Genomic DNA, 72,089 nt, shown 5'->3' with positions numbered 1-72,089 from the left:
CTTTGAGACAGATTGTTTGGGTGATAATTTAACCATGTGATATTTGATTTCCTTATCTATTGTGAGGATTAGATGAGTTGCTAATAGTAAATGTAAAGCATTTAAAACCTGCCAGACCCATAGCAGGCACTATGTAAAGGTTAACTATGATTACTATTGGTGTTAGTACTATTGCTATTATCATTATTTCTTTTTTTAAATTTTTTATTATTTTTTATTTTTTATCATTATTTCTTAATTCCCCTTTCTTGATCAAGTTTCTGTTATGATTAGATAACTTCAGGAAGTCCACCCATAGCTATACCACCAGAATGGACTTGACTTTGCAATCTCTCTGGATACTAATATATAAAGGATGAGCTACTATAATTTATAATAACTGCAGATGATATATATCTCCTGAAATCTCAGTGGACTCTGTATTTTTCAGTTGTAACATAGTTGTACTATATTAAAGAGATTGCTTATATTAAAATCCTTAGAAAATGAAAAAAAAGTATTTTCAAAAGTATTACTCATCAACCAAACATGTTGATATTATTATAAAGAAAATATGAAAATTAAGCTAAAAATAATTAAAGGTATATTTTCTGTCTAATATTCATACAAAAAGTTATCTGCATTTGTGTTCTTCCTGTTTGATATTTAAAGAGACCAAAGCAAGACCATTTATAGATCAACAATCTACAATATTCACTGATGACAGACAGAGTCATTCAATTCAAATTTACCTAAGCAGGGTCACAGTGTACCCACTTTTGGTGCAGTGGGAAGCACCAAAGAAATATCTCACTCTACCTCCTCCCTCATAGAATTTGTCTTTTGAATCTTTTCTTGATGGAGGCAATTATGATAACTGAAATGATCAGATCAAAATAACAATAAAAATAATAATACCTGTATACAATCAAGTCACCAAATATAAGGTGCAGGCAATACAAATTATAATGGCACAAAGAAAATTAATTTTCAAATGTTAAGATACACTACCTAGAAGAAGGGATGCCTATATTGCATGTGGAAGTAGGTGGGATTTTGAATATATTCCAGGCATCTATAGCCAGAGGGATAACAATGTTAAAACATCCTTTCCAGTGACCTATTTATACAATAAGAACAAAGTGGGCTGCTGGGATGCAGCTAAATTACTCTAAGGACTTTAAATGTGTGCATACGTTTGTAGGTGTGGAATAAACACAACGCATGAAAATCTGGCGGAAAACTAGCAGCCAAAAGAGGAGTAATTTTTGTTTGTTTGTTTCATAAAAGCTATTGGTCTTCAACAAGGTCCAAAATGTTTATCTTAAATACAAAGCCTCTTCTGTGCTTATTAAACATAAATTACCTATAAAAATCATGATTTGCCCTCATGTTCCAGGCTGACACCTCTTGTGTCAGTGACAGTACAGCTCATAGCGTCTCTTCCTGCCAAGCAGTTGTGGGGAGGCGTGAGGCATCGTGTTTCCTCTCTGCCTTCCCTCCTCTGAATGACAGCAACATGGGCCTTTGGCTTCATTTATCCTAAAATATTTAAATCAAATTATAAAATAATGTATTAAAAATGAGAAATAAATTCAAACCAGATTATGCTGGCTGCTGTGATTTATTAGTCCAATTGGTCTTTGTCTGTGGCTTGTTAGCCGGGTGGGTTAGAACACAGTGTTAATGACGCCAAGATCAAGGCTTTAGTCCCTCCTGGCCTATTTAGCTTTGTTCCATTCCAAGGACAGAACTGCACCCACACCAGGCCAGACTTCATGTGAATATATTCCACTTGTCACAAGCTGACAGAGAGAATGTAGTTAGATTAGTCCGCATCAGCCATTACTACCAGCAAAACTAGCAAAATAACAAACAACCAACTCAAGGTACACATTGAACTAATGGTCTGTCATTAGCTTCTATGAGGACAAATGATCCTTTCATGGTGAAGTACATACTCTTTGCTGACTTGTTACTGCAGGCTAAGAAGTGTCTTGGTATCTGTTTATCTTATCTCACTGTTCCCAACTTGGATTCCTTTATTATCAAATCTCTGTTAAGTAGATAAATAAGTAGTACTATAAAATCTTACAATTCCAGCCAAAGTTACTAGAGGAAAAATAATCTCAACAAACTTTACACGGGGAGCCTGCTGACTGTTTCAGAACTGCATTCTAGTAGTAAATGGAGGTACAAAGAGTTTCAATGAACCTCCAGTGAGTGAGAAATTGGTGAAGCAGGTGATGATACCATTTGCTGTATGTTCCTGCTGGATTCACTGGAGATAAAGTCTCATTTTTATTAAACAAACAAAACCAGAAGGATTGAAAACAGACTCATTATTAAATTATAAGTAGATGAAACTTCATCCTTGGAGTCTTTACATGAGAGCTTCAACTTGTAACGAGCACTATGTGCTCTGACCTAAACACATCATAAGAGAAGCAAATAAGACAGAGAAGTGGCACTTTATTAGATGTTGAAAGTCATCAGGAAAAAAAGAAATACCATCTTGAATCAGAGTACAAATAATATCTCTGTAAGAAACCCTGCCTAAGAAATTCTTGCATGGATGTTTTTAAATCAATCTGCAGAGAGAACATGCTGACTCTTATAAGCTTAGCCATTAAATCTCACCAGGCTGGAGAGAATAGAATAATGCAAAACACAACACGCATGTGCCATGCACAACTCTTGCGCGTCCTGTGCCCTAGATTGTCCATGGATTCACAGGCCTGGCTGGTTGGCTTGGGCATTTGTAGAACTCTTAAAAGGACCCACAAATTATTTTTTTTAAGTATTTAGTTGTTCTGTAGTTTGTCTGTTTCACAATTTGCTGAGGAAGGTCTGTGATTGGGAAATAACATTTTGAAGTTCAGCATGAGTTGATCTCTCCCCCATGAGCTTTATATATATTATTTATTAATCCTCACACAACTCCTATAAATATAACTATCTCCATTTAGACTTAAGAAAACAAATTCAGACTTTTGTCTGGAGCGAAGGCTTGTGCTCTTTTCATTCTTCATGTAAGCATCTGAAGGCTCTTTGTGACACTGGTTTTACTGGGCGCCCCGCAGCACAGCCAGCCCCTGCTCACTTGGTAAGGCGCTCCGCCAGCCGGTGGCTTCCCTGATCACCGTCCCCTACAAGACTTGCTGTCCTATCTACCTGCCTACTCTGGCCACTCTGCTGTATTCCCTTCAAGGTCTCTGTTTCCTAAAACTAAGGTCACATTTCTGGTAATATCAAAGGTTATTCAATTTTCTTCTCTAGTTTCATTGAAATAAAATTGACATAAATCTGTAGAAGTTTTTAGAAAAAGGAATCCGTCTACATTGCTGGTGGGAATGTAAATTAGTGCAGCTACCATGGAAAACAGTTATGAAGTTTCCTTAAAAGAACACAAACAGAGTTACCATATGATTCTGAAGTCCCATTCCTGGGTGTATATCCAGAGGAAACTCTAATTTGAAAAGGAATATGTACTCCAATGTTCATCGCAACATGTTTTGCAATAGCCAATATATGGAAGCTACCTAAGTATCTATTGACAGATAAACCAATAAAGGAGATGTTGTGCGTATGCATAATGGAATATCACTCAGCTGTTAAAAAAAAAATAAAAGAATGAAATAATGCCATTTGCAGCAACATGAATAGACTGAGAGATGCTCATACTAAGTGAAGTAAATCAAACAAAGGCAAAAGTTATATGATATCACTTATACATGAAAAATAGGCTCACAGACATAGGAAAAAAAACTTACGGTTACCAAAGGGGAGGTGTCAATTGCTAGGATTGTGTCCGAATTTTTGCAACCCCACGGACTGTGGACTGCCAGGCTCCTCTGTCCATGGGATTCTCCAGGAAAGAATACTGGAGTGGATCGCCATTTCTTCCTTGAGGGGATCTTCCTGACCCAGAGATCGAACCCTCATCTCTCATGTCTCCTGCATTGGGAGGCCAGTTCTTTCCCACTGGTGCCGCCTGGGAATAACTGAATCATCTTGCTATACAACTGAAACTAACACAGCATTGTAAATGAACGGTACTTCAATTTAAAAAATGTTTGAAAACTGTGTAAGTTTAAAGTGTAATATGTAATATGACTTATGTACATAGTGAAATGATTACCATGGTAGGTTTAGTGAACATTCATCATCTCATATAAATACAATAAAGTAATTGAAAAAAAAATGTTTTCCTTGTGATGAGAACTCTTAGGATTTACTCTCTTAACAGCTTTCAGAGATAATGTGAATTATCTCTACATTGTTGCACATTACATTGCTAGTACTTACTTATAACTGGAAGTTTATACTTTTTGACTACCTTTATCTAATCCCACCTAGCCCCACCTTCACCTCTAGTAACCACAAATCTGATACTGCTTTTAATAGATTATGAAAAGAACCAAATAGAAGTGAAAAATTAAATATAAAAGTACCTTTAAGAAAAAAAAAACAAACAAAAAACTTCTTAATTCTACCCACGGAGGAAATTTTGAAGCTACTTCTGTAATCCCTAGCAATTAATTTTTTTTAATGCACTTCAGAACTTTCAGGAACTCCCTACCCACTTCCTTCCAAACCAGTTCTTAAAGCCAGAAACTCAAGTTCAGCAGGAAATTTTACTTAAATTGACCCATTAGACAAATAATTGATGAAGGAAATTTTTGTGAGCCTTATCAATTCTTTTATCTATCTTTTTATCTCTTTCACAACACAAACACATAAAAACAAACAACACAAACTATAACACACACACACACATATATATATATATATATATATATATATATAGGCCATTTTGTTAGACTTAGTGCTCATTAATTTTTATATAATGTATGGTATGATAATAATTTTTTAAAAGCACAGGTGTTTTGGAATCAGACCTGGGATCAGATCCTGACTCAGGCACTCACCTACTAGGTGATCTTTAATATTTAATATTTCTGACCTTTAGCTTTTTCATATCTAAAATGGTAACACCATCTAATTCATGGGATTTTTATGAAAATTAAATGAGTGAGAGAAAAAGAATCTTAGCATAAATGCCTGGTTCATTGCAGGCGCTCATAAAATGTGAGTTCCCTTTTTCATCATCTTCCCCAAGAAGACGCAAAAATCTTGATCCATATAAACCTCCTACATTATTCATCCTCTCATAAAGCACATGCTTTAAATCATCTAACAAGTCTATAACCTACATCTTGGGTGGTGAAACATCTACTGCTAAACAAAGCGTATCACTATAACTGTGACAATATTGAATCCCAAACGAAATTATCCTTTCATAAAGCATACAATCATGATTTCATTAAGTGTGATATAGTAGTGAATATGAATGAAACATGGGCTTCCCAGGTGATGCTAGTAGTAAAGAACAGGACAGCAGGTATGCCGTCCAGGACAGCAGAGGTATGTATGCGTCCAGGACAGCAGAGGTATGAGACGTGGGTTCGATCCCTCAGTCAGGAAGATCCCCGGGAGGAGGGCACGCCAACCCACTCCAGTACTCTTGCCTGGAGAATCCCCATGGACAGAGGAGCCTGGCAGGCTATAGTCCATAGGTCGCACAGAGTCAGACACAACTGAAGTGACTTAGCATGCGTGCATGAACAAAACATATATATTTTATTCCTTCATGGATCATAGTGAGGAGACAGGAAAAAAAAAAGAGGGGGTTAAAAAAGCCTATATATCAAAATAGGATAAATACTAGGAAGGAGGTGTGAGCAGGCTGTTATTGGAGAGAATAGTGGGGGCAGAATGCGGGTGCACTTTAAATTGAAAAATGTCTTTGAGGAAGCATGTTTAATCTAAGCTCTAGATGGTAAGTAGGCCAAGCAGGGGGGTTATTTTTTCCAAGGAAAGGGTACATGCAAAGACTTAGGGAGAAGGCTCATTGGACTGAAGCAAGTGGTTGGATGACATGTGCTAGAACAAAATTGCAGAGTGGATAGGAGGAAATGGGTAGAAATGGTACAGGTTAGTTGGCAGAGGCAGAGAGAAAGAAACAGAGAAAGAGAAAGAGGGAAGAGAGAATTTATGGCAAAAAAAAAGCATTATATTCACCGGTAAGTTAAAACTTAGTAGAGCTAGCTGGATTGAGAGTCTGATGGGAGACATGAATCCTTTATTATAACTCTTTGAGTTGGTCTAAATTCCTACTTGGCTTCCCTGATGTCTAGGACTGTAAAGAATCTGCCTGCAAAGCGGGAGACCCAGGTTCAATCCTTGGGTCGGGAAGATCTCCTGGAGGAGGAAATGGCAACCCACTCCAGTGTTCTTGCCTGGAAAATCCCATGGACAGAGGAGCCTGGCAAGCTACAGTCCATGGGGTTGCAAAGAGTGGGAAACGACTGAGCGACTAACACATTCACTTTCTCTTACATATATATATGTAAGAATATATATATATATATTCTCCCAATCTGAGTATGAGTTTAGCATTTAATGATTGGTTTATGTGCTTTTTAAAAAGATGTGGTTCCTAAACATGGATCAATTTTTCACCGGGTGGTCAATTCAAGAAAAGGCAAACTTTTCAATGCTGGAGGTTAAATTGTCTGTGTTGAACTTTCTGAGACACAGTATATGTGATTTTGTTCACTGCAACGGTTTGAAGAAATTTTCATTAATAATTTGGGCCATGCATGGTTTCACTCGCTTTATTTATTGACTTTCAGTTCAGTTCAGTCACTCAGTCATGTCTGACTCTTTGCGACCCCATGGACTGCAGCATGCCAGGTCTCCCTGTCCATCACCAACTCCTGAAGTTTACCCAGACTCATGTCCATTGAGTCAGTGATGCCATGCAACCATCTCATCCTCTGTCATCCCCTTCTCCTCCCATCTTCAATCTTTCCCAGCATCAGGGCCTTTTCAAATGAGTCAGTTCTTCTTATCAGAAGGTCAGAGTGTTGGGGTTTCAGCTTCAACATCAGTCTTTCCAATGAACACCCAGGACTGATCTCCTTTAGGATGGACTGGTTGGATCTCCTTGCTGTCCAAGGGACTCTCAAAAGTCTTTTCCAACATCACAGTTCAAAAGCATCAATTCTTCAGTGCTCAGCTTTCTTTATAGTCCAACCCTCACATCCATACATGACTACTGGAAAAACCATAGCCTTAACTAGACGGACCTTTGTTGGCAAAATAATGTCTCTGCTTTTTAATATGCTATCCAGATTGGTCATAACTTTCCTTCCGAGGAATAACTGTCTTTTAATTTCATGGCTGCAGTCACCATCTGCCGTGATTTTGGAGCCCAAAAAAATAAAGTCAGCCACTATTTCCACTGTTTCCCCATGTATTTGCCATGAAGTGATGGGACTGGATGCCATGATCTTGATTTTCTGAATGTTGACCTTTAAGAACCCCATATAAGATGTATTTCCATTCCACAAGTCTTGGACTCTGGGCTAGATGTTAATTTTTGTAAGTAACTTGCATGTAGAGGTGATTGGAAGATGGATGAGATCTCAGGATGAGGGGATATAGTAAGATGAGAAAAAAAAAGCCCAGAAAAAGACTAAAAAACTCAATATTTAGAGTTTAGGTAGAGGGACATTTGGTGAAGGACATTGAGAAAGAATAGCCAAAGCATAAGAAGGCAGATTAACAAAAGAGGGGCATAATGGTAGGATGTCAAGAGAAGAGGTAAATTTAAGGAGGGATTAATCCACAATGTCAAAGTCTACAAAGCATCAATCTGGATGAAGTTAAAGACATAAAGTTAGAATTGTTAACATGATCATTACTGGTGACATTAATAAATTTTGGTGGGGTGATGAGGCAGAAATATGATTGTTTATGGATGGAAGAGTGAATAGAAAAGGAGAAAGTGGATTTTTGAGGGTTGGTAATGATGGATAAGATAGGAGACAGTAGTTATAAGAAGATGTGGGTCAGCATGCCAGGGGAATACAGTGAAGTTGGTGGGAACCGAAGAAAGTACCCTGAAGGCAGGTGATCCTAAATGACAGCTGCGTAAGTGGTTTAACTGTTTTACATGTGACTTTTGATCTTCTGTTTTTATGTCTATTCTACTAGTATTTGTCAGCATCACCTTTTGGTCCAGACAACTAGAGTTCCTTCTTGGCCCCTGACATTTAGAGAGCAACTCACTGGTTCCTCTCCTATCGTGCCTTTCCTCGGAGGCAACTGTAGGGCAAGGGGGACATGCCCACCGAAGTCCTCTCTTCTAGCCTCCCCTACCCCCCATTAAACTGGTGATTCGTTTGCTACTGCTGCTGGAACAGATCACCACAAACTCAGGGACTTAGAGCAATGCAAATTTATTGTCTTATAATTCTGGGGGTCTGAAATTCAAACTGGTGTGGTTGGCAGGATTGCATTTCTTCTAGAGACCCCAGGGGAGCCTACTTCATGCCTTTTCCAGCTTTTAGAGGTCGTGTACTTCTTGGTTCATGTTTCTTTTCCATCTTCCAAGTCAAAGATGGTCTGGCGAGTCTTTCTCACTTCCTGTCAATAGGACACTGACTCTTCTGCCTCCTGCCTACCCTCTTAAAAAGACCCTTGTGATTACTTACACTGGGCTCACCCAGATAACCTGGGATCATTTTTTTAATCTTAAAATCTACTCATTAGTAGCCTAAATTCCACTGCAATCTTAACTCTCTTGCTGTATAAGATAATCACATCCATAGGAATTATTCTGCCTAGAACACCTATGTTTTTGTACTCAAGGGTTGACAGCTTCCTGAGTAGATGAACCAAGTGTACTTCCTCAGAGCTATACTTTCTAGAGCAGGCTGCATTATCAGTGGGCTCAGCTGAGGCCAGAGGGCTGGCCGAGAATCAACTCTTTATACCCTAGGAAGAATGTTTGGATACACATGCTGAGTCATCCAACACGTGCACTGCAGATCTCATTTGTTTTTCCACACTAAGACTCTAAGCTAGAGACAAGCCTAGTTGTCATCCTTTTAAAAGAAAAGGCAGCCCCCACTTTGCTGCCCCAAGGATATTGGGGAAATCCACTTCAGGATACCCCTCCAAATGAAACTGGTTTGCGGAGTTCACCTCATTAAATTCCAGCTGGAAAATTTGGAAATATTCTGGGAAATTTGGTGGGTGGTTTCAAAAATATAGTGACTGTAAATCCCTGACTCAGAGAGTTGGAAACACTGAAGGTCATCTAAGTATGCTATAGGTGGTTTCCCAGGTGGTACAGTGGTAAAGAATGTGCCCGCCAATGCAGGAGATAACAAGAGATGTGGGTTCGTTTGCTGGGTTGGGAGGATCCTCTGGAGTAGAAAATGGCAATCTGCTCCAACATTCTTGCTTGGAAAGTTCCATAGACAGAGGAGCCTGGTGTGCTATGTCCATGGGGTTGCAAAGAGTCACATACAGCTGAGCATACACACATACAAGTATTCTATTAGAACCACAGTGGCTGGGATATAAAACAGTAGGAGGATAAACACCAGGTAGGCTTGAGTTTCACATCACTCAACCAGAAGAGGAGTGGAGCAGACTGAAAGAAGAAAATAAAGATAAATGAGTAATTTTTGAGGAACTTGAACTCAGAAATGCAAATCATCAAATTCCACCCCATTACTATGTTATTCCAAATAATTGTGACACCTCTGCATGACAGATATGAAAATGAGTACATCATTGGTCAGATTGAAATCTCTGGTCTGGATGACTCACTACTGTCAAATGCAGTCAGCCTACATTCCCCCCAACCCACTCCTTTTTCACAACTCGAGGTTCACCAAAAGATGATTTCATCTAAAACCTCTGCTTATATGCATAAATGAATATGCATTAACAGGTACATGTATGCACACCCACATATATATATGTGCATGTAAATATATATGTGCATGTAAATATATATATATATATATGTGCGTGCGTGTGTGTGTGTGTGTGCATGTGTTTGTTTATATATATTATTGTGGGTGATAGAAAACTGAACTAAGAGTCCAGAGACCAGAAGGCTTTGAATTTAGTTCTGCCTCCATTTCCTTTGTTGTTGTTTGGTCGTTCAGTCATGTCTGACTCTTTGTGACCCCATGGACTGTAGCACATCAGGCTTCCCTGTCCTTCACCATCTCCCAGAGCTTGCTCAAACTCATGTCCATTGAGTCAGTGATGCCATCCACCCATCCCACCCTCTGTTCCCCTCTTCTATCTGCCTTCAGTCTTTCCCAGCATCAGCGTCTTTTCTAATGAGGAGGTTCTTCCCATCAGGTGGCCAAAGAATTGGAATTTCAGATGAGCATCAGTCTTTCTGATGAATATTCAGGATGGATTTCCTTTAGGATTGACTGGTTTGATCTCTTTGCAGTTCAAGGGACTCTCAATAGTCTTTTCTAACACCACAGTTCAGAAACATCAATTCTTCTGCATTCAGCCTTCTTTGTGGTCCAACTCTCACATCCATACATGACCACTGGAAAAACCATAGCTTTGGCTAGACAGACCTTTGTTGGCAAAATAATGTCTGCTTTTTAATATGCTGTCTAGGTTGGTCATAGCTTTTCTTCCAAGAAGCAAGTGTCTTTTAATTTCATGGCTGCAGTCACCATCTGCAGTGATTTGGGAGCCCAAGAAAATAAAGTCTCTCACTGTTTCCATTGTTTCCCCATGTATTTGCCATGAAGTGAAGTGACTGGATGACAGGATCTTTTTTTGAATGTTGGGTTTTAAACCAGCTTTTTCACTCTCCTCTTTCACTTTCATCAAGAGGCTCTTTAGTTCTTCTTTGCTTTCTGCCATAAGGGTGGTGTCCTCTGCATATCTGAGATTATTGATATTTCTCCCAGCAATCTTGATTCCAGTTTGTGCTTCATCTAGTCCAGCATTTTGCATGATGTACTCTGCACATAAGTTAAATAAACAGGGTGACAATATACAGTCTTGATTACTCCTTTCCCAATTTTGAACCAGTCCATTGTTCCATGTCTGGTTCTAACTGTTGCTTCTTGCCCTGCATACAGGTTTCTCAAGAGACAGGTAAGGTGATCTGGTATTTCCATCTCTTGAAGAATTTTCCACAGTTTGTTGTAATCCACACAAAGTCTTTAGCATAGTCAATGAAGCAGAAGTAGAAGCTTTTCTGGAATTCTCTTGCTTTGATCAGTTGTTTGCTTATCTTTGAAAGAATATGTTGTAGACTAGGTGATCTTTCTTATTCTTTTCTATTCTAAAACCCTAAACTTCTACCTAGGGAAAGTCAGACATATCTCCTATCCTATGAGAACTCCAACTTAGCTTTCCTTAATAGGAATTATCCTACTTCTCTGTCTGGGCATAATTTATCTTCATTTTCTCCTATCAGTGCAGGATAGGGAGGAAGAAAGACACCAAAACATATATTTTGCATTATAGAAAATTTTGCCAAATACCTCCAGACTTTTGAGTCTATGACATTAGTGTCCAAGAACTACATCTTTGTTATACATTAAATATTTGCAACATACTAAACAGAGGCTCTATGGGGCACAAGGAAGATGCAGAAATTGGAGCATGAACATGTTTGAGCTAGTTCTGCCTTTATTTTCTAAGTCAGCAAATAGAACCTGAAAACCTTCTAAATGTTAGATATACGGGATATATATGATTCAGCAGTAGTCTAGGGAGGAGACATATCACACACATAATTGTACAAAAATAATCAGTTATATTATCTGAAGATAAAGTTAGAAGTGTTAAGTGACTACACTTCTTCCTAGAAAGGGAGGTCTCAATTCAGATGACTGAATGGACAGTTGCAGGAGATGGTGACATAGGTAAGAGCCAAAATTTGAATGTTAAAGAGTTGGGACTGCAGACTGTTGAGAGCTCCTGGGGAAATTTTTCTAAAAAGAGGGGTAAGCATCATTACTTTGTTGGATTTGCAGTGACTGAAATGGAAGAGAATAGGACAAATGGATCAGAAGAGGTTTGAACTTGGGGCCTGGAAATCAGTTAGGTGCCTCTTGCAGGATTCTGGGTGAGAGATCTAGTGAACTAAGGATCATAGCAGCAGAGATAAATAGATTAGGGGAGAGAGTCAGTAGAAGAGTATAAGTGGGGGTGAAATGGGCTCCAAGACCATATGTGGAGACTGTGATGTTAGATGAGTCCCAGATTTCCAGCTCAGTAACTGGTAATGGGCAGGGAGGCCTGTCGTGCTGCTATTCATGGGGTCGCAAAGAGTCGGACATGACTGAGCAACTGAACTGAACTAGGATGGGAGTTTCAATACCTGAAATGGATACCAAAAGAGGAAGATCATGTCGGGGATGGGGACAATATTAGTGCTATTATGACTGAGGTCCTACAGAACATCTGTGTGGAGCCGCCCGGACAGAAGCTGAAAAGATGAAATCTGGAACAGAGAAGATGGGTATGACCAGTGGTTTTCAACTTGAGAAAAAGCAGTAATAAGTATTTTAAATAAATTTGTATATGTCTTACTTACTTATTTAAATATGTCACCCTAATTTATTTAACTTACAGACAGACCACATCATGAGAAAGGCCCGGCTGGATGAGTTACAAGCTAGAATCAAGATTGCCAAGAGAAATATTGCCAACAGCCACAGATATGCAGATGACACCACTCTAATGGTAGAAAGCAAAGAGTAACTAAAGAACCTGTTGATGAGGGTGAAGAAGGAGAGTGAAACTAAATATTAAAAAAACTAAGATCATGGCATCCAGCCCTATCACTTCGTGGCAAATTGTTGCTGTTTTTCAGTCACTCAGTCATGTCCAACTCTTTGCGACCCCCATGGACTGCACAGCCCCTCAGACTTCCGTCCTTCACTGTCTCCCAGAGATTGTACAAATTCATGTCATTGAGTCAGTGATGCCATCCAACCATCTCATCCTCTGTCATCCCCTTCTCCTCCTGCCTTCAATCTTTCCCAGCATTAGGGTCTTTTCCAGTGAGTTGGCTCTTTGCATCAGGTGGCTGCATCAGGAGCTTCAGCTTCAGCATCAGTCCTTCCAGTGAATATTCAACATAGATTTCCTTTGGGATTGACTGGTTTGATCTCCTTGCAGGCCAAGGAACTCTCAAGAGTCTTCTCCAACAACACAGTTCAAAAGGATCAATTCTTTGGCGTTCAGCCTTCTTTATGATCCAACTCTCACATCCATACATGACTACTGCAAAGACCATAGTGTTGACTATAGGGACGTTATATTTCATGGCAAATAGAAAGAGGAAAGGTGGAAGCAGTGACAGATTTCCTCTTCTTGGACTCTGAAATCACCGCAGATGATGACAGCAGCCATGATACAAGAAGATGATTGCTTGTCGGCAGGAAAGCTATGAGAAACCTAGACAGTATGTTAAAAAGGAAAGGCATCACTTTGCTGATCAAGGTCCATATAGTCAAGACTATGGTCTTTCCAGTAGTCACATATGATTGTGAAAGGTAGAGCATAAAGAAGGCAGAGCACCAAAGAACTGGTGCTTTTGAACTGTGGTGCTGGAGAAGACTCTTGAGAGTCCCGTGGACAGTAGGCAGATCAAAACAGACAATCTTAAAGGAAATCAGCCCTGAATACTCTTTGGATGGACTGATGCTCAAGCTCCAATCTTTTGGTCACCTGATGTGAACAGCTGATTCATTGAGAAAGACCCTGATGCTGGAAAAGATTGAAGGCAGAAGAAGAAGAAGGGGACAGAGGATGAGATGGTTGGTTGGTGTCACCGATGTGATGGACATGAACTTGAGCAAACTCCCGGAGATGGTGAGGGACAGGGAGACCTGGCGTGCTGCAATCCATGGGGTTGCAAAGAGTCAGACATGAGCAGGTGACTGAAGAACAACAACAATTGATAGGAACATATCCTCTGTTACAGAGAGGACAAAGTCTAAGTGGTGATAGCCCTTAATAAATATATTTTTAATATTCAATTAGAGAATGAGCAAGTGAATAGGAGCTACTATGAGTAGCTACCAATTCCTATCCAGTTACTACAGTTTGTATATTTGAGTGTTTGAGGGAGGGCATGTGTGAGGGTATATGTATTGATATATTTGTGTGTCTGGCTAGTTATACATAACCATACACACATTTATATTTATAATTTTATAAAAACTAATAATCTAAACAGTATATTAGTACTATACATCTGTATTAGTCTGCTAGGGCCTCCATAACAAAATGTCACAGACTGTGTGGCTTAAACATAGAAATTATTTTGTCACAGTTATGGAGGCTGAAAATTCAAAGTACCCACAGAGTTAGTTTCTGGTGAGGTTTCTCTTCCTGACTTGCTTCTCACTAGGTGTTACAAGCCTGCCAAAGCAGACAGACCTCTGGCATCTCTTCCTCTTCTTATAAACACATTGATCCTAGATTAGGGCCCTGTCTTCATGACCTTTATTAACCTTAATAACCTCCTGATAGACTGTGTCTACAAGTACAGTCTCATTGGGCATTAGGCTTCAGCATGTGAATTTTAGGAGGCCACATCAGTCCGGAACATCAGTACATTTGACATCCAGATTAACTTCTCAAAGGCTAGTTCCTGCAAACAAAAAGAGATTGTTCTGTGTTACATATAGAGGGAGGGATATACTTGGTCAGAGACTTTCCTTATTTACAAAATAAGTATAATTCTTTTCTACTAAACTTGATTATATTGAAATACAATTATTTTGGAGAAGATTGTAAATCACTTGCAATTAAATCTTTAAACAACAGCTGGATGGGTTTAATCGCGTGTCACTGTTTGTTATTTTATGGAAACCAGACTGAAAAGGCCAGAAGAGGCTGACATCCCACAGGAGGTCATACCATGAAGGTGTAAACTTAAAGCGGAGATTGTAGAGAACCGGGCTGCCTTCTTGGCATGTGCGCTCTTGCAACGAAGTTAGCACTTATGGTTATATTTAATGTAGGAGCTAATCCCACTTCATTTTGCGCCTGCTTTGTTTTACCTCTTAGTACACTTGGCCTTCATTTAGCCTCGGCCTCTACGTTGGTGTTCCTGTAAAATCTCGGGGCTGGGAAGCCCTCGCCCCGGCGGCCAGGTGACAGGAGATGGGCTGGGAACCCGCGGAGCTTTCCAAGGGCGTGGAGCCTCTCGCATACCATTCCCTCCCACCGCCACCCCACTGCCGGGAGGCGGAGAGGGCTTCCAACTTCGCTCCAATCCGCGGCCGGTCCTCCCCGGGGTCCCCCTGCTGGGCGACCGGCCCGCCGCCGGCCGAGTTGGAGGAACTTCGCCGAGCTCCGCGTCAGCCCCGGAGAGGAGCGCGCTCGCTCTCCTCCCGGGCCAGCCCCCTCCCTGCGCCCCCGCCTCCCGGTCCTCGCCCAGCCGGGAGCGCCGGTGATAGGACGAGCCCCGGGCGCGCATTGTGTATATGCAAAGCAGAGCCCGGCTCCCCAGGTCTGCCCACCCCGGGCCGGCGCTCCGCAGCGGCTGGCGCGGCCGTGGGCGCCCGAACCCCGCGCTGTCATGTCCCCGCCGCGCGGCGGGCCATCGCGTCCCCGAGTCGCTATATAAGCGCAGGCCAGGGGACACCCGGAGGGGCTGAAGATGAGGGTGCCCGCGCATGGGCCCCCGCTAACTGCCAACGCCTCCCGAGCCGGCGCGGCGCGCGGAGCCCGCGGCCGCCGAGGACCCGCCTCGGCCGCAGTAGCAGCTGGAGCTGCGACAGAGGCGGCGGCGGCGCCCGTCGCTCCAGCGCGTAGAGCCGCGGCCGCAGCCCCGGGGCCGCCGCTGCCCCGGCTGCCATGAGTTGTGCGGAGGTGATGTATCACCCCCAGCCGTATGGAGCGCCCCAGTATCTGCCCAACCCCGTGGCAGCTGCAACCTGCCCCACAGCCTGTTACCACCCGGCGCCCCAACCTGGCCAGCAGGTGAGTCACCGACCGGGCAGCCTGCCGGGGGCGGGGGCGAGGGGCGCGGGGAGTATCGGTCTGGGGCTCCCGCGACGACGGCCCTCTGGGATGGGTGGCGCGGAGGATGCTCCGAGAGTTGCGGGAGCGCCCTTAAACAGAAAGCCATCGGAAGAGAAGAGCGGAGCAGAGTTTCGGGAGGACGAGCAGCCAGGTGGACGGGTGGGGATTCCGAGTGAGACGTTACCTGGCTGGGGGCTTCAGTGAGCTGTGGTCATAGCCACCCTAGCTCTTAGGGCTCAGTTCTTTGAAGCTCTCCAAGGGCACCTGTTTTAAGAATATGTGAGTAAACTTCCTTTAAACCAAATATTTTGTTTCCTTTGAAGAGGTGGAGTGTACTAGGGTTTTCTTGGTTAAGAGGATGAAATGTGTCACTGACATAGGGGAGGCTGTCCGGAGAGTGAGCCCACGGAATCTCTTCTGGGACTTTTCTGGTGGAACATGGGTCTAGTATGATATTCGTCAAATGTTATTAGAAGTTCTCGTAAAGTCTGTTTTCTTCCATACTGTGACTTAGGGGGCAAGGATTGATTCCCCAAATCCCTCATCTATTTTTAATTCCACCAAAGCACAGAGGTGCTATGGTTCAGTCTATTGGACAGAACCCTTTCCTTTCCCAGCCAAGAAGTAACCTTGGATCACTGGATGCTGGATCTCCTCCATGCCAAGAGTGACTGAATGTTTAGATAAGAAGGGTTCAGGAACTAGGGAGATGATAGCGATCCTTTAGAAGGGAGAATAGGGTTCTGGGGAATTTAGCACTCGGTATCCCTGGATGTTCCTTTCTGAATGCCAACAGAGTGTTAGTCAGCCTACATAAAGTACATATGTGAGCACGTGGCCAGGGTGTACCAAAATGGGGTCCTCAGACTCTGGGAGTTAGGGTGGGTTGATTTGGTGAGACTTAAAAAAATGTGATTTATATACTCTGAGGTGGAGATACCTATCAGGGATCTAGGTACGTTTCTAATAATAACATCCACAGTATTTATTGATTTTTTAAAAAAATTTCTTAAAAACCCTGTGTTTTATTGTGGTCTTCAGGGTTTGGCTCTTTAATTAATCTGGTCATTTAATTTATTTCCTCTACTTCTGTCTCTTTACTAGATTTATTGTGCTACTCTTTGGAAAGAAATGATAACTTCTGTATATAATTTAGGGACTGAAATTCAGCTGATTCTGGAAGGGTACATGCTCTAGATTCATCTGCCGAACAGTGTGAGCTTAACCAGGACAACTAGGGCAAAAGAGGAAGGAGCCTTACTCTGTGGCTTCTTATTTATTTATTTATTTAATATTCATCAGCCTCAGCATTTAAAAGCAAGATTACTTTTAGGGAGGGGGATGGGAAAGCTTTGTAATTTGTGGTCAAGGGTAATAGGTTAAAACATTTTGCTTAGGCTCTTTGTTTACATTCTTTGGTTTTAATATAAAAGATATAAGTAATGGAGAAAACCATTTAAATCCAAGTCAGGCAAGTGATGCAAAGAGACATTGGATATGTTTTGTGTGTTTTATGAACACTCTGTTCCAGATGAACCACCCTCTTCTTCTTTCCTTTCTTCCATCTCAGACACTGTAGAGGCCTTCAGTTATCAATTGTAACATAGATGAGCAATAAACTCAAACTTTACTAAGCATTCATAAAGGTATTTTTCCCCATCAAAAATAACTTTAGCAGACTACTTTTGAATGAGATTTTATTTTCTAGAATTGTGGAAATAGTTGCATTAAAATATGAATATCTAGTGGGGATTAGAATTGGAATAATTTTTTGAGCTAGAAAAATAAAGTTTGGTACCAGAAAAACTGTAAATAACTAATCATGAAATATAGTTTTTAATAAAAAATGACTCCAATGCCTTATCTAACTTTTGCAGTAGCCCCTGAACTCAGTTCCTAAATTGCATTCTTTTGCTAAGACCATCAACAAATCAAAAAATGAGCTTTCTTTTTCACTTGAAATGTCTACCTTGAGGAGTATCACATATTAGTAAACAGTAATTTCTGCTACCCTTTGGGCTTCTGTAGATATTGCTTGAGTAGGTGTTAGGCTGAGTTGAGCTTAAGAACTTAGTTGAGAAGTGTGCTTGAAGTTTTCATGTTGCTTTTACTACACTGGCTTGTTTGAGATTATTTTGTTTTGTGGGGTAAAGAAACTATTTGACTATAACTGGCTAGCAAAATAAAAGACAGTAGTGTAGCTACTGTTCTTTTACTGTCAAGAGTTTATTTTGATGACCTATATTTTCTGTTGGAAAAAAGATTAAATCAGGAAATTGTTATCAAGCTGACAACATTTTTAGACTATGTGGTGCGTGGGTGAAGTGGGACTAATATTGACTTGGCCTCAACGTAGTCATCTGAGAATACATATTTTGGTTGTTTTTGCATTCCATAAGGTTTTATCATTATTATCCATGAAGATTGTTTTCTCTGTACTTGGGAAGTGACCCCTAGTAGCATCTTGCCTGAGAGACAAAAATAAGAGCTACAAGCCCTACTACATTTAAAAAATTGATTTGTTGAGAACAAGACGCAGAAAAAGTGATAGAGTGACAAAATTTAATCGTCATTTAGAAAATGTTAGAAAAGATAGCATTAAAGTTTTTCTGTCACTTCTGTATATTCAATGATTGTAGTGTATCTTTGAACTGATTTTTTTGTCCTCAAAGCCATATAGCTCTGAAGTCCTTGTAAATTATTATGTCATAATGGTTTATTACACTGGATTTTAAACTTCAGTATATTTTCCTTTTAATGTGTGATTATATAGCAGAAAATTCATTTTGAAATAGTAGAACTTCAGACACCAGGCATATGTACCCTCAGCTTTTCCCCTAAAAGCACAGTGTACGTTTGAAATTTTAAGTTTTATTTTTTTATTTGCACATACTATACATTGTTGGTGGGTAATAGGTTAGCACCTTATGTAAATATACCTGTAGAGTCAATTTTATAGTCCTTGACGTTACTTCCTAGAAACCGCATGGCTGTGCATAAATTTTACAGTGTGGTTTCTAGAGCCAGGATTCCTTGAGGGCTGCTAAGCTCTCTGGTCCCCGTGCCCACCATTTCTTCCTCGCTGCAAAGCATCAGCCCCTCCTGTCTCCTCAGGAGAACTCCTCTGCCTCCTCAGTCTCTCAGCACATGCTCCAAAGGCATGATGACACCGCAGAACATGTACAGAAAGGAATGTATTTGTGTCCTAATAGTGAGAGTAGGAAAAAAGAAAAAAAAAAAATCAAGATATGTGTCAGGAAAAACTGAGGGAAATAATGTGAAATCATAAATTCCCCTCATACTCTGTGGATTCCTCATCTTAAATTCGGGCAATCTGCGGTTGTCTAAAATCTCCCGCCCCCTCCCCCCATACTTCCATAATGTTAACATTAGGGAGATACTTAAAGCAGAGCTTTCAGAACTGGGTAGTTCATAGACGAGGCAGTGAAAACAGAATAACCCTTGTTGGCTAATTGTGCATAGGGGTTTTTAACAGTCACACTTTGGGCTTCATATATGAGTATATTTAATCTCCCCTCTTCCAGGGTGACAGCTGGGTGACTGTACATGCATGCTTCCACTTAAGAGAATTAAAAGTCTTGGGAGACAGAACTCCAGTTATAAGTTTGTAAGGGATTTTTCAAGCTCTTTCTCTGGCCTCTGACACCTTGGTTAGGTCATAAAATCTCTCCGAGATTCTGTTTGTTAGGGAAAAACCCCTGGAAAAACACACTTCAACCCCTCCTTTTCCAGATAGAGAGATGCATGTTTATAGGGCTGAAATGCCTGAGTAGATTTCAGAGCTAATGGGTGACAAAATTAGGACCACCGGATCCCCTGCTCCCTAGTATAGCATCTTTCCACCATACCATGTGGTCCCCTAAGATTTTTTTTTTTTTTTGCTATTGCACAATAGGCTTATTTTTGTCTTTAGTGCTCCAAATCAACTTTTTGATAAAGAAGATTAATATGCAGTAGATTCTTTGGCCTTGGGGCTTGAAATTCTTTCCAAGTCCTTGGTAGTGTACGTTTTTAGTTTAGGCATTCCAAAGTCCTTTGCAAGCATTTGTAATATGCTAATGACTTTTGCTATCCATGTTGCATCCTTTGTTGATGAAGCAGAATATCAGTTAGCAAATGAACATGTATTTGTTTGAAAATAATATTCAGGAAGTGGTATTAACAGTCAACTTGAAGTGCCTTATATATCATTGCTATTCTAACACAAGCTTAGATTCATTAAGAGGAAAGCATACAATTACATTCTAAATAGTTTCAATACACAGGCCACTTATTTAAGTGGGAGGATCTAATTTTCTTACGAGTGTAAGCAAGGACTTAAGTGGATTTGTAAGAGTCCATACAGGACTTCTTTGAGAAAGAACAGCCTCTCTGATTCCATACTACACAAAATAACTTGACTGTGGAGACTGAGAAACTTCAAGTGCCTCAGAGCTTCTGCTCCCAATAACTTTCCAGCCAGAAAATTCAAAGCCAGAAGGAAAATTAAACTTTAAACTAACTAAACTGAACTGTTGTCTCTGGCAATCAACCAAAATGGAGATTACAATGCCGATAGTACGGGCAGGCTGGAAATCCATAAAATCACATGCAGTAAGGCTTCATTCACCAGAATACCAAATGCCAGGACAAGGAAGCATTCTGTGGAAATTTAAGTTGAGGATATTTTCTCTCAATGCATGGAAGTCCTTCTTTACCTAGTGCTTGGTAGAGGCTCGCATCTCAGGGGGTGGAATGATCCTTCATGGTACCTCTTTGGGCAACGACAGAAGAGATGCTGTGCTGACCCAGTTGGACAGATATGTACATTTCTGTCTTATATCTTTCTGTGCAAAGGGGATTTTCAGTAAGACGAAAAATATTATGCTCGGCTATTATACAGAGTGAAGTCAGAAAGAGAAGAACAAATATTGTATATTAAAGCATATACATGGAATCTAGAAAGATGGTACTGATGAACCCATTTGCAGGGCAACAATGGAGATGCAGATGTAGTGAACAGACATGGGGTCACAGGGAGTGGGGAAGGAGGGGGTGGAATGAATGGAGATAGCATGGAAACGTATACAGTACCATATGTAAAACAGCCAGTGGGAATCTGCTGATGACGCAGGGAACTCAGATCCAGGCTCTGTGATGGGGCGGGAGGTGGAAGGGAGGTTCTAGGGGGAGGGGACAAATGTATACCTACGGGCTGATTCACACTGATGTATGGCAGAAACCAACACAATATGGTAAAGCCATTATCCTTCAATTAAAAATAAATACATTAAAAAACAAAAACAAAACAAAAAACTATTATGCTTGGAATGCTTAAGTCAGATTCTAAAGCGAATTTGAGAAGTTAAGTGACTGCTATTCTAAAACCTGGACACCTAACTTGAGTCTCATTCTCATAGGCCCTATTTCCAGCTGGCTTTAAAAAGAAATCTCAAAACTGATAAATCTAGTAATATATAACAATTTATGGTATTATCTCTAGGAAAAACATTTTCATTCAAGAAACAAAGCTCTCTAATACTTAAGTTTCCCGACTCTGGCAGAGACCAGTGAAGGAAACAATTTTGGTCAAAACTTTTCACTGAATTTTTCAAAAAGCACCTCTTTCAGCATCTGGTTTTCTACTTTAACTATTCATTTAGGAAGACCCTAAGAATGCCTTGAACCATTAGATACAAACATTTGCTGCTAGAAGTAAGTCATAAATGTCATATTTATAGATATTTCAGTGGATATCAGATTTATGCCAGTAATTTACAAATATGACCTGAACTAGGGTAACTGAACTACTTTTCACTTGTCTCCTACTTTAGTAAAGAAAAAAAAAAAAAGGAAAGAAAAGAGAGGAAGAAGGGCCTGAAGTGAACAGGTGTCCTTTTCTCTTAAAACTGTATTATTTTAGTATGCCAAAACACTTGTCCTTAGTGGATGGGGTGAGAGGATTCGAAGGATGCCTCCTTTCCGGTTCCTGTGAAGATAGCTAAAAGAATTACCCAAACTAATTCCTAGGAATTGAGCTAGATGACCTACGTCTGCAAAAGAATTAGTCTTCACTGATCTGTCGGGTTTTTTGGCCAGAGTCCTGAAAAATCAGAAGAGGCAGCCAATGTAAGAAACAAAATTAAGTGTGAGTTTGTCTAGAGCTCCAGCATGTTGCTTGTTAGGACACAGAATTGTACAAGACCTCTGAGATAATCAAGTCAAAATTCCTCATTTTCAGAAGAGGAAGTTCAGGGCCCAAGGTTTCAGTTCTTCACCCAGATTTATGGACTAGTTTTGGTCAAATCTCCTTAACCATCCTTGTTCTTCTTTCTACTGTGTTCCCTTCCCATCTGGGCTTCTTTATAAGCAAGAAAAGCAATTAGTAATTTACCCAGTGTTACTTTGTCTTATTTTCTCATATAAAATTTTTTGAATATTAGCTACTTGGAGAAATTAGCCTACGGTAGATAAACCCTCAAGTTCTCTTGATCATTTTCCTTACAACCCTCTCTCAAATGCTGTGACTATCATTTCTGTGGCTTCAAGTCTTTGCACAATGACTGACACAAAGTAGGAATTCACTGACAATTCCATGAATAATAGATAAATTTTTAAAAGTGAAATCATGCCCTAAATCTAGTAATAGGATTATACAAACATACCAGAAATTTATACATCAGAAATGTTTCATTCAAAGCAGTCAGTTTGAGAGAGAACACATACCCTCATGATGTGATCATTGCTTAAAACATTTTGGGAATGCAAATTTTGAAATTCTCTCTCAGCCTGTGGCACATTTTTTTGGACATCTTCAAAACTGGAAAATTTTCGTCCTTTAAGGGGGTGGGTTTGATTTTTTGATAATGACCAGAATCATTGAGCAGCAAGTGTGCTCAGAAAGAGCCAGTGTTATTTTTGGTTTGCTTCTCCTACTGTTAAGAAAAATAAAAGCAAACACACAAAGCTAGCAAACAAGTCTTGAGGTATGAATGTATCTTGTAAATTGACTCTGCTCATATTTCCAAAATAGTATTTTTAGAAAAACTTTATTTTGTTTCTGACTTGCTAAGGGGACAACACATTTCTAGGTATAGAAGGGCAGGTTCCTCTAGGTATACATATATTTTGAAAAACAATGCTTTATTTAATAACCATATTTTTATATGTTCACATTCCTAATTTTTAAATGTTATAACTAACTTTTGACTTTTCTTAGCATATGACACCATGCTGCCTGTGGGCTTCTGTTTGTTTATTCAATTAAATATTATATAGAGGCTCATTTTCTTTAATCTGTTTTCTTGGCAGATGCTTTCTAGTCAGACAGGAATAAGTTCTAATCCCATCCCTGCCATTTACTAGTTAGATGCTGGTCAAATAAATCAGCTTTTGCGTATGTAAATTGAGAATAATTATTTAGACTGAATATTTGTGCACCGGTGAGAGTTAGTGAAACAAAATACATCAAAGTTCTGTGAACTATCTTCCTTATCCTGATCCTCACCCTGACCTCCCTCCACCTGATTCCCCCTCCTCCAAATAGACTAAGGGCCAAAACTTCAAGTCTCTCCGAGATAGATTTTAAAATCTGTTATTCAAATACATTCAGAAAAACATGATCAAAGAGCAATGCACTGCTTTATGGGATTTAGAGTTTTGAAACATTGACTAGGGGTTCGTGGTCCTTTGTTATAGGCCCTATCCACGTCTGCCAGGATGAAAGAACCATTGCCTTAGAGAAGATAGTCAGTAGAAATTTTTTTTTTTAAGTTATTTCTAAATATTCAGTGATTCATTAAAATATTTTTGTTTCCTTAGGAAAAAGTTTCCACATATGCACAGTAATCATTTGGCATTTTGTAGGCTTAAGCCTTGGGGAGCTAGTGGTATTTGGCTCCTGACATGGAAGTCTTTCTCTTGTCAGACAAATCCTTTCCCCGGCACATTCCTGTGAGAATTTGTTTCTCTTGTTTCTGATGGCAGTGTGTGAGGTGGTTTGGTATGGCTTGCGCTGCCTCGCCAGACTTCCTTCACACTGCTGCCTTCCAGTCTTTCAGAGTTAATTTTAACTTTGGGGCTGTTAGCTCAGTCATTGTTTCATCTAACTGAGGCTTATTTTACCTGAGGAAAACTTTAGTTATTATTCTGCAATGAGGGGTACATTCAATAAGCCAACTTGCAGTCTTTGAAATTCCTCCTGATGACTTATTTTTGTTAACAATTCTTAAGTGTCTAGTAAGAAAAGCATGAATACTTCTGACAGACTGGGCTATTTTTAGGGAGTGATAGTGCATTTTAAGAAAAATATGAACCACATTGCCTTTCAGCCTTGATTCAGGAAATCTAGGTTCTGATGATTTGAGATTTATTTTCAACATTTTGAATTTTGTATATTCTTTTCAAGAACAAAGATAATGCTAGGGAAGTTTCATTCCAAGGAGCATACACCAAGTAAATACAGAATATGGCAACAGTGTACATAAGTAACATACTTAGTTTGTTTTTTTTTTTTTAAGGCAAAAGATTGATTTACAGTCATAGAACAGATAACAGAAGGTAGTCGGGGCTTAAGAATCAATGGGGTGGAAGATTAGGATGGTGTGAATGTCAGCATTTGAATCAACTGCTGTTTTAATTTTGTGTTCCCGTTTTCTTCGTGCTCACACTTAATGTTTAAGAAATGTGTGTAAGTTCAGTGTTGGCCTTTTAGGAAGCTATCTGGCTAATCGGATACTTTAGAATTCTTATTTTAACCAGTGATGTTGATAGTGAGGTCATAGATGTGCTTGTGTTATAAATGTAAATATTTAATTGGTTCACTAAACTTTGTGAAAATTGATGCAACTTTATCTCAAAAAAAGTGCAAGAGGTGACAATAAATATGTTTTATGTCTTGTCCATTGGTTGATATGTCATAGGCTCCTTTTCTATTTTATTTGTTTGATACTCTCTAGTAAATTCATTTAATTAGTAGAAGATATGCCCCAAAAAGCTAGGAGAGAGAAAAAAAAATTATTTTATAATAATCCCCCAAGTGTATTTAAATAAAGACATATAATATAGATATTTATGTAGTATTGTGTATATTTGAAAGGAATATTTCAATATATATTTATATAAAACCATATGTATATATATAGATGTACATCATATATAGGGAATATAAAGATTATAGAGAATCAATGCATCCATTGACAGAGAACTGAATTTTAGAAAATAGAAAAATAAAAGGTATTTTGATACAATGGAAGATTTTGCTTATCTTTCCCTATTTCATAGTGAAAAATGTGCAAATTTTAGATTAATTTATTTGTATCCAATCACTTAACAATTGGTCAAAAAAAACCATGAAATTATATAGCAGTTAGAAAATTGTGTAATCTTTAATAGACTGAAAATGTATACCTTAAATTCAATTGCCATCAATGTAAAAATTAAGATATTTTATTATCATCATTATTGATCATAATACTATGCTATATTTGGATACAAATGGAAACTACATTTGTATTTGATTTGGAGTTCTCAAGTCTTTTACATATAACTTATTTTATTTAAGTATCAATTGCTAATTGGGATAAAAAATAAATAATTGCCTTTCTTTAGATAATTAACATAGCCAGGGCTCTTTCATTTAAGGAATAAATGCTAAAATTAAACAAATGAAACAAGTAGATGCAAAGCCTGACTCTCACAAACTGATTCTGAGCTGAACATTAGCAGGGAAGAAGACATCGATTTAATAGATAATACTGAACACTTGTGGCAGTGAAGCCACTCTGTAGTAGTTTTAATTTTTTCCCCCATATAAAAACAGTGCTTCTTTCTAACACGCCTGAGAATTCGGCAGAGTGTGTGCATTTGCTTAAAATCGTGTAACTTCGGTAAATGCACATGTGAATAGAGAAACAGTGCCATCAAGAAATTATACTATTTGTTTAACTTCATAATGGAGTTTATAGTCAGGAGTAACTTTAGAGGTCAGTTAGTTCGATATTCTCATTTTATATATAACCTATGTTACTATGGTGTTTTTATTATTGAAGTTAAACATAAACATGTTCAAATCTGTGCAAAACAGATTGTAAGAATATTGTAACCATTCAGTCATTACAATCACTTATTCATCAGCAAGGCATGTTCACTCACAGGGAATGAACTATCTATTCATCATGAATTGATAACCCTACTGAAACAAACTAAATAAAAAGGAATATATATATATATTTATGTATGTATATGTAGGTACACACACACACATGCAAACACACATATACGTAATAGCCCTAAATAATAACCAACAGCTTGTAATGTGCCTGAACATTTCAGAGCCTACCTCACATAAAAACAACATATTCATTGCTGGGGATAAGGGTTCAGTTTTTTGAATGATGCATTTATAATTTGTGGCTATAGATTTTGAAGCTAGTAGTTACCATTAGAAACATTAAGAGTCTGGGTTAGGTGTTTTGATCACATTTGACAATCTATGCTTACTGATATTCTAGAATGATCCACTTCTTATCTACTCACATTCACTTTCCAGCATGCATTTTTCTCTGAAATAAGAACAAAGGCATAACAAATGGTCGGGTTTTGTAGGTATACAGATGATAGGATGCTCATTTTGTCATTAAAATAATGAATTTTATAATATTTTAGCAATATCTTTTAATATATAATTTATAGTGAAATTGTTGATTATATTTAGCCTCCAACTAGTAAAAATAAATGGAAAAAACGTGATATGTGCTCAATGGAAAATATCTGGAAATATTGGAAAGCAGGAATATGAAAATAACAACTATAAGCTTACCACCCAGAGAAAGAATACAAAGCATAACATTTTAGTGATTTTTTCCACACTCCATATCCTTCCCTGCCCTCCTCTGACACGCATGCACACGCATATGTACATCTGTATATTTTTTGTATTCATTCTGGGCCCACCACTTGTACGTTCTGTGACCTTTTGCAAGTTACTTCACTTCTCTGTGCCTCAGTTTCTTCATCTTTAAAATATGAAGAGCAATAATAACAATGTTTGTTATAGGATTGTAAAGATTAAATGGGGTAATAAATATGAGTATCAGTCATAATATAAACTATTTCTATAACTATGATTATGTATTTTGAAAATATTTTAAAATTATCAAGCATTTTTCATTTTGATTTGAAAGCCATTGTAGCCATTGCTAGTACTTGTATTATTTTCAGTAAGTCATCATAATACCTTTTTTCCCTCCTTTTATGATAATGGTGGTAAGTGGAACATCTAAAAAATATGTTCCATGCAAAATGGATCTTCACACAGGCTTATTTTGTAATTTTAGTTTGATTTTTGAGAAATGAGTTGAGCACATCTGCCAAATCCTTTATAAGATGCTACATTCCTGTTTTTATTTTAGTGTATTTCCTTTATGAAAAGCTCTTTTCTTCTCCACCCCTCCCCCAGGCAGTGAGGCCTCCTTCTCTTTTCCTCCCTATCCTCATCATGTCGCTGTACATTAAATCTTTAAAATAGAAAATGGGAACAAAAGTGGAAGGGATCTGTCACTTTCTTTTTTAAAAATTCCTTCTCCTTTTGGTATACCTAGGTTAAGAAAAACAGCAACAACTACCTTTCACAGTCTGATAATATACCATGGGATAAAGGACACCTTTTCCCCACCAAATCTGAAATAACAGTCTTTTTTTTCAGGGTGGGAAGCAGAAAGCGGGTTTGGGGAGAGGGGTGGGGGAAATGGAGAAAAGCAAATGAAGAAGAATCAGTTTGCGAACATATGTTAATATTTAGATTCTTTTTTTTTTTAAGTGAACAGTTAACTAGTTAATGCTTTTTTTTTTTACAAACTGTCTTTGATACTGTGTTTTGTTTATTCCATCCCAGAAGAAGTTAGCGGTATACAGCAAGATGCAGGACTCTCTGGAAGTCACCCTTCCCAGCAAACAAGAGGAGGAGGAGGAGGAGGAGGAGGATGAGGAGGAGGAGGAGAAAGACCAGCCTGCCGAGATGGAGTACCTTAACTCTCGCTGTGTCCTTTTCACTTATTTCCAGGGAGACATTGGGTCAGTAGTGGATGAACACTTCTCAAGAGCTTTGGGCCAAGCCAGCACCCTTCATCCAGAATCTGCCATTTCAAAAAGCAAGATGGGGCTAACCCCCTTATGGCGAGGTAAGAATTCCAGAGCAGATGCTCTCCAGGCCACTGGCTGTGTTTCGCAACCGTCTGTACCAGGTTCCAGCTGGAGACCTGCCCCTGGAGGACGGATATCCACTCGCTTTTTAATTTTTAAGGACAGCAAGGAATTTCTTTCAGACAAACAGCTGGATCAGTTTTGTCACATGTGGAATGCAGGGTTGGAAAGGATGCAGTCACACCCCTTAAATTCCTCATGGAAAGTAGTGATGCAACCGGCCTGAGTTTATAGTGGCAGGACTGAGCTGCGAAGCACCATTCCTTAAGCCCCGATGGCCCAATTTGGATCTCTAAATAATGGGCGTGCCTGGATCAGCGTTTAAAAATTAGCCCTTGCTCATTCCACTAGGTGCTATGTGGTGACATAGCAGAGATCTGAGTCTGCCCCAGGAATACAGACTTTGAAAGCCTTCTGTGTTTGCTTGATGGCTTACTCTGTCCCACTCTGTTGTGATGTTAACTCTTTGCAGTGTACAACCCAGGTATCAGTGACTGTGTCTGCCTGGTTTCTGCGATTTTTTTTTTTTTTTTAACCTCAGTAAAGCAAAGCAGTAGATTGGGCTTCTTTTCCTTTATTTCCCTCTCCATAGAGGTCGCAGAAGTGTGTTCAAATCTGATTTCTGACTCACAGAAAATGATCAGGTGACAACTTAATTGGGATAATTACAACGTTAGAGAAAAAACAATCCATCATTCCAATGATCGTTTTAGAGAAATGCATTATGAACATTTCTTCTGAACTCACCTGGTTCCAAGAAGAATCTAGTGAAATGGTCCTCAAAGTGTGGTTTCCAGGACTGGGAACATGAGCATCGCAAGGGAACTTGATAGATATGCAAATTCTTGGGCTAAGCCCCGGACCCACTGAATCAGAAACTCAGAGGTAGAGTAACCTGTGTTTTAACCAGCCCTCCCAGGGATTCACGTGCAGGCTCAGGTTTGATAGTTGTAGATCTAGTGCTGTGAAAATCACAGATGGCCGCCTCCTAACTCAGACCTTTGACTCAGATAGAGGGCCCAGAAGGAGGCTCTGGGAGTGACTGTAGCAAGTGCCCCAGGCGATCCTGTGATGAGGAAAGGCTGGACACCTGTGTTAGGGGCAGGTGCGAGGTGATGAGTGGCTGCTTCCTTCTCAGCATCATTAGAAGTGTTTTTAAAAACTGTGGAGGGTGAAATTGGGAAAAGCTCAGTGACCTAGCTGGCTTTAATAAGTGTTTGATATGTCAATAATAAATCCTATCATGACAGCCAGTCCTGGGAGAGTGAGTGAAACTATCAGTCACTCAGTTGTGTCCAACTCTATGCAACCCCGTGGACTGTAGTCTGCCAGGCTCCTCTGTCCATGGAATTCTCCAGGCAAGAATACTGGATTGGGATGCCATTCCCCTCTCCAGGGGAAAATGCAATGCCTAATTCTTTTAGCATACTGACATATGCAGCCCAGTGACCACTGAACTTGGAATATAGGAGTGAAAGTTCCAAATTACAAATAGATGTAAGAGTGATTGTCTAAAGCATCATAACCAGAATAGTTTTAAGTGTTGTGTAAATGTAACAACTCTACAATTCAGTGTTTTCCCATAATCTGCATGACTTAATGGAGAGGACCTTTAGAAAGATGTCAAATTTTAGCATCAAAAGGGTGGATAATGGTAGTGTTTTAGTATTATTAGAATTTTCTTGGCATTATCTTGAATTTGGCCTGCAAATCTATCTACTGTTTCATTCATTGACATTGACTTCCGCAGCAGATATTTATTAAAGTCCTGCTATGTTCTAGGTAGTGGGAATATATCAGTGGACAGGAGAGTCTAAACTTGTACACTCATGAAGCTTTCTAAGAAGAGACAGTAAATATATCAATATATTGAGATGCAAGGTATTGTTTTACCTTATTTTATTTAGGGTGACAATAGATGGTCTAAGATTTTTATTTCAGTACACACCCAAAGGAAATAAGAGTGCTTCTCATCACACAAATATCTAGAGGAAGATTACTGAAGACAGATGAAACAGCCAGTGCAAAGGACCTGAGGAAGGATTGAACTTGAATGTTAAATGAGAAGCCAAAATGCTGGTGTAAGTGAAGTGAAAGAAAAAGGTGTAGGTAGAGACCAGAATTTTTAGAGCTTTGTAAGTTAGTTTATCAGAGTAGCACAGGCAAACGCAGCATGCTCTTCAATCTTCATCTCTCCCTCTTCAGCTAAGACTATATGTGTCCTATTTAGTTATCTCACATCATTTCCCCAATACTCAGGATAATGCATTTCTATATGAAAAATATGGAATATAAATTGAATGAGCAATTGATTAAATTAAATGAACCAAATCCATACCATGAACCCAGGATAAGAAAACAAAAAAAGCCCTTAATACAGAATTTATAGTAATAAGTTGTATGAAATCTTTGGGTACAGTTTTATTTATAAAATAAGGGACTTGAATTAAGGGATTGTTGAAATCTTTTCTCCATGAAGTTGTGATTTCAAATGTATTATTTACCATCCGATTGTAAATAAAACTTTGCCATAGTTGTGAATTGGTGTTTTTAGTTAAGTATACATAAGTTGATTAAGATTCATAGGAAATCCACAACATAAAATTAAGGATTTAGTAACTATGTTATAGAAAAGTGTAATAGGGATTCCCATGTCTAGTGAAGAGAGTTGTTTAAAATATATTAACTGCCAAAGCAACACCAGTTTGCATATTGCTGTCTTTGGTTGGATTATGTTTGCTTGGAATTCAAGATTGGGCCTTATTATTGCCTGGTGGCAATGTTATCCTCGATGCTCGAAGTATCTCTGAGAGTAACTTCAGCTATAATATGTATTTATTAATATGTATCTCCTAGTGTTGTTGTAAAGATTTTTTGATTATATATATGAATAATTTAGCATAGGGTTGATGCAATGCATTAACTAAAGGTCAGATGACTTTTCTCTCTTAAGTAAGTTTTCACTCATTTGGCACACAGAAAACAAAACTTGTATCTTTATTCAGAAACATTGTTTTCTGGAAGTTTGTATTCCTGACAAAAAGCAGTGTCTTGAACATACTAGATACTGAAGGCTATTGACAATTTTGATGGCCATGGCAGTAATATTTTATGAGGAGCTGTTGACCAGCTGTATTAAATTAAAGGGTCTAATTTATGGCATGAGGCTTTTTACAGTTCTGCACAAGTGCTGCAGTGCTTCAAAGGAATTTAAAATTGAATTATGTTTGATTGTAGAATATATTTCCACAGTGAATCTTCAGGCAAATGATAGAGTGTCAGCTAATGATGGAATCGTGGTCATACTTTGAGCTTGTATCTTGATGGACTTAGGAAAGTCCTCTTTAGGTGTTTTGTGGCTTTTCCTGTCAAAAAACTGACAGGAAATATTTCTTCTTTATTGGGCACAACAGCACATGAACCACCTCGTCTCCCACCATATCTTCTAATGGATTATATAGGGCTTCTCAGTTAAGAAAACCTAATGGATCTGATTGTCTCATCCCATCCAAGTAGAAACATCAGCTTCAAATATGTCTATTCACTGATTTCAGCGCTTAAGTTTTATTACAGAACGTGTGTATGTGTGTGTTTGTGTGTGTCGGAAAAGGCAGTAGTTAAGACATAGCCAAATAGATCACTGACTTAACACCTATGATGGATGGTAAACTTGATTTTTCTGTTTCTTTTTGTAGTTGCAAAACAAATATGTTCTGCATAATTGATCTACACAGTGTCTTCTTGGAGCAACATTCTCATGAGAAAGATCTCTCAAAATGAGCATTAAACTTAGCTAAAAGGAAGAAGGGGAAGGAGGGCCTGTCTCTTGGGTCAGGTGACCCAGGGAAGGAGAGAGTTGCGCGGCCTCTCCAGGAGGCCCTTGGAAGCGATCACTGTGGGGACGTTTAAAATAAACACTTTGGAGAAAATTGAGGCCTGGTTTATCTCAGATACCTGCCTTCAAGGATTATGGGCATCTGATAGCACCCCATGAAATTCTCATTTTACAGTCACAAGGACCATTTGGAGCACCTCTAGAACAAAAGTAGTGGAGGGCAATCTTTGTACGTAATGGTAATGCTCAATTACTGAGTGATAGGTAACACTGGAACACATATCATTTCACTTCTGACCCCCAAATTTATTTTTATAGAAAGTAGAACACGAGGAAGAGAATTGTAGACTGTAGGCTGTTTTTCACTAAGGTTAATTAAAAAGGTAAATATTATCTTTTAGCATGGGTGTTTTCAGTCAGTATTAATTCTAAGAATATGTCTTCTGGAAATTTTTAAGATCTTAAGAACCCATTTTTCATTGTAATAGAGTCTTCATGTTTGGTGGCTAAGACAATAAAGAATCTGCCTGCAATGCAAGAGACCTGGGTTCGATCCCTGGCTTGCATAGATCCCCTGGAGAAGGGAATGGCTCCTCACTCCAGTAATCTTGCTGGGAGATGGACAGAGGAGTCTGGCGGTCCCCAGTCCATGGGGTCACAAAGAGTCAGACATGACTGAGGGGCTAATACTTTTACTTTCATTTTTTTTCAAAATTAATAAAATATTTTTAAGAATTATATGTTTAATTTTCTCTTGCATAAAATGTTTACCTTTAGATCTTTTTCAGAGAAACTGAATGTTAATGTAAAATGTATCCCAGCTACTGTTAAATTGAAAAGAACCTCTTGATGTACCATGTTAAGCTCTTTTATGTCTCTAAGACATATTTCTGCTAAAAATCACACCAGTGAGATTACTGGGTATGCTTTGGGTGGGTTGTATTAGACAATTTTTTTCCCCTTTTTGTTGTTGTTTAGAAAGAGGGTATGTATATTTGTAAAATTTTTTAATCCCAAATGCAAACTGAACCAACAAATATCTAGACATTTTGTATGTGTTAGACTCAGTGTGAACATCATCCAAATATCGTGTCATTGAGCCCAAAGTCACCATAGGGTGTTAATATCACATAGTTCTGAATTGCTGGAAAGTAATATTGCATGGAAATACTGTGTGCAGTTTTTCATAAGCTTTTTCATCCAAAAAATGTGGCTGTGATTAAATACTTGTAAGCAAAGAGTCATGTAATGAAAAAAATTTACATATATATGAAATAAGCATACTGATTCCCAGGCATGAAACAAAGAATATCATCTGTTTCTTTGTATCAAGAATTTCTTTTTTAACAATCAAGATACCAGATAGTGATTTTGAAATGTAGACTTGCCCATAAACATATTTTCTGTTCAATATCTTTTCATTTATTTGTATAATGCAACATTGTTTTCTCAAAACACTGTGTTGATCTCTGCAAACTTTATGTTAATCTCAGGAGACACACTGACTGGGAAAATACTAAGTTACCTCTAATTTGATTTTTCCCTGGCACATTTTAAAGCTTTGTTCAGCCTTTATGGGGTGTGTTTTTTAGAACAGATTTCTACTTTCAATGATAACATGTTCACTAATCACAATATAATATGTAATAAATAGGATAATATTTTTGTGAGGAATTTTTTCATTATTCATATTTCCTCATGCATATCCAAAATGTGTAAACATCTGCAAAATAAAATTAGGTCCATGGACATGAAGGAAAAGAAACAAAAGGAAAGCATCCAGGAAAATGACATATACTCTCTGTACTTTTGACATTTTAATGGGAGATATTAATAAGGAAAACTCTATCTCTGGCACACACCTGTGGCTTGAGTTCAGCTGTTTTTATAATGGGATTCTGGTCCCACAAGAGATAAAACTTATGAGCAGAATGAAGGGTTTGGTACCAAAGATTGGATCTCTGAGAGCAAAGGAGCAGATCGGTGGTGGCAAAGCTGCACTATGTAATATAAGAAGCCTCTATAAACTCTTTTATGAGTTTTAAACTTTAAATGTTGACAGCTTTCACTGTGAGTATGATAGAAATATTCTACAAATGTCCATCATTTATAGGCTTCCTGGGTGGTGCTAGTAGTAAAGAACCTGCCTGCCAATGCAAGAGACACAAGAGACATGGGTTCAATCCCTGGGTCAGGAAGATCCCCTGGAGGAGGGCATGGCAACCTACTCTGGATATTCTTGCCTGGAGAATTTCATGGATAGAGAAGCCTGGCAGGCTACAGTCCATGGGGTTGCAAACAGTCGGAAATGACTGATGCGACTTAGCACTGCCATCATCTAAGGCAAATTGAATTTTCTTCCTACACCTTACACAATTTTCCTTCTTGTCATTAGCAGCCAGGCTTCATATGTCAGAGGAGGACAATGCTTAAATAGATCACATTTGCCCAATGCCAGTAGGCTTGACTTTAAGTGCTATTTTCTAACAGATTGTCATTGTGACAAAACTAAGTCATTCAAGTAAAACTTTGCTAGGTCTGCTGGAAGGTTTGAAGACTAGTTTGCTTTTCATCCTTTGCCTCTACAAGGTCATCATCAAGGTTTTCTTAAGGGTTTGAGATCCAGGGAGATGCTGGGCAGAGGCTAGGGGGAGACTTGAATTGAGACACTGAAAATCTGTCTGTCTGTGGATGGGGCGGATGATAGCTCTGCCATGAGGCTGATGGGGAGAAAGAGGAAGAGCTTACAGTGTAGTGACTTAGCCTTTAGTGACACTAAAGAAAGAAAATATTTGAAACAACCCAGTGATATCCTAATTATGTTCATCAAAGTACATATATGGAGGTTGAGTCAAGTTACTTAAAATTTCCCTGAGGTAAAAAAACAAACAAACAAACAAAAAACTATGTCCTGGAAGTTTATGAAGTAAGAACATGGACATGTCAGATTTCTGAATACTTTTATTTCACAATACTTCTTGGGATATCCTTCATTCCATGGAGATATCTAGCAAGGTTCTTTTATGTGGAACCCAGTATAAAAAATACTGTTGTACTGTACATGCATAACTAATGTACTAACAACTTTATCTTTATAGATAGAAATAATCCATAGGACATTTCCCAGAATGGTTAGAAGCATGGGGCCAGAGGATATTTGGAATTAAATGAGCTCAAATGCCTATTTGATTGGAAGACACTAAACTGCAGACAAGCCAATAGATCACTTGGGGTCCTACAATAAGAGAGGATGATTGCTGGACGCCAGCTCTCAACCTGGGCTCTCCAGACTCCCAGGCCAGGGTTTGCTCAGTTACCTATGCCGGAGGCAACAGGCCATGGCTGGAATAGCTGTCTCTCTAAACACAGATCTGACCATAACCCTTCCTAGGAACTATACTACATAAAAATTAATTTAAAAAGTAAAAATAAAACTCTTTTTAAGCTCACTGGACCCCTCAGGATAGTACCCACATTTAGTGCATGGCTTGTAAGGCTATGAAAAGCCAACCTAGACAGCATATTAAAAAGCAGAGACAATACTTTGCCAACAAAGGTCCGTCTAGTCAAAGCTATGATATTTCCAGTGGTCATGTATGGATGTGAGAGTTGGACTATAAAGAAAGCTGAGCGCTGAAGAATTGATGCTTTTGAACTGTGGTGTTGGAGAAGACTCTTGAGAGTCCCTTGGACTGCAAGGAGATCCAACCAGTCCATCCCTAAAGGAGAGCAGTCCTGAATATTCATTGAAAGGACTGATGCTGAAGCTGAAGCTCCAATACTTTGGCCATCTGATGCGAAGAACTGACTGACTGGAAAAGACCCTGATGCTGGAAAGATTGAAGGCAAAAGATGAAGAGGACAGAGGATGAGATGGCTGGATGGCATCACCAACTCAATGGACATGAGTTTGAGTAAATTCCGGGAGTTGGTGATGGACAGGGAGGCCTGGCATGCTGGAGTCCATGGGGTCACAAAGAGTCAGACATGACTGAGCGACTGAACTGAACTGGACTGTAAGGCCATACCTATGTGGGTCCTTCTTGGACCATAGTATGTTTGCCACCATCTGCCCACTGAGTCCTTTTTTGATACCTCAAATGCTGCTTTGTGCAAGTACGTGTACTTTTGGCCTTTCTCCACATACTTTTTCATTAGCCTAAAATACTCTTCCCTAACTCTTCATATGGCTAGCCCTCCTGACCCTTTTGATTTTGCTATTACTTTCTAAGCCAGCTTCAATGCCCTGTCTGTGTATTTCCCCTCTTGAGAGCACAATCTAAGTTACATTGCTCATGTCTGTTTACTTCTCTGTTCCCTGCCAGATGTGACTGAAGAGGACATCTGTCCAATCATCTCTAGTCGCCCCATGTTTCACACATAGTAGGTCATCTATAAATATGTCATGAACACTGAGTGGAGAAATTGAAGCAAAGCTGGGAATTGTTCTCGCTCTTGCTTATTTATCTCCAAGTGCTATTCTTTGATATCATTACCCCCTTCTCAATATCTCCTCCAATCCATAACCCGCCTGAATCTCCTCCACTCATGATTTCCACAGAATTTCCACCAAATTCTGGGTGTTCAGGTTATAGTTACAAGTGTGCTGGCTTGTGGCACAGTTGCAATGAGTGACAGCCATTCCTTGCCTCAACTTCCACATCTCTAAAAGGCAGATAATAGTAACTACCTCATAAGTTTGGAGTGTGTATCCAATGAGATCAATTCATGAAAAGTTCCTGGCCTTGTATCTGGTACTGGGTCACTGACATTAAATGTGAGCTATTATTATTTTCAGTCCAGAAACTCCCAGACCTCTACAGAAAAACTAAGCTGGGAATACATCCTTCTTGATGTAAAGTGAGTGTTGGCAAGCATCCTTAAGTATGATCTTACTTCCGTTTGTTAGTTTTGGCATTAAAATGGTTCATTTGAGTGAAAATTGTATTTACCTTTAAAACAAGTTGGTAAACATCATTTGCAATCTACCTGAATCATGTCTATGGCATAAGCTTTTTCTTTTTTCAACCTGTGACGTATGTACCCGTGACCTCTGCTCAGACCTAACGGCATTAGGACACACAGGAGAAAGCTAAGTTTTCCAGTCCTAGACTTGTCCACCTCAGCCTAGATAGTGACCTCCTAAACTAAGCCAGCAACGCTAGGGACTCGTTCATCATCTGGGCCACCGTGCATTGGCTTGGCGTGAAACCTCAGTATCTGTTATCATTCACCTCTGTGTGGGGGAGAAAAAGAGTGCATACTCATTAGCTTGCTTGAAAATACTGGACAAGTAGAGGCAAGTCCATCCCAGAACTGAATCTTATGTAAATAATGTTATTTTTCTGTCTTCTCAGACAGCTCAGCTCTGTCAAGCCAGCGGACTAGTTTCCCGACTTCCTTTTGGACCAGCTCTTACCAGCCCCCACCCGCACCCTGTTTGGGGGGCGTTCATCCTGACTTCCAGGTCACGGCACCCCCGGGCAGCTTCGCGGCCGCCGACCCCAGCCCCTGGCCGGGCCACGGGCTGCACCAGACTGGCTCCGCCCCCGCACCGCCCGCGTCGGAGTCCTGGGCCTACCCGCTGGCTTCTCAGGTGAGCCCGTCCTACGGCCACGTGCACGACGTGTACCTGCGGCCCCACCCCCCGCACGTGCACCGCCGCCATCACCACCACCATCACCATCACCACCTCCCTCCGGCGGGCTCCGCGCTGGAGCCGCCTTACGGGCCCCTGCTGATGCCCTCCGTGCGCGCCGCCCGGATCGCCGCGCCCCCGTGTGACGTCACGAAGGCGGATCCCGCGACAGTCACCTCCGCTACCTCAGCGTGGGCCGGAGCCTTCCACGGAGCCCTGGACGTGGTGCCGAGTGTGGGCTTTGACGCAGGTGAGCCCGGCGGTTTCCTCCTTTCCATAAACAAGGAAAATGCCTGAAACGAATCGTTGAAAATGGAGGATGTTTTAAATATTTTGAAAAAAAAATTTTTTTTTTCTCTTACATGGAAAGTTAAACTTTGTCCATGTGGTTTTCAATTCACCGTCTTGCAACAATTCCTGTATTCCTGCAGAAACGGGTGTGACTGCCCGAGAGAGGTCTCAGAGCTTTTCTCCCATTTCTTAAGCTAGTAATCTGTTTATTTGAATTGGAATCTCTGGTACCTCATGTTCACAAAGATTTAAGCACCTTGGTTAAATCTCCCATGCCTCTGTACTCTCTAAGGGGGATGTGTAATGCCTGACCATTCAGAAATAGTATGTTTCAATAATTTTCCCTTCCCCCTTTTTGTCAGACCTTATTTGTGATGTATAAACCAAACTGCTTTCTGAAATGCAATTCATGGAATATAATCATGGTCTTTGAAAAGAATTAGGAAATGAATTTTAAAGGAATGGATTTCTCTTCTCTTCCTACCCCTTTCCTTCCTCTTCATTTGTCTTTTGTTATTTCCCTCCTTCCTTCCTTCCTTTCCTTCCTTCCACCTCCTCTTTCCTTTCTCTCTCTCTCTTATTTTAAAGCATCAAACTTAAGAGGCTGCTCCAAAGTTTATATTCAATAGATTTGGGGAAAAAAATAATGGTAAGGGAAATATTTCTTCAAAGGACATTCAGCTTCTCTCTGGAATTCACTAGTTCTGAAAGCCATGGTGTTAAGTGCTTGAGCTTGGATTTTTGACCAGACTACACATATTAATAGTGTTATTAGTTCCAAGTTCACAAAAGTCACAAATATCAGAGGCTAAAAAAACAAATCAAGTCAGTGATTATATCCCCAGAAACTACATTCTAAAGTCAGCCACCACCACTTCCAATCCCAGGTTCTTTTCTGAGAATCCCTTGTGAAACATTAGGACTTTCTTTCCAGAGTTGTAAGGAAACACACTTTTATTTTTTATAAATTTTAATTATTTTCCTTATTTTCCCCTTGCAATGAGAGAACTCACTTCTTTCATTGTGTTCCTTAGTTTCCCTCTTAGTGTAGCTGTTCAGTCACTGAGTCACGTCTGACTCTTTGTGACCCTGTGGACTGCAGCATGCCAAGTTCCTCTGTCCTGCACCACACCACCTCCCTGAGTTTGCTCAAATTCTTGTCCATTGAGTCAGTTATGCTAACCATCTCATCCTCTGCCACCCCCTACTCCTTTTGCCTTCAGTCTTCCCATCATTAGGGTCTTTTCCAGTGAGTCTGCTCTTCCCACCTAAGTGGCCAAAGTATTGGAGCTTCTGCTTCAGCATCAGCCTTTCCTTATTCTTTGTGTGTTGTTCAGTCGCTCAGTCACGTCCAGCTCTTTGTGACCCCATGAACTGCAGCACGCCACGCTTTCCTGTCCTATACTATCTCCCAGAGTTTGCTCAAACTCATATCCATTGAGTCAGTGATGCTATCTAACCATCTCAACCTCTGCTGCCTCCTCCTCTTGTGCTCCATCTTTCAGATCATCAGAGTCTTTTCCAGTGGGTCGACTCTTTGCATCAGGTCGCAAAAGTATTGGAACTTCACCTTCAGCCTCTGTCCTTCCAATGAATATTCAGGGTTGATTTCCTTTAGGATTGACTGGTTTGAACTCCTTGCTGTCCAAGGGACTCCCAAGTCGTCTCCAGCACAACAATTTGAAAGGGTCAATTCTTTGGCACTTGGTCTTCGTATGGTCTGGGCTTCCCAGGTAGTGCCAATCATAAAGAACCTGCCTGCCAATGCTGGAGACATAAAAGACAGATTTGATCCCGGGATTGGGAAGATACCCTGGAGGAGGAAATGGCAATCTACTCCAGTATTCTTGCCTGGAGGATTCCATGGACGGAGGAGCCTGGCAGGCTATAGTCCATAGGGTCACAAAGAGTCGAACAAGGCTGAAGCGATTTAACACAGCACACACTTCTTTATGGTTCAACGCTCACATCTCACCTATACATGACTACTGGAAAAACCGTAACTTTGGTATATGGACCTTTGTTGGCAAAGTGATGTCTCTGCCTAGAGTTTTAATATGTTGTCTAGATTTGTCATAGCTTTTCTTACAAGGAGCACGTGTTTTTGAATTTCATCACTGCAGTAACTCTCCACAGTGATTTTGGAGCCCAAGAAAAATAATCTGTCTTTATTTCCATAGATGTTTCCCCATCTATTTGCCATGAAGTGATGGGACGAGATGCCAAGATCATAGTTTTTCAAATGTTGAATTTTAAGCCAGTTTTTTCACTCTCCTCTTTTACATTCATCAAGAGACTATTTAGCTCCTCTTTGCTTTCTGCCTTTAGAGTGGGATCATTTGCACATCTGAGGTTGTTGACTTTCTCTCAGCAATCTTGAATCCAGCTTGTGATTTATCCAGTCAGGCATTTCACACAATATACCCTGCATAATATACTCTGCATATAATGTACAGCCTTGATGCACTTCTTTCCCAGTTTTGAACCAATTCATTGTTCCATGTCTGCTTCTATTACTTCTTGTCCTGCGTACAGATTTCTCAGGAGGCAGGAAAGGCGATCTGGTATTCCTGTCTCTTTAAGTATATTCTTAGTGTACAGGATTTGAAATCTGAATGCCAATCACCGCAGAGAACTGCACAGAGTAACAAATGCTCAGCATCCATTTATGTTCATCCTAACCTAAGCAGAACATCCTTAGCTTGATTAACTGGTTCTCCGCTAAACTTTTCAATGTTGGTCATTGCCTAATGTTGCCAATTTCTGCTTCCTGTTTAGTCTTTGGGTTCAAGCTGCTTTTCTAAACTATCAGGCAAGAACTTGGTACTTCCCCTCTGTAAGTAGAGAATGTGATGGAACTGACCACCACAGGTTTGCCTCCATCCTTTGCCACATACTAGTAGTATGAACTCTTGAGTTGTTTGATGCCTTGGGTCAGATCAAATGAGGGCCCCAGTGAGTAGGCTGCCATTATGGGCAGCCAGTCTCTGGAGGCTCTGAATTTCCCAGTACCTGTGTGGCCAGGGTTAATAATACTTCTAGAAGCAAAGGGAACATTCTCTTCTTTCTTAGTTTGGGCTGCTTCAGCAGAATACTATATACTGGGTATGGTAAACAACAAATATTTAGTTCTCACAGTTAGTTCTCTGGGAAATCCAAGACCAAGGTGCCAACACATTCAGTGTCTGGTGAGGCCCGCTTCCTGAGTCACAGACACTTTCTTTTCAGTTGTGTCCTCATTTGAGGTGGAAGGGACAAAACGAGTTCTCTGCACTCTTATTTATAAGGGCATTAATCCTATTCGTGAAGACTCCACCCTCATGACTTAATTTCCTTCTGAAGGCCTCACCTCTAAATACCATTACATTGAGGGTTAAGATCTAATATGTGAACTTTGCAGGGATATAAGCATTCTGGAAGTGGATGTGATTGCCTTTGCTCTCTGTGTCTGTCACTGATTACCTACTTTTGTACTTGTTAATTTTGATGTGAGCCTGATTCACTGACTCATTGTTCAGAATTTTGGCTTGAAATAATCTCTTTGAAATGAAGTCATCCTCCTACCTTCAGGAAGTAGGAGATTTTCATTCTCCATGAAGAATCTAGAGAGAACCCATGTGGATATATTATATAATAGTTCTTAATGCTGAGCTATGAATTAATATGTATTGAGTACCCACTATATAAGATATTGCCAGACATATTGTATGTTAATATTTATATTACAAATACATATACTATATTAAGTTATATATTATAATAAATATAAATATATAAATAACACATGTATTATTATATATTATATAATAATATATATTAAAAAATATTTATATATGTGTGTATATATATATCATTGCTTTTAATTCTTAAATTAAATCTGAGATGGATCTTCTCCAGTTCAGTTACTAATAAGGATATGGCTTGGTTTTCCTATTTGAAAACATCTTCCTAAATCTCAAATGCCCAAGTATATTTGACCCAAAATCTGCCCCAAACTAAGGCATTGCTAGGGTAGCATCTGCCTTTATTTATAGGTGAATGAAACTATTGATTAAAACTGTTATATTAGACTGTAAATGATTAATATTAAGGAATGAAGATTTACCTACAGGACATATGTAGTGCTCCTCTTTGTCATTGTGGGTTTAGGATGATGATCATGATTCATTCCTGTCCATAAGTTTAACCCAGTTGAACAAACAAAGACAAGGGAATCAAGAAGATAAAGGTAAAATCATAGTGTGATTATCACCTGTGTGTGTTTAGTCACACAGTCGTGTCCGACTCTTTGTAACCCCATGGATTGTAGCTCACCTGGCTCCTCTGTCCATGAGATTTTCCAGGCAAGAATATTTCCGTTGGTTGCCATTTCCTCCTTCAGAGGTTCTCCTGACCCGGGGATCAAACCCACTGAGCCATTGCATCAGTACAAGCTTAGGCCAAATTAGAGATCTTAAATTAGGCTTAGTACCACAATTGAGCTTCCTAGAATCTTCATCTAAATTTGGATTCTGGTAGATCCAATCCTACTGAAATATTCTCTTCAGAGAAGATTCCCATAGACATCATCCTTTCTGCAGCCATGAAATTAAAAGACGCTTAATCCCTGGAAGGAAAGTTATGACCAACGTAGACAGCATATTAAAAAGCGGAGACATTATTTTGCCAACAAAGGTCCCGTCTAGTCAAGGCTATGGTTTTTCCAGTGGTCATGTATGGATGTGAGAGTTGGACTGTGAAGAAAGCTGAACGCTGAAGAATTGATGCTTTTGAACTGTGGTGCTGGAGAAGACTCTTGAGAGTCCCTTGGACTGCAAGGAGATCCAACCAGTCCATCCTAAAGGAGATCAGTCCTGGGTGTTCACTGGAACGACTGATGCTAAAGCTGAAACTCCAGTACTTTGGCCACCTCATGTGAAGAGTTGATTCATTTGAAAAGACCCTGATGCTGAGAGGAATTGGGGGCCAGAGGAGAAGGGGACGACAGAGGATGAGATAGCTGGATGGCATCACCAACTCCATGGACATGAGTTTGAGTAAACTCCAGGAGTTGGTGATGGACAGGGAGGCCTGGCGTGCTGCGATTCATGGGGTGGCAAAGAGTTGGACACGACTGAGTGACTAAACTGAACTGAACTGAGGAGTGTTGTTAAGTCAGTTTCCCCAAGAAACAGACTGTAAGACACAATTTTGCTTGTAGAAAATTTGTGTAGTAGTGTTCTCAGGACAACATTTTTGTACAATAAGAGAAGAATTAACTAGGAGAAATATCACAATGAATAAGTTCAGCTGAAACTTAGTGGATGATACAGGGAGTTCTGGAGCTGGGATGGCCTTTTAAAATGATCCTGCCTTAAGTCAAGGTGGATGGGTTTTTATGTTCTCACTTTGATCAGTTACTGTGTGTATTTGCCCTTGGAAAAATAGTCATTACATTAGGCAAGGTGGCCTTGTTCAGCTGAAGGCGATTCCCAGAGAGAGACAACTGAAGGCTGTATGCTGCGAACATCAGGAAAATGAGTATCTCAACACAGAATACAGAGGGGTCTGACAGCCCCCAGTGTCCACAAAGAGGACAACAGAAGAGCAGTAGCTACTCTTCCACTTCTCTAACTACTTGTTAAAGAACAGAAGTTTCTATGTCATAAGCCCAGGCTGGAAAGGTAAGATGGTTGAAAAGAATGAGAGTCCCTGTATATAATCTGTGCAATGTTGACCTAACCGCGTCACCCAGAACAGCTCAGAACTCAACATCTACGTTGGGTGGCTATTGGGCCGCTGTGAAAAGAGCCTGCCTTCAGGTGATACAGGCATGAAACTCTCCAAAGTCTAGGTTCTTAGGCCGCCAAAGTGTAGGTCATTTTCACATTAGGAGGCAAATAAACGAATCCAACCATTTTGAAAGGTATTTGGTAAAGGATACACTTATTTCCTCAGGAGGGAAGAGGTTTAATAATTATAGGTGCATTTTTATTTTGCAGTCATTTAATGAAGTTAAGAAGTCTAGGAGGTTGAATATTGGTGGGCTATTATCCATAGGGTCACAAAGAGTCAAACATGACTGAAGTGACTTAGCATGCACGTATGCCCCACATCTTGTGTATTCATTTATCAGTAGTTTTTTTTGTTTGTTTTCTAATTTTTGGCTAATAAGGATGATGCTGTAATGGATACTCATGTATAAGTTTGTGGGTGAACATATATTTTTAATTTTCTTGGGTATGTACATACATAGTAGAACTATGGGGTTGAGAGAACCTCACTTTATTTTGATACCTGTTTCTTAAAGATATAAAGAGAATTTACTTTAACTGCAATTAATTTTTAATTAAAATTAATTTTTAAAAGATTTATTACAGAATATTGTAATATAGTAATAAAATAGAGTTTTGCAGTTTGGTAGACAAAATTCTTCTCTAAGAAGAAGGAGAGATAGTCCATCTTTTCTGAAGGGCCCAAGGTAAGGTGAGGAGAGTGAGGTGCTGCAAAACAAAATTTAAAGAGATATTCACTTTCTGGGGTGTGGAAGCACATAAATCCTTAAATTTTGCCTCACCTGCCCTGGTCCTACTTTCGCTATCACTTATTGCTCCCTCTGTTGAATGGATATTACATATAGATCTCTTGGAATGATCAGTGTGTTGATATAATCGTAGAACATCTCTGTCTGCCCTCCTTGTGCAAAATACCCATCGTTACCAAAAGGCTGTTATCAAAATCTCACATAAAACTCTCCTCTTTTCTTTAGCAGTCACAGAACTGGTTCTGTTCCTTGAGAATGGTAGTTCCTAAATGTGATGAGAGACTTAATTGAAAAACAAAGATTTTTGGTGAAATGAATTTGTTAACATTGCCTTCTCTGTACATCCCATTGAGATCAGAACTCAGTTTATTATATAAAAGGCTATTATGCATTCTTTAGTAAAGAAACATCTTAAATTTTGCTTAATAGATTTTTCCACCTGACTTTCTTTTGGGCACATTTAGGTTTTAGCATACATATTAACTTCTCATGGAATGCTCTTTGGGAAATGGTGTTACTGTTTTTTTCATCATAAAAGCCATGTGCTTTTCAACTTCTACTAGTAACTTTCACCTAACATGTAGCTACTGTGAAGAGGTATAGTTTAGAAAGGGTAGATTGGTCTGAAGAAAATACCTAGAAGGGCAAACTAACTGAAGAAGAGAGAACTCAGGATATGGAGGATTAAATTCAGTAATCTCAGAGTATTGAATGGTACCCTTTGTATATCAGGAAGAAGAGAGTTAAATGTGGAAATATTTGTGATTTTGACGCAATGCATTATTAGATATATATATCTGAATGCAAGAATATCATGCTCAGATTTTTTAATGATGACATTAGGTAAATTCTGACTTACAATTCAGCTTTTAGTGGCCATAACCAAAAAATGCATCTTACGGAAATGCTGTCCTATTTTCTGTTATTAACAACAATTTCTCTGATGTAGGACATAAAATGTTGCATATTCCAGCCAGCTTGAATTAATTTTTCAAGTAAGATTTGTTAATGAGTTCTTTTTTTTTACTGAAATACAAAGTTGACTTTATTTGTAAGTTCCATGTCATCCACTGTATTTAAATTTACAGAAAGGAAAAAGAGTCATGCTTTGTGACTCTTTTCCTGTAAATACAAGCTGCTCAGGGCTTGAGACGGCTTTCATCTCTAGATTCACGGATTTATTTTTCTTAGCATCCCCCATGTTATTTTAGCTCCAATTTTGTTATAATTTTTTTTACTTTGAGGAATGTCACAATAATTCTATATAAAATATACATAAACAGCTTAGAGTTGAGGTGTACATGTTCTTGTTGCTAATGTATATTTAGGTAGCCTAAAATTTAATAAACCAAACAATAGTCAATAATGTTCTGTAGTATATCACAGGTTCAAGAAATCTGAAGCTAAAAGAGAATTAACATATTTATGTACTTTCTGGTTTCTCAAACATTTTGTCATGTAAGCGTTAACTGTGTGTGTGTGTGTAGCTCTTTCCAGGTGGCATTAGTGGTAAAGAACCCATTTGCCAATGCAGGAGGCACAAATGTGACATGCGTTCAATCCCTGGGTCGGGAAGATCCCCTGGAGGAGGGATGGCAGCCCACTCCAGTGTTCCTGCCTTGAGAATCCCATGGACAGAGGAGCCTAGAGGGCTGTAGTCCATGGGGTCACAAAGAGTCCGACACAACTGAAGCGACTTAGCATGATGTGTGTGTGTCTGTGCATGTGCATGCAGTTGTCTCTGGCTCTCTGTGACCCAGTGGACTATAGACTGCCAGGCTCCTTTGTCCTTTCAATTTTCCAGGCAGGAATACTGGAGTGAGTTGCCATTTCCTACTCCAAGGGATCGTCCCAATTCAGGGATTGAACCCATGTCACATTTGTGTCTCCTGCTTTGGCAGGAAGATTCTTTACCACCATGCCACCTGGGAAGCTAAGCATTAACCATATGTTTGCTTAAGTAGTAGATTCAATGAGTGAGTCATTATATGATTCTGCCCCAAAGTATGATTATGGGCAGATATCAAGCAGTCAGTTCTCATTAATGAATATAACTTCAGATATTGAAATCAAGATTACTCATCATAGAATGGGACAGAGTTCCTCCTGGACAGAGAAAAACTGTAACTACAACAGTTAATAGATATGAAAATTTCTTGCTAAGTGGAGGTTATGAATTCTGAAGAGAGTTTTATACCAATGGGCTTGATTAACCTGGGTATAGATATACTCTGTTAAGAAACCTGGAAAAAGTATTTTTGAACTCCTAAATTGTGATAGTGAATAGGGAGCATTGGGCAACAATAGGGAAGTGAGAAGTTCACAAATGACCTTACCTTTTTTTTATTCTTCATAGACACTTTGTGTCTGAAAATATTATGAGTAAAATCACTTTAAATAGTTTTCTGAATTTTTTATGATATAAGACCTGTAAACTACATATATATGTATGCATAACTATACTTTATAGTTATACATATATATTTATACATATGTATATATACATAAATACAGAGGAGCCTGGTAGGCTGCAGTCCATGGGGTTGCTGAGTCGAACATGACTAGGTGACTTCACTTTCACTTTTCACTTTCATGCATTGGAGAAGGAAATGGCAACCCACTCCAGTGTTCTTGCCTGGAGAATCCCAGAGACGGCGGAACCTGGTGGGCTGCCATCTGTGGGGTCACACAGAGTTGGACACGACTGAGGCGACTTAGCAGCAGCAGCAGCAGCATATACATAAATATATATATATATATGTGTGTGTGTGTGTGTGTGTGTGTGTGTGTGTGTGTGTGGTGCTATCCTTAGTCACTCAGTTGTATCCGACTCTTGAGACCCCATGGACTGTAGCCCACTGTGCTCTTCTGTCCATGGGGATTTTCCAAGCAAGAATACCAGAGTGGGTTGCCATGCCCTGCTCCAGGGGATCTTCCCAACCCAGGGATCAAACCCAGGTCTCCTGCATTGCAGGTGGATTCTTTACTGTCTGAGCCATCAGGGAAGCCCATACATATCAAGTTTAATCTGAATCTTACTATCTGAATATTTTGTGAAAAAGACATCTTTCATAAATGAAAAAATGTATTTTAATGCAATCTAAATTGTGATTATTGTTCACAGTTATTATATAGTGTTCCCTTAGAAATAGGCTAATTAAATTACTTCTTTGCTTAGGATCATGGTAGTCAATCTTGCTTAACACTATATGGATACTTTACATTGAAATCCATTAGAAATATAAATATCTTTGTTTTATCAGATGCAGGAAATAAAAGGCCAGAGTACAGATAGTTCACTTACTAGAGCAGCAAATGGACAAGCAGTTTCTGTCTGAAAGAGAAATGGATATCAAGTTACAGCTTGCTCTTTCATCCAGCCTGTAAGTTACCATCTCTCTAGATCACATCTCAAAACCATGCTATCTTGGAGGTGGTCTGGTGCTGACAAGCCTGGGCAAAACTTAGGCATGAAAGTTCTCAGAATAAACTTGCCAAGCTATTTTAACATCTCATTTTAAAATGTCACATATTTTGGTATTTGGATTACTAAGGATATCAAAATCATAGAGCTTTGCATAAAATAACTTCTTTGACTTTGTTTCTCTCTATAATAGATATATACATTTACGAAAAAAGACTAAAGGAAACCTAGAGTTACCAACCTAAGACATTTGAATATTTACCTCATAACCTAATGCTCCAATTCCAGGCTTTACAGTGAAAGAGAGATGTACTAAATTTGGAGAGAAATCATCTCATTTCAGTTCAGTTCAGTTCAGTCGCTCAGTCGTGTCTGACTCTTTGTGACCCCATGAACCGCAACACGCCAGGCCTCCCTGTCCATCACCAATTCCCAGAGTCCACCCAAACCCATGTCCATCGAGTCAGTGATGCCATCCAACCATCTCATCCTCTGTCGTCCCCTTCTCCTGCCCTCAATCTTTCCCAGAATTATGGTCTTTTCCAATGAGTCAATTCTTCGCATCAGGTGGCCAAAGTATTAGAATTTCAGCTTCAACGTCAGTCCTTCCAATGAACACCCAGGATTGACCTCCTTTAGGATGGACTGGTTGGATCTCCTTGCAGTCCAAGGGACTCTGAAGAGTTTCCTCCAACACCACAGTTCAAAAGCATCAATTCTTCAGTGCTCAGTGTTCTTTATAGTCCAACTCTCACATCCATACATGACTATTGGAAAAACCATAGCCTTGACTAGACGGACCTTTGTTGGCAAAGTGATGTCTCTGCTTTTTAATATGCTGTCTAGGTTGGTCATAACTTTCCTTCCAAGAAGTATTTAATTTCACGGCTGCAATCACCATCTGCATTGATTTTAGAGCCCAGATAAACAAAGTCAGCCACTGTTTCCACTCTTTCCCCATCTATTTGCTATGAAGTGATGGGAATCATCTAGAGCCACAGTAATCATTAACAGGATAGTATGAATTATATAAAAATATTAAAGCACTAAGACATTTTTCAGTATAAAGAAGAGAGTGAATTAAAGCAACATATATAATAAAGGCTTAACTACAAGTCATGTCACTCCTTCCTACTTTACCACTTCTTTTTAGCTTAGTTATGACTCATTTAATACGGTTATGAAGACTGTGGGGTTGGTGATTCATTGTGGTCTTTTCTAACATTATTAATGATTTTTACAAATAAGGAAATTAAGGAATTTTATTTAATAGTGTCATAGAATAGAGAAGCTTACATCTAATCATTTGATTTCAGCAGGGAGACACATTAAATGGCCTTTTAATATAGAAGCCAGCCCTAGGACTATGTGATTTTTCGGTGACAGCTGTGCTGGTCGATAGAGATTTACAGATTTCTGGATACTTACCTTGAAGGCATTATCTTAATTAGGATAGCTAAAATGCCACAAAGAAATAGTTGTGGATTAAAAAAAATACTAGGAAGAATATTTGTAAACTAATACTTCCTGTGGACTTTTAGTATTTTTTTGGCAGTTTATTATGACTTGATAACATAAAGACTCTAGTAATTAACAGCTGATTGCTCCACTCTTTCTGCAAACCTTTGTTTTTCTTTTGGCCTGTGGCATAAGCCTATTTTCCACTGAAAAAAAAAAAACCCAAAAGTATGTTACAGTATTTACACACTCTTGAATGGTGTTAGTTGTATAAGGCACATGTCCAGAATGACAGTTCTGTGACCAGAAGGGTAATGGAAACCGTCTTTGAGATGCATGTAGAATGCCAGTAGATCCCAGCCAGAGAGTGAGATCTGCGTTAAAAGTAGCAGGATGGTGAATCAGAGGCAGAAATACATTTCAGAGCACGGCTGTCAGTTTCCAGCATCCAGGGCTAGATTCTGCAGGACCTTGATGAAACTCCCCTGCTCTCCCAGAGTGCTGTAGATCTTCCCCATTCTCTGTCCTGGCCCTTCATCCAGAGGGGGGTATGTGTGTGTGTGTGTGTGTGTGCACACACACGTGTGTGTGCTTAGTCATGTCCTACTCTCTGCAACCCCATGGAGGCTCCTCTGTCTTTAGGATTTCCCAGGTGTGTGTGTGTGTGTGTGTGTGTGTGTGTGTGTGTGTGTAGTCATGTCCTACTCTCTGCACCCCCATGGAGGCTCCTCTGTCTAGGATTTCCCAGGCAAGAATATTGGAGTGGCATTGCCATTTCCTACTCCAGGGGATCTCCCAGACCCAGGGATCAAACCCACGTCTCTTGAATTTCCTGCATTGGCAGGTTGATGGTTTACCTGGGAGCCACCTGGGAAGCCCATCCTTAGGATGGTGCCGTAATGTTACAGTGCCCAAAGAATGGAGGTTTCCTCTCAGAGATTCTCTTCCAGTCTTACAGGACAAATGCAGACACCTTCTGAGAGAATTCTGAGTGTTTTAAGATGCATTTGTATAATAATACAAATAAATGCCTCTGTGTGTGTGTGTGTGTGTGTGTGTGTGTGTGTGTGTGTATGTAAATCCTTGTAAAAGACATCTTGGTTAAGGGAAAATGCTATTTTTCATATATTGCTGTTACAAAATTAGAGAAGTGTAAGCTTTTTTTTTTTTTTTAAGCTGAAATATATACTACAGTTAAACATTCTCCTAAATTTTGACTCCTCTTGTGAGTCTGTACCACACAAATACAAGCAGCAGCATGTGAGGACAGGTACAAAAATGTTTACTGTAACAATGTTCATAGTGTCTCAGAAGTGGAATCAAGTGATTGCCATTAAGAGGGTATCTATGAGTGACGTATGTTTTGTGTGATGCTACTGACTAAAAAAAAGATGAAGAAGCACATTTAGATGCCCTTTTCTTAAAAAGACAGATATGGACCGTTTTTAAAGTCATTATTGAATTTGTTACAATACTGCTTCTGTTTTATGTTTTGGCTTTTTGGCCCCAAGGAATGTGGGATCAGGGACCCAACCTGCAAACCCTGCATTGAGAGGCAAAGTCTTAACCACTGGACCATCAGGGAAGACTCTGTATGCCTTTTTCTTGGAAAAAAACAGATGGCAAGAAGTCCTGTATGTGTATTTATGCATTTCAATGAAAGCGGAGAAGACTAGCTTGTTAATTTGTGTTTCCTTTTGGGACTGAAGGTATTGTGGTCACTAATGTGGTTTAAGGAGGAGAGAAGGAGGAATTTATAAGAGAAAAATATGTTGGAGTGTGTGTGTGCATATGTGTATTCCTGTGTATGTATGAGAAAGAGACAAGGAAAAAGAGGAGAAATATTGATTTTTATCAATAATTTACTCTTCCTTCCAAACTTAGGGAGCTAAGATGAAGAATTGATGGTAAAATGATGGTAAATATACAGGGAACATTAATCTTCACAATGTTTGTGGAAAAAGCAGAGGGCCAAATGATAGATTCCTGGACCTGTATTTTCTCTTAGCTATTTTGTGCTGAGCAGATCTCATAATCTCTCCACTCCTCTTTCTTAGATGCAAAATGGAGATGATACTTCCTACTCTGACACGACCAGGAGATTCCAATGAACTAATGCACATGGCCGTGTTTTCTAGATGGTGACACATAGTGCAGAACTAAAGTTCTCATTATTCTTCATACGTATGGTACTTTTCAATCAGAAAACAAAGTCACACTGGAGATGTGAGGCATCATGCATGATAGAGATGCAAACTTTAAATTCTTCCATCACTTCCTGTTTCTAGTTTAATTTATTTCTGTTCTTGAAGAATAGCTGAAATATTTCTCAGAGCCAAATTTTCCAGTAGTGGTGTCAGCTGGTGTTGGCCATACAATGAAAACCGGGTACTTTTATATTATCGGGCAGGTTATGAGAAAAGGGAAGATAAAGAATCAAGAAGATAAGGATTTGAAGGGTCATCAGAATATTCTCACATTTTGAAATATAGTTTTCTCCATCTGGAACTCTCTACCATGTGGTTCAGTTCAGTTCAGTTCAGTGGCTCAGTAATGTCTGACCCTTTGTGATCCCACAGACTGCAGCACACCAGGCCTCCCTGTCCATCACCAACTCCCAGAGTTTACTCAAACTCATGTCCATTGAGTCAGTGATACCATCCAACCGTCTCATTCTCTGTCGTCCCCTTCTCCTCCTGCCTTCAATCTTTCCAAGCATCAAGGTCTTTTCAAATGAGTCAGCTCTTTGCATCAGGTGGCCAAAGTATTGGAGTTTCAGCTTTAGCATCAGTCCTTCCAGTGAACACCCAGGACTGATCTTTAGGATGGACTGGTTGGATCTCCTTGCAGTCCAAGGGACTCTCAAGAGTCTTCTCCAACACCATAGTTCAAAAGCATCAATTCTTCGGCACTCAACTTTCTTTATAGTCCAACTCTCACATCCATACATGACCACTGGAAAAACCATAGCCTTGACTGGACGGACCTTCGTTGACAAAGTGATGTCTCTGCTTTTTAATATGCTGTCTAGGTTGGTCATAACTTTCCTTCCAAGGAGTAAGTGTCTTTTAATTTCATGGCTGCAATCACCATCTGCAGTGATGTTGGAGCCCCCAAAAATAAAGTCAGCCTCTGTTTCCTCTGTTTCTTGATCTATTTGGCATGAAGTGATGGGACTGGATGCCATGATCTTAGTTTCTTGAATGTTGAGCTTTAAGCCAACTTTTTCACTCTCCTCTTTCACTTTCATCAAGAGGCTCTTTAGTTCTTCTTCACTTTCTGCCATAAGGGTGGTGTCATCAGAGATTACTAAAAAATATATCCTATCGTTATGATTATGGGTTATTGGGATATTTGTTCTTGTCATTCATAGATTGAAAGGAAATTTTATGTGCAGAACAAGGAAGTTAGATTATGCATGTAGTTAAATGCACCAAAACTCCATTAATAAAGTATTTGCTATCTTCAAAAGTTGTGAACTAAGATGTGTTCTTTTCCATTCTCGTATTAATTTTATGAACAAGTTTCTATGGGTAGCTATATAAATTGGGTGGCATCTCTTGCTTTATGAAATGTTTTCTTAAAAATTGCAAGCAAAGGTGGGCTACAAAGTTTTCTTTTGTTTTCATGAAGGAGTTGTCATCAACTCCCTGTCATTGGGATTGTTGATTTTGTCAAAGTACACAATGTCTTCCCGAGAGAAGTTTATTTGCTTGCCTGGGAGAGGAGCTATAGAGATTGAAAAACTCCTATTTAATTATTACATGATTCCAAATAAATAACCACTCAAAGCATTAAAAGGCTTCTTTCAGGGGTTAGAATATTTTGTATCCACAAATTATATTTTCAGTTCAGTTCAGTCGCTCAGTCGTGTCCGACTCTTTGCGACCCCATGAGTCACAGCACGCCAGGCCTCCCTGTCCATCACCAGCTCCCGGAGTTTACTCAAACTCATGCCACAGTATCACAGATAGTGGTACATCTAAAAGAAACAGCACGAATGACAAGATCTGTTTCATAACTTGTATCCAGGCAATTTTACATTAACTTTCAAATAGCCTATAAAGATTCTATACAAAATTATATGTGGCCTGTGGAATTGACAGGTTCTTTTTATTCACTTTCTGGCTAACTCTTATTCTGTTTATCAACAATATAATGTTTCACAAACAGTTGTCTGTGGCCAACATGTTCTGAATTCCTTGGCAAAAAGATGACCAAAAAAATTCTTGCAAGAGACCGATGAGAGGCCAAAATATGCCATTTTTTTGTTTGTTTGTTTGTTTGGTTACAGCCTGATATAGTAGGGATTTAATTTTGTCAACCACAAGCATGTGTTATAATGCTTATTTTCATAGCTGCCTTGTTTGAGCACTATCAGATGACACTTAGCATCTTCACAGTCATTGAAGCCCTATTTATGTTTGCTTTGATTGGACAGAGGTTTCTGGAATATGTCAGAGAGCACCCTTGTGTTCATGTCGCAGAGAAGTGAGATGAAAAATTACTGATGTCAGTGAAGAATTGATCTATATGCAACATGTTTCATTCTTACTGAATATTTTCCAATATGGTTTGATTTAATGGGGAGAATGGTTACTTAAACTAAGTAGGCATAAAAAATACATTGTACTTTTGCAGTTAAAATTTGAGAGTCCTTAACTAACTCATAGTTTCAGGTAGAATACTTGCTGTTCTGATGTTGTGTCCCTAATTAAGGTTTTATGGATAAGCAGTGGATCCAGATTACCTCTTCCTCTAGTTGGATTATCTATTTTCTGGATCGTAAAGCTGTCACTGCATAACCTAGAAACCTTTTTAAAGATGCATGTTTGGCTGCATTTGTTATCCAGCAGATGTCTGGATAGTTAGAATCTCTTGAGAGTATTATAACTTGTGGTTTCAGTTACAATAAATGATCCAGGCGTTTCTTTTTTTTTGGTCTTGTTCCTCTCCAGTTCTGGGGGAAAGTCTGTAGAAGAAATTACAGGAGGTATTTTATTTCACTCTTCCCCATTCCTTTTTTCCTTTATTCTTTGTTTCTGTCTTCAAAGTTACTTTTTATCGGCTTTTGAAATTGAGGTCACTGACTTGCTGAGCAGTGTCTCCACACCATATTGCACCTCCTGGGCCCCAGCTTCTCTCAGCCAAGAGGTTATCACACTGACATTCATGTTTTGAGCATGGTAAATTGCTGCTATGATCAAAAACTCTACTCAGTGCTCTGTGGTGACCTAAGTGGGAAGGAAATTCAAAAGAGAGTAGATAATGTGTACGTATACCTGATTCACTTGCTGAAACAGCAGAAGCTAACACAGCATTGTAAAGCAACTATACTCCAATGAAAATTTAAAAAACAAAGAACAACAGTAACAAAAAAACTATCAACTCTGTGATTTGTATTTTATATTTTTCCAAAAGGTCAGTTGTAGAATGACTGGTTCAGATTTGTAATTACATATCCTGATGCTTAAAGTACTTGCCAGTTCCCTCCCAGCTGAGCATTTAAAGTGCAGGAATCTGAGGAAATGGATATCGGTAAGGGCAAAAGCTGGAGAGTCGGTGCACGAGTTTGTGGTTTTTGGGGGAGGAGGGTTCTGAGAAGGCAGACTAAGTGTGCTTGCCGCTTGGGCCAGGAGCAGAGGGAGACACCTGGCCCCTGAGCTGCTAGTCATCTGCACTCTTGGCCTCAGGTATATGGGTCCCGTGCTTCTTCCAGTAATGTAGTAAATTACGGTCTACCAGTAGCATCAAGTTCAGTGGGCTTTAAATTTCTCCTTCTCTTTTGAATATGAATTAAAGATATTTTGACAGGTTTAGACAGCTTTCACCTCATTGTTTCTGACAAGACTACTACATGGAAATTTTAAGACAATTCTGAATATACCCAGGAAAATACCTCTACTCACTGAGGATGCTCCCTCTGCTAATAAATGATTATGCTATCATAGTTAGGTATAGTTTGTCATTGTTTTAGTATGTAGGAGTTGTAATGATACATGGGTAATTGTAATTCAGTTTAACAATAAATTTAATCTTTGGTCTGGTTCAAGAATAAATTCTTGTTTGTGATGACTTTTAAAATAATTATTGTCCAGAGTTTAGGTAGTAAGTATGGAGATATTTAGTGCTCATTAAATTGGCCAAAAATGTGTGTGATACATGAAAAAAAATACTAATATACCTGATATACAAAGAGCATTTAGAAATCAATGAGGAAATTATTTTGTTATTAATCAAAGCATAGAAAGTCAGTCAAAAGATAAAACATAGAGGAAGAAATACTAAATCATGTAATGTTCAGCTTCAGGAGAACTGAAGGAAATGCAAATTGAAACAATTAGATACATTGAATCTATAATAATGATAATAGTAAAAATATGAATGTTGATGCAAACTTCCTGAAACATTTACCACTCACCATGAAATGTGTAAGTATAAATATATTTATATGCTTGGGTTCAACGATTATACAAATGTATTTTCAGGAAGTTATCTTATTATCTACCAAAATATTCATATAAGCAGCAAATATATTTTTATATGCACACACACTGTGTGTGTGTATATTCAAATGATGCCTATCTATATGGAATTGAGTAATTTATGGTATAGGGAAGAATGAATATTGTGCATATTGAAGAATTAATATTCTTCAAAAGAGTTGATTGACATACACTGACATGAAATGGTTTTGCAAGTCAGTATTGCTGGTGAAATAAGCATTGTTGTCACATAGGATAAACAGTGGTGTATGTATGTACATCTGAAGTATACTCAGCAAGTTGTGTGATGACAGGGTACATTATATAGAACTTTTACTTTCTAAATACTTCATAACTTGATCCTTAAACAACAAATCTATGATATTTTGAGGGTTTTTTTTTTTTAAGTTTTAAAAACAAATGAAGGGAATTCTTCCTGATGCTTAAACATGATCTATCTTGATATTTACCTGCAATGAAATCAGTTCCCAAATTGAATAGCCCTCCACTCTTATTTTTATCCCTTCATTAGTGTTAAGGTACTAGCCCCATCTAGATCTTATTTAAACATTCTTCATTAGCATTTAAACTGGTTGCCCAGGTGTTCAAACAAATGCAGTTGTATGATAATTATCAGTGATAATTTTATAAAGTAGAAGAAGATAATGTGACTGTCTCTCATATCACGTAGCTTGTTATCATTTGACAATGTGTCAGTGTTAGATGTTAGGCTATTGGTGAAGGCTGGGTATTTTGATATAGCATCCAATACAGCATCGTGTGTATTTATATTTGTGATAATTATGGCTTTTCTCTATTAAAGCAAGGATGAAGCAGGTATTCATGTTTTAAATGTAGAAATAAACCACCAGCGTCTTTTAATATAGTATCAAGCAGTCTGATCCACAGGGGTTTTCTAGACTCTTAATATCTATGAAACTAAGTTTTCATTTAAGTATTTTCTTTACTTTTCAGTCATAAAATATTCCACCTGCACATCCAGGTTTTATGTTCCTATTTTTCTTCTCTTTTTTTCAACAGCATATTCACCAGTGCATGGTTACCACATTACCTCTTTTATCTCCAGCAATAAAATTAATTGGAATCATATTAAAGTTACTTAAGAGTGATAGTCAGTGATGTTGTCAAGGGATTCTTCTTCTTTAGAAGTAGGATATGCTTTTCTAGTGGATATGACTGACGATCACATGGTCCTAAAACTCAGGTGTGCTGGCGTATAACATTTTCAGTAAACCAGTTTATTATTTACTTCTACCCAGTAGCAGAAAATTTAGCTTTTCAATTCATTTTCTCTAAATTTATTTTATTCAAGTATAGTTGATTTACAGTGTTGTTAATTTCTGCTATATAGCAAAGTGACTAAGTTGTATATACATTCTTTTTCATATTCATTTCCTTTAGAGAATATTGATTGTAGTTCCCTGTGCTATAATTACTTGATCAATTCTGAGTATTTGTAGTCCAGCCCAATGATTTCTTCATTGCTCAGTTTAAAACCCTGTCCCACTTCTAGTTGAACCCTCTTCTCAGATGCTTCCCTCACTAGGGATTGCCTCTGTTTCCTCAGTTAGTCATATCATGAACATTGTCGATTAAGTGGTTGCTGTCTGCTTCTTAGCTTTGTCATTTCATTCCTGTCTTGCTTTTGTTTGCAGACATATCCCCTCTCCCACCATTTCTCTGTGCGTTCTCCATACGGTGCTGCACTGATGACTATTTACTCCGTTTGGCTTCCTTCTGTAATGCCTCTGAGGTGCTCAGCTGGGGTGGCTCATGTCCTTTTTTATGCCATGGGGTACCCACATCACAGCTATGGGATAAAGAGGCAGGCCTGCAGAAATCTCTCTGAAGCAGCTTGTTTGAGGAGCTCATGGGAACTTTAAGATCTTTTCATCAGACACCTAGGAGCTGAAGGAAACAAGGGTGGGGGAAGTTTCTAGGCTTTCTCTGCTTAGGCACACCCTGCTGCCAAGTCCACTTCCTTATTCCCAGAGGTTTATTTGCAAGAGAAGAAATCTGTGAAGCAATAGGCTCCCAAAAATTTCAGCTAGAAAATGAGTTACAATGCCTTGTTATACAGTCAGATTCTTCAAATTTTAAAGGGAAATCCTAATATGATCTCTTTTAACCAAAGCGTCTTTCCTACTCCTAAGTATTCAGTGTATCTTTCCTGTGTTTGTACTTCAGTTGTTCTATCCCTGGATTTGGTTTTTCTTTTCTCTTTTGATGGTCAGGTGGTGGTGGTATTGGAGCTGAAGGGAGAAGCTGGGTCTGTGGGCTTGTGTTTTCTTTCAGGGTTTTCTCCTGACTTGATCTCAGACTCTCAAACTCTGAATCCAGCAGTGTGATGTCTTTGTTCTTTGGTCCCATTTCTGACAAACACATCTTGGGTCAGATGGCCACCCTACGTCTTCAGATTTCATACTGTGGCAGTTGATTTGGGTGGGGGCAGGGAGGATTGGTTACACATCTGTTCATAAAACATGTCCTGTTACATGATCTGAAGGATAACAAACTACTGTGTAATCATCTTCTGTGACTTAGAAAAGCTTTGCAAATGTATAGTTTAAAAAAAAAGCACAGAGCTATTTTATTAACACTGGTATCAGTTCTGATAAATCAGAGTGTTTCTAAATAGTGCAAAAATCAATAATTAAAATGTATTGACTTTTCTTTGAATTGATTTAATGAAAGGATTTTGACTCAGGGAATTGCAAGAATACAGGCTGGTGTCACAGCCTACAGACAATATAATGCACAAAAGGGGAGCCATATACATTGTGGTTGAAACCATTGACTCTGATATCAGACCACCAACTTTCAGTCCTGGTTCTACCACATAATAGTTGGCATAACCTCTCTTCTCTCAGTTTTCTCATTTGTAAAATGAATATATATATCCATAAAATATAAATATATATATAGCATGATTGGAAGCATTAAATGAGATATTTCACATAAAATAGCACAATGTCTAGTGTGTTCAGCCCTAAGAAAGTATTTGCTAACATTGTCATTGTGATGTTTATTTTACTTTCTCTGAACATATCACAGAGTAAACAATAAACCTAAAACTGAGTTACTAATATCAAGAGATAAACATGGGTGATTTCAGCAAGCCAGTAAGTAGATTTCAAAATGTGTTATAAACTAATTTCATATAGGTTTGAGTTAGAGGAGTGAGAAGCAAAAAAAAAAAATAAAAGCCTGAGTAGTAGCAAAATAATAGCAGAGTGAATTTTATGTTCTTGTAAGAAAATTTGGGGAACCCCCAAGTATCTGTAGATTGTGTAAGGATCATGGATTAAAGATACATGCATCCAGTTCCCTCACTTCATGGCAAATGGAAGGGGAAAATGTGGACAGATTTTCTTTTCTTGGACTCTAAAATCACTGTGGGAGCTTCCCTGGTGGCTCAGCAGTAAGAATTTACCTGCAATGCAGGAGACACAGGATACTTAAGTTTGATCCCTGGGTTGGGAATATCCCCTGGAGGAGGGCATGACAGCTCCTTCCAGTATTCTTGCCTGGAGAATTCCATGGACAGAGGAGCCTGGCGGGCTACAGTCCATACGGTCGCAAAGAGTTGGACGCGACTAAAGCAACTGGAGCACAAAATCACTGTGGACAGTGACTACAGCCATGAAATCAAGACTGTTGCTCCTTGGAAGGAAAGCTATGAAAAAACCTAGACAGCATATTAAAAAGAAAAGACATAACTTTGCCAGCAAAGGTCTGTACAGTCAAAAGTATGGTTTTTACAGAAGTCGTGTATGAGTGTGAAAGCTGGACCACAAAGAAGGCTGAGCACTGAAGAATTGATGCTTTCAAACTGTGGTGTTGGAGATGACTCTTGAGAGTCCCTTGGACAGTAAGGAGATCAAACCAGTCAATCCTAAAGAACTCTGAATATTGGTTGAAAGGACTGGTGCTAAAGCTGAAGCTCCGGTAGTTTGGCCAGCTGATGTGAAGAGCTGACTCATTGAAATAGACTCTGATGTTGGGAAAGATTGAAGGCAAAGGAGAATGGGGGTGGCAGAGGATCATATGGTTAGATAGCATCACTGACTCAATGAACAGGAATTTGAGCAAACTGTAGGAGATTGTGGAGGACAGAGGATTCTGGCATGCTACAGTTCATGGGGTTAAAAAGAGTGGGGCATGTCTTAGTGACTGAACAACAAGACCCCATTAAGAATCATGGGTTAATGATTTTGTCTCCTTCACCACTGGGAAAACTAAGTGTACTGACTGATTCTTAAATATTTTGATCTTCCTTCAACAAGTGTTTAACAAGAAAAATCATAGCCCTGTTACAACTTACTAGTAGTAGAGTCTTTTGTCTGTGGTTGTTCCTTTTCTTTATACTTACTTTGAGATTTACAAGTATGGATACCTGGTAATCAAAGGAAAAGTTATATTTATGTCCCATCACTGAGAAGAAATAAAGCCAAAAGGACAACATTAGCCATTTAATATGTTGTAGGCCATAGGTGAATTGATTTTTTAAGGTTTGCTTTGGATAATGCAGACTTGGAAACAAAACAGTTGAAGAGCGAGAGTTATCCAGCCACTAACTCTGATTAGAATATTTAGGACTATGTTAAGTAACATAATCCTTGTCCACAGAAAAAGGCTAACATGATTTTGGTGGAGTCATTTCTCTTTGCAAGGCAAACTAGGGATTGCTTTTGTTTAAGAAGAAAAAAAGACACTCAAACTACTTGATGATTCCAACACTATTCATGACTTGCAGTGCTGACATTCTATAGATTGATGGGGTCTTCAAGTGTGGAAAATACTGAGTCATACAGAAGATGAGACGTTCTAATAATGAAAAAAATATTTATGCAGTCAGCAGATTGTCGGTTAAGGTGGTTTAGATTATAAAAGTCACCCAACGGAGACTTTGTCAGGTTGCAAATTATTCTGGCCACAAAATTATTTGAAAATGAATAAAGCAAACTTAGAGTGAGTGGATATGACCCAGATCCTCTTTATTTTTTTTCTTCCTCCTCCTCTTCTTTTGAAATGGGAAAGGGAAACTGTGGACTTTCTGTCTAAACATAATGGTAGTACACGAGATAAAACTTAAGATGGAACTAATCATTTGGCATTCAGAAAGAGTTGCTTTTTCCCAGTACACAAATGCTATAAAACCAGAGATCGTGCCTTGTGGTTCTATGAGGTGCTTCTTTGACTCCCTTTTGTTCTTTTTCATTTTATGTAATTTGTTTAGTGTCTTAATGACTCCATAATGACTGCCTAATTGTATCTGTTTTGTAATGACATCCATTGCTTTACACAGTTATTTGACAAGTTGAAAGACAAGAAATAAAATCACTACAGATGCTTTAGTGGGGCTTCCCTGGTGGCTCAAATGGTAAAGAATCTGCTCACAATGCGAGAGACCTGGGTTCAATCCCTGCGTTGGGAAGATGCCCTGGAGAAGGGAATGGTTACCCACTCCAGTATTCTTGCCTGGAGAATTCCATGGACAGAGGAGCCTGGCGGACTACAGTCGATGGGGTCACAAAGAGTTGGACATGACTGAATGCACACACACAAATATTTTCTGGAAGAGAGAAAAATAAAAATAAGTAAATTTAGTTCCCTACCTTAGTCCAAAACTACCATCTGATGTTTGCTGACAAGTGTTAACTGAAGCGCTGCCTAAATACGCCCCAGAGCTCACCTGTATCATCTTTTTCCCATATCAGTTCCTTTTGAGATCAGAAATAAGAAAGCTTCATTTATATTATTTTATTTATTATGCACACCTACTGTAGTAAGATAAAAGCCACAGTAAAGAATGTGCCCTGTGCTGACAGCGCTGCTCCAGTCTCGAGTTTTCCTGGTCACTTACTGGTTGGCTTTCTGAAACTTGGGAGCTCAGTTGTCACTTTGGTTTCTGTATCTAGGGCGTTGTAGAAAATGCCCATTCTCAAGTGTTACACATATTGATACTTTTCTATTTCTCACACCTTTTCTAGGTCTACAGCATCAGGACAAGGGCAAGGAATCACCGTGGTACTGAAGCACACAGTGTTATCAAGTTAAATTGGAGCATGAATCCATGGGCCCACTGGGAAAAGATGCTGCCAGGGACTGTCATTCTGCAGCGGGACATATTAGACGCGGAAGGAAAAGAGGAAGTGCTCTCCAGCTGACTTTGGTTTGGAGCCTTTTCTTGAGAAAGCAGAATGAGTCCTAGACATTGAAGAAAAGCATTTTTGTTTATTTCTTTCCCTCATCTGAGCCTTTGCCAACTGTGCAACTCTCTCTCTCTCTCTTTTTTTTGTTTTGCTTTTATCAATACATATTTTAATTTTTGGTTTGACTTTTTTTTTTTTTTCCTTCTTTTTGAACCAATTACCTTGTCAGGAAACAATGAACCACAAAGAAAATGTTCATTCTTTCAGGAATACAATTTTGTATTTCTATGTTCTTCTATTTTTGTAAAAATATGGGAAGTTTGATTTAGCATTGATGGGCTATTTTTGAGGGATTTTTTTTTTTTTTTAATATTGTAAAAATTGTTAAGTTCTGTTTAAAGAACTTGCTCTCAGAGAAGCACTGGCTAAAGTGTTTAAAATGCTTGTCTCTAAGATATCTGTGATATGCTCTGTGCTCTAAGTTACCTCAAATGTGTGATAGTTTCTTCTTTTTACAAAAGTAGCACCATAGCCAAGCCAATATAGTATTGTTTCACATTAAGTCTCAGTGAAGATTTAATTCCATGATAGCTTACTTAGTTCTGAGTTACATGTGTAGCTTGAAAAGGAAGTTTTTTAATGATCACACTAAAAAGCTATTCATTACTTTGATTTCTCCCAAAGACTGTTTGGAGGTTGACTAAGAAAGTTTTCATAAACTTTCAATCAGATGGAGAGTTTGCCTGAAGTATATAATTATCTTTGTAGTCCATCCAACTTTGATAAAATGGAACCAGAATTTACAACCAGCTACTGGGGGCGGGGGGAAAGCTTAACCATGCTATCTTTGAGTGCCAGTGACTTATTTTTCTTGTTTATAGTTATTCATTAAGTGAGTTTTTCCTGAAGATAGTTTGAAAGGATTCTGTTTGGGAAAGTACTAGACACATGACAAAACCTTTCACTCAGTGGCTGTTTCTGAGAGTTTTATCCATCATTATAAGTTGAAGGTTAATGTATTTCATATGTACTGTTTTAAAAAAGGTTTTTGCAAGTCTTATTTGTTTAATTCTGGTTTTAATTGATCAGATTCTTTTTAAGAAAAAAATTGGGGGCAAGATATATTTAAATTGGGATTTATACTATAATTACTGAAATTAAGTTAATAAATTAGCAATTTATTATTTGAAATTTATTACTGGGGACTCAGGATTCAACTTGACATGGCCCTCAGGATCTAAATAAGAAAAAGTTAGGATTATCATTAAAATACTATTAGGAAAAGATTAGGATTATCAAAAAGCAGTTATTGATATTTTAAAAACTTTCAATATAAAGTCCATTCTTTCAGATGCTTCCAGAGTTGGGTCACGTTAAAAAAGTTGTGTTACATAGATGTTTTAGTTTGTCAAAAACGTTTCTCAAATTTTTTCCATCCCTGTCCTCATCCATGTGAAATTAAATGTTTAGTGAAATTTCATTTTCTATCTTAAATAGTATAACTTATATGTGTGAACATTTTAGGTATAAGAACAACACAGTCTGCTTAGCTAGGCAAAATTCTCACAAATCATTTTCAAATATTTCCCTGTTGTTCCATAGTTTTCTTTCCTGGTGCATCTTATTAGTTATAAATTTATGCCCTCTCTTGTATTTTCATCACTATGTTTCTTCTTAACCAGACTCCCTTTGACATGGTATACACATTTACCTAATGTGAGGTCTAAACTTAAGGAATTAGTCCACTTACTAATGATATGAACTTAGATTTCTAGGGAGTGGCTTGATTAAATTATCTACATTTTGATCTGCAGTTTAATTTGATATAGTTATTTGTACTCTGCCTTTATCTGTGTAGCACAAGGTTTAATGAATCTTTAAAATGGGTTTATTTTGTATCCTCCTGAATTCTCAAAGGCCAGTGTTCAGCAGCTTCCATGGGATGGTTCAGTGGGGATTATTTATTTTTCTCTTCTTCCCTTGGAACCTGTTAACTTTGCAGTTTCTCTTAGAATTGTGTGGTATTCCAGTTCATTCAGATCACTCAATTGGATTTTCCCAATTTTGAGAAGAAATATTTCAACTCTCTGCTTCTTTCCTTACTCTCTAGTGAATTGAGTTGAAGGAGAGAGAGCTGACAGGTAGCTGCACTCTAAATTTAGGGTGGCACTGGGCCGTGTGTCACTCCTGGTAGCTATCTAGTGAAATATTCCTCGGCTCTGAGGACCCAAGAAAAGTTAGGGACCTAAATTCTGCTGTATGCAGGAGAGATTTGTGAATAAGATCTCCCACTGAAAACAGGCCTGGGTGGTGTTGGCACTTTGCAAAGATTGGATCCTTGCATATACAAAGAGTGGATCTAAATCTAAGTCACAGAAGAATGGGTGTGTCTCTGTGATTGTCTGACATGCCTTTGTTATCATTATATTACCAAAATCACCAGATGTCATACAAGGGATGAGTTGTAATTTAGTATGATAATCTGAGTTTAAGTTTTAAATGCTTTCTCTGGATGGATTTTCTCCCACCAAAATGATACTGTTTATCTCGGAGGTTTCCAGACTGCATTATTGAGGGCTACCATTTCCCTCTACAGTTTCATTTGGAAACATTTTGCTTTTGGTTATTTTACAAATTAGTCTTTATTCAAGCTTTCTAAAGATCTGTGAGCTAGACCCTAGGAAATTATCTCATTGATTTTCCATCTAATCTATGCTTTGACCACTAAGCTATCTTGATCTGAGGAACAATAAAATAGTGACTAGTTAGATCCTAACAAGTTATTTGGTTCCTCACTGTTAATTTGAAAAGCACCTCTAAATGTTTAAAAATCAGTGTTTCTTCTTAATAAGGCTAACAATCCCTTCTTAACTTTCCCCTTTAATTTTTCTCCCCTCTTTCATCTTATGTGCATTATTATTTTAAGCAAAAAGTAACAGGAATTACTCTACATTTTGCCATGAGAACAAGTGGATTGGGAGTAACAGAAATTAATTTCTTTCATGTTGTAACAACCTTTAAAAAAAAAAAACAGTTCCAGGCACTGGCATAAAATGTGCCCTTATGAAACTCCTTATTTATTATGCAAATAGTAATCAGATACTGTATTTTAAGAAACTGCATTCTGTCCCTTACTGAGTAGCCCTTGGTTACATAATATATGCCAAATTAAGAAAATGGGTCAGTGACACTAAGCAGTAGAAAAGGACAGTATTTATGTTACAATTCTGACTGGAGGGTGAACAGAGAAGCAATGAATCAATGAAAAAAAATTGACTTGGACATTGATCATTTTCTGAATTCTGGCTTAGCCACAATTAGATGTGTGTTTTGGGGCTTCATTTATTTATCTCATGAGTAAAGTAGGATAATAATACCTAACTGGCAGGCTAGGAAGGTTGGAAATTATATTACACACACACACACACACACACACATATATATACACTCAATAACATGGCTCATAGTAGACATTCAGTTAATGACAGATTCCTCAAGTATCTGTCAGCTGAGTAAGTAAATAATCAAATTGCGCTCCCAAGTGTCCCTTTTCTTTACACACCCATATCTATAGAAAGTTGATATACAGCTGTGCTTTTATGTAAGAAATCGTTGCAAGAGAATCTTTGTCTTCTACTAGATGTTGAAGAGAAAATGTAAATTTCTGAATTATTTCTGATATTTTAATGTGCTGTTTATGAAGGAAAATAAATTAACTTCTTAGTGGTATATAGGTCCAACTCTGCGTTTTCTTACATTTCAGACTTGTATTCATCCAGAACCCTGTGATTATTGTCTCCAAAATGAAAGTGACAGTTTCATGAAATCACCAAAGTTTTTATTATTTTTTTTATTATAGTTTGGGCTTTCTTAGCACCTAGAATAAAAACATCTCCTTTGAAGTTAGCCGTTTTTTTTTAACTTGGAGGAAAACTTGCAAAATATGGTGGAAAAAAATTTTTCCGCATGAAAAGAGGAGGGAAAAAAAAAAAAGCAACTCTTTACAGTCTCAGTCAGCAGATTTATTTGACTTGAGAAAAAAGAAACAACTTCATTGGAAGCAGATGTTGACACTGTGTCAGTTGTTGAAGATGGAAGGGGTTCGCTTGAGCCATTGTGGTTACAAGGGAGGTATTGATGGCCATTAGAATTCTTGTGATTGAGCATCTTAACAGCAGATAGGACACTGGAAAAGCCAAGACTATGATACCAAGACTGAAATCAGCCTGCCAATTGTAATTTACTGGACCCTAAAGACTCAGTTGTTTTATTTTTTCCTCCTCCAGAATAAAAGACCTATCTTTCAAAAGATTTAAGGTGGCTTTTGAGAGAGAAATTAAAATATATTCTCTAAAAACATAGCCCAAGAGCCCTTTATTATTAAAGATTAAAACTAATATTTAAGTCATTTTAGAAGAATCAGGGTAAAATTTTGGTTTAATAGTATATGTTGAAGAAATAGTCTCACAGACATAGAGAGCAGACTTCTGGTTGCCAAGGGGGAGGTGAGGTGAGGGAAGTAAGGATTGGGAGTTTAGGATTAGCAGATGGAAACTAACATATTTAGGATTGATAAACAACAAGGTCCTACTGTGTAGCACAGGGAACTGTATCCAATATCCTGTGATAAATCATAATGGAAAACAACATGAAAAGGACATATACATATATATGTGTGTGTGTGTGTATATATGTATATGTATATAAATATATGAACTGAGTCACTTTGCTGTACCATTGTATTGAAAAAATTAACACAGCATTGTAAATCAACTATAGTTCAATACAGTTAGAAAAATAATGTATATTGAAGAAGGATATGTAAACTGTACACAAATGGAAGGCTCTAGAAAGTGGGGAAAAGGTGAGGTCCACAGAGAAACCTCACATCCTAATAGCTTCACAATGTTAATTAATTGGTGACTTGATCTTAGAGATTGGGCTTAGAACAGACTTCAGAATCTGTCAGTAGGTTTTTTTCTTTTTAGTGCTCTCTTGGAATTTCCCTCTGTACACTTTTCCAAAGTATAGAAATAGTCGTAATTAAAATATCTTAATTCTGTTATTTCTTTTATTGTCCATTGTGTGTGCTTGTTTGAAAAATATTTTTATGGTTTCAAATAATTGATCAAATTAGTGTTCTCTTGAAATTGCAAATTAATTTGATCCAATGCAATTATCCAAATCTTCTTTTAAAAGTTTAAGAAATGGTAAGTAAAATTTACCAATTCTCTTGTGTAAATAAACAGTCACACCTTCTAGAAAATGACAGGTCATCATCAGTTAGCTTCCTTGTTAACAATTTCTGGACTACTAAATTTTGACCTAAGAATAACTCTTTTAGAATACAAGATTCTTTAATTAGTTGTTTGGTATATGTATAAGATGTGAACTCTTCTATGATGTCTTTTTATATTGATAGAGCTGTACATTTTTTTCTTTGCTATGACTAGGGCAAAATTTAATGATTATTTACACACTTGATTTAATTTTTTAGACTGTTTACAATCTTGGATGCGGTATCTGATTTAAAATCACTATTCCATACATGTTTCTGGATACGCAGTTAAGGGAAGGGTTTTCATGTGAAGTCTTTGTATCATTTTAAAATGAGTATATTGAAAGGGAAAACATAAACTCTGTTTTCATCACATAAATTTAGATCAGGTGAAAGCTTTTGTAAAAATACATAGTACAATGAGCTTTATATTTGTCACTTGATTAAGTGAACTGAAAACATAATAGAAATGTTATCTTACAACCCTTTAATAAAAAAAATCCAGATTTATTAGTTTGATGAGCAATTTTATGCTATCTTCATTTTACATGCCAAGAAAGAGAAATTAATCTTAGCTCTATTGTCATTCTTAATTTAGAAAATATATGTAACTCATAAAATTTTAGCTTTACAAGCTAACTATAAAATCATATATATATATATATAAATATATAAATATATATATATATATATAAAATTTGTTGTTTTTCATCAGGTTGGAGGAAGAGACATTTTTGTATTTCTATTCACTCTTCAAATTGGTCTCATAACTATGTGTTGATGATATAAAATGATGGAGGACTTTGTAGTTAAAACAAATGTCATCTTCAGTTTGTTCAATAAATAACTTAATGTGAACTCAATGCTTATATTTTAATGTAGCAGTTTGGTTTTGTCCACATTTCTTGACAGTTAACTAAAGCTCTCTGTTTTCTTCTTATTCAGTTAAGCAACTTACAAGTATCTTTAGAAATTAAAACACTTTAGGTGTTTTTTTTTTTTTAATGAGGTTAATTTTATAGCCAAGGGATTTATGTGTTGTAGTAAGAATTGTATGGTTACAAAACAAGGGTTATAATAGAACAGCAAGTGAAATGGGCTATATCAATTACATAATAACAGGCTTGGGAACTTTGTAATACAATGCTTCTGAAGTTATCAATTAACTCTTCAGCAGAGGTGTACTTGGTTGTTTTGCTTTTGCATTTGTTAATGTGGAACTTGCTGTTAAGTCCTATGGAAAACTTTCTTGACAATTCATTGACATTGAAGAAATACCCCTGGAAAGGAGAAGTCGAAGACCATATATTTTTAAAGGAAGCTGGAGGTTCCCTAATGGGCCCTCTATTTTCTTGTTAAATAAATTTCTGATGTGTAAATGCAAAGCCTGGAAATCAGCATTTCAGTTAGTAGACATTCATCATCACTAGTGAAAATAACGTGACATGGCTTTCTTAACTATTTGCCATATTCAGACTAGACAAGTGTAATGAGTTTTCTATGGTTACTATAAAAAGTTACCAATCTTACTGGCTAAAAGCAACACAAATTTATCCGGTGGCTCTGTAAGTCCAACATCCAGTACTGATCTCAGTGGGCTAGAAGCAAGTTGTCAGCGGTGTTCTTTCTGGGAGAACTGTTTCTTTGATGTTTCGAGTCCTTAGCTCATGGCCTCTTCCTCCATCTTCAGTGCCAAGAACCACTGGTCAAGTCCTTCTCATATGGGTCACTCTGACCCTCTCTTTTGCTTCCCTTTTACAAGTTTAAGGATCTTTGTAATTGCATTGCCCCTGCCTGGATAATCTAGAATAATCTCTCCATCTCAAGTTCTTCATTTTAAGATAAGTCCTTAGATGTGAGCTAACATATTCACAGGTTCTGGGGGTTAGGAAGTGAACATTTTGAGGGCGTTATTCAGCCAACCACAGTTATTATTGGATTTCAGTTAATTGTCCTCAGCCCTTTCATCTAAGAGGGTTTAATGTGTCACTGTAACTAGCAAGGCACGTTCCGTGTGTACAGTGGTCATCTGTGTAAGGATTCATCTACATTCACTTAAATAATTGCATATAAAGGAAATTCTTGTTACTTCAAGCATTTATGTGGTTCTTATAGCGCCTTGGAATTCAAAGGGTTATATTGTGTTTATGTCAGAGAGGCGCTCAAGGGGGTGGAGACCAGGACATCTGGTGCAGATTCTTCCTAGCTGAAGTGTGTTTTCTCTGGGGACAATCATCTACCATTTAATTGTTTTGCTTCCTTTTTTGGGAATATATGCCCATCCTGTGATGTCCTAAGTCTCCAAGCATCTTATTTGACCTGTTTATACACATTTGACTAACTATCCATATATGACTACATTGACGTGGTAAAGCTTTTACATTCCTGTCCAGATTGAATCCTTCCATCTGTTATCAGTTAAGCAGTGGAAAAACTGCTATGGAAAGCAAATATGTTTTGATACATTTAATGTGTAAAGTAGGAACCTAGATTCTGGAATGCTGTTGATCAATAAATGAACTAGAATCTCTTCAAAACAACACTTAAGCCCCACTGTTTTACTTTCCATACCAAGTTTGGCTGTGGCTGAATGAAGAACACCAGCATTGATCTTTGCTTTGCACTTGTGCAAGAGACTATTTGCAGGGAGCCAAATATAGCCACAGAGGATTTAATATCTTGCCAAAAAATACAAAATCTGTTCCCCTTTAAGCACGACATTCTATCCTTTTCTTGTGGATCTTGCTAAAAGGAAAATATAACTTTCAACTAGCCCATTTCTTCTGCTGGAAGTTCCCTAATCTTTTTCAAATGGGCTATGTGTGGTTTTCAGGAGATTTATGTTGCCAAAAGAAAAGGGGGGGGGGTGCTATATGAGAAATCCATTTAGTGTTATCATTTTTCTTACAAAAAACAACCCCTAAATCAAGAATGAGAGTAAACATTAAGGAGGAAAATCACACTTTCGTGGTTTCAGGACTAATCAAGGATCACTGGGTGATCTTTGTGTTTCATATTGTATTGAAACAAAAGTAATAATAAAAAATTGGCTTCAACCAAACAGGTGCTTTCTCTGCCTTAGAATAACGGATGTTTCACACTGAATGTTGTCTGATGGGTAGATGGACAAGTCGAACTTTCTCTATAATATGGGTAATGACAGTGCCTGTTTGGTCTCTTATGTTGTATATACAGAAATTTGAAAGCAGTTTTGCAAATATCACCAAGGAAATAAGTTTTGTGCAGTGACAGCTTTCCCAGACATCTCCGTGTGGGATTTTAAAACAAACACAAGGCTGTTTGGAAATACTTTGTATATGTAAATATGCAAAATATACTGATGAGTGCCAACAGCTGTATGGTGTACTCTCTTAGCCTTGAGCAGAATGTTTTGGTGGCAGTAGTTATTTTTTTCCATCTTTACTTGTCATTTCCCCCTTTTGTCTCCACCCACTCACCCATCCACTACCTCCTCTTAAAATACACTTAACACCCTTCCCCCCATTCCTCCACACTGCATCCAAGAGAGTCATTTCAGTAGATTCCCACTGGAAAAGGCGGGTGGTGCCTTGAAGGAATGTTTGGCTTGTACTATGTTGTAAAGGTTGAGCTTCAGGGAACTTGCTTGCACTTGCTCTGACACCAGCCCCGCACACAGCCCAGACACTCCGCAGGCCAGATTCCATTAAGGCTCGTCATTGCCCAGGGAGGGAAAGTCCTGTTGAGAGTGGCCTTCCTGCCGTGAAGATTCCAAAGATCAGTGTAATCACTTTAAGTGTGTGTTATCAAGTTCTGTAACATCAAGGCACTCATCCATTTATGAAAAGAAGCAAATGCCTTTCAGTCCAAAGCCTTAAAAGGGAGGGAGGGAGGACTCAACAGAAGTTAAAAATGAAAGTCACTTCTTACAGGACTTTGAAAGCTCTGGAGAGGAGAAAAGGTGACATGTAAAAGGAGAAACCCTGGTTTCCTAGGACCAGTTCCACGAGAAATGTGTCGATATTGCTGAGTCCCAAATTTCCAGTTTTTCTGCCAGTTGAAGATCAAATGAAATAAAAGACACAAACTGCTTTGAAAAAACTAAAAGTAGATACAAAGAGACAGGAAGTGATATTTACTAAAAGTCCTCTATATCCCTTGACCATTACATGAATTTATCCCAAGGAATTTTCACAAATAGCAACATGTAGATAGCATTATTTGTGAGGCTGTTAGCAATATTTTTAAAATGGGGATTTGAGTTTTAGTGATGCTGGTTAGGATCTCTATGTCCTTGAACAATTTCCTCAGCCTTTTTAAGTCTCTGTGTTCACCCTTAAGATGAAGATGTTTAAAGTAACTACTTCAAAGAGTCATGAAGATTAATAAGTATGTAAATAGTTTAATACCAGGTAAACATTATGGATTTCTTATTAATCTTATTTTTCTGTATTCTGAGTACTTTAGGAAATCACTAGGGAAGGCTTTGCCCAAGGGCACTTGGCCACAAGTAAAAGTCAGGATTCAACTCCCTCAAATAGAATCTTAGAACACCACACTGCCCCAATGTCTTTGCTATTGTCACATCTAAATGTATTTGTTGTGAACATATTTTAATCATCCTTTAGCCAACTGGAATAAAAGAGACAATAAGAGGAACTAAAAATGTCCAGAAATAGCTAGGTTCTTTAAAAGAGTGAGAGTAATGTGGCTTTCAGGAGCCAAATAGAGTTCCGACAGATGTTGCAATTGTGGAGCATTATTTGTAACTTGGGAATACAGAATCAGTTCACTCAACATATTCTTCTGGTCTGAGGACACTGATTATTTTTCTGCTTAGGTCAATCTCAAGTCTCAGTAAAATAGTGAATAATGGGTTGGAAGAATTATAACTTCTTTCTGCTGACATCTTGTCATAGTTTTCA

At 38.5% G+C, this 72,089-nt stretch overlaps 1 protein-coding gene across 3 annotated transcripts; it reads left to right on the top strand.

Moving 5' to 3' along the window:
- Positions 1-15,693: 15,693 nt before the first annotated feature.
- Positions 15,694-69,727, top strand: VGLL3 (vestigial like family member 3). Of its 3 annotated transcripts, none has more exons than XM_061134172.1 (4): positions 15,694-15,834; positions 27,770-28,055; positions 37,270-37,800; positions 61,746-69,727. In XM_061134172.1, exons 1-4 carry the CDS (start codon positions 15,709-15,711, stop codon positions 61,787-61,789), a joined length of 987 nt encoding a protein of 328 aa, XP_060990155.1. In that variant the 5' UTR covers positions 15,694-15,708; the 3' UTR covers positions 61,790-69,727. The 3 variants fall into 3 exon arrangements, with proteins under 3 accessions (XP_060990155.1, XP_060990157.1, XP_060990156.1); XM_061134174.1 differs by lacking the exon at positions 15,694-15,834 and adding an exon at positions 16,080-16,155 and having other exon boundaries at positions 27,773-28,055; XM_061134173.1 differs by lacking the exon at positions 15,694-15,834 and adding an exon at positions 16,120-16,155.
- The last annotated feature ends 2,362 nt before the right edge of the window (positions 69,728-72,089 follow it).

This window comes from Dama dama, chromosome 31 (assembly GCF_033118175.1).
Source record: "Dama dama isolate Ldn47 chromosome 31, ASM3311817v1, whole genome shotgun sequence".
In the NCBI taxonomy this organism is placed as follows: domain Eukaryota; kingdom Metazoa; phylum Chordata; class Mammalia; order Artiodactyla; family Cervidae; genus Dama; species Dama dama.
This window is presented reverse-complemented; position numbering and strand designations above follow the sequence as displayed.

Excerpts from the sequence above, each read along its gene's own strand:
- VGLL3 (XM_061134172.1), top strand. The coding sequence starts at position 15,709 with ATGAGTTGTGCGGAGGTGATGTATCACCCCCAGCCGTATGGAGCGCCC. Across the intron at positions 15,835-27,769 it reads CGCCCCAACCTGGCCAGCAG|AAGAAGTTAGCGGTATACAG; the intron begins GTGAGTCACCGA and ends ATTCCATCCCAG. Across the intron at positions 37,801-61,745 it reads GAGTGTGGGCTTTGACGCAG|GTCTACAGCATCAGGACAAG; the intron begins GTGAGCCCGGCG and ends CACCTTTTCTAG.